The sequence below is a fragment of the Hypanus sabinus genome, chromosome 5, assembly GCF_030144855.1.
Source record: "Hypanus sabinus isolate sHypSab1 chromosome 5, sHypSab1.hap1, whole genome shotgun sequence".
Taxonomy (NCBI): domain Eukaryota; kingdom Metazoa; phylum Chordata; class Chondrichthyes; order Myliobatiformes; family Dasyatidae; genus Hypanus; species Hypanus sabinus.
Genome location: NC_082710.1, coordinates 84,755,537 through 84,827,625, shown reverse-complemented (window position 1 = coordinate 84,827,625; position 72,089 = coordinate 84,755,537).

The following is a 72,089-nucleotide window of genomic DNA, read 5'->3' as shown; positions in this document are numbered from 1 at the left end:
AACAAGTGCTACACCTACCCTTACACTTCCTCCCTCACCACCATTCAGGGCCCCAGACAGTCTTTCCAGTTGAGGCGACACTTCACCTGTGAGTTGGCTGGTGTGGTATACTGCGTCCGGTGCTCCCAGTGTGGCCTTTTATATATATGTGAGACCTGACGCAGACTAGGAGACTGTTTCACTGAACACCTGCGCTCGGTCCGCCAGAAAAAGCAGGATCTCCCAGTGGTCACACATTCTAATTCCACATCCCATTTCCATTCTGATATGTCTATCCATGGCCTCCTCTAATGTCAAAACAAATCCAAACTCAGGTTGGAGGAACAATACCTTATATACCGGCTGGGTAGCCTCCAACCTGATGGCATGAACATTGATTTCTCTAGCTTCCGTTAATGCCCCTCCTCCCCTTCTTATCCCATCACTGACATATTTTGTTGTTTGTTTTTTTTCTCTTTCTCTCTGCCCATCACTATGCCTGTTCTCCATCTCCCTCTGGTGCTCTCCCCCCCCCTTCTTTCTCCCGAGGCTTCCCGTCCCATGATCCTTTCCCTTCTCCAGCTCTGTATCACTTTCACCAATCACCTTTCCAGCTTTTAGCTTCATCCCACCCCCTACGGTCTTCTCCTATCATTTTGCATTTCCCCCTCCCCCCACTACTTTCAAATCTCTTACCATCTTTCCTTTCAGTTAGTTCTGACGAAGGGTCTTGGCCCGAAACGTCGACAGTGCTTCTCCTTATAGATGCTGCCTGGCCTGCTGTGTTCCACCAGCATTTTGTGTGTGTTGTTTGACCTCCACCTTTCCTGTTAACAGCTATTTCTTGATTATATTATGAACTGAGGGACCAGCTACCTGAAAACACTTCACTATCTTCTTATATCCTTCTCCAGCTTTGTGGGCATCATTTATTTTAATTTTCAGAGTGCTAGGCGGCTGCTTAGAGGAGTCCATGGCTGCTGATTGTTGGGACAAGTTTTGAGGAGTCAGGGTATTTATAAAGGTTTGTAATTTGCATCACCTGGCCTTTCCAAATGATGTCTGTGAACAAGCCATAGTCCTAACAAGCAAATTAAGGTCTGAGACATTGGTAAAAGTTGTCTGAGAGCTCAAATCTCTTGGGGTGCCTAAACCTTTGCATGGTGCTCCTTTCCTTTGTTTCACTCCAAAGCTGTACAACACAAAAATAATACACTAATCTTGCTTAAAATGTTGTAAAGAATGTTTTATCTTTAACTTTATGACTTTTGGAGATCAGTTCGTCTTCTACTCACTTAACTATTCACAGTAACAGAAATTTTGACCAGGGTGTCCAAACTTTTGCATGCCACTGTACATAAGAATAAAACCAACTAAGTGAGGTCACATCCAATGAGCTGACACTGGAAAGGCCTTGGAGAAACAGTGCGTTTATCTATGTAGTGGGCTGAAATGGACAAAGCTGACCAGATTGCCTTTGTCACAAACACCATTACTATTTGATCACAGCTTATTGTGGTACAATAGTTGAGGCAGAAGCTAGAAAGGACAATGAAAGGTAGAACTGCAGTATTTGTATTAAAGAAAATGCATTTTCAAAGGAATTGAGTGTTTGTACCATAGACACAATTTCATTGTTAGTATTAACCTGTTTTCATAATTGAGCATTGTGGTAGAACTGGTTAAAACTAGAGTATTTTGGGATACTTTACTATTCTGGAACAGCAGGGCTTAATATTGCTGATGTGTGTCGAGAATAACCTTGGATGATAAGTACAGTACCAGGAACTCCAATACACAAGGTACTAGGCCCCTGGAACCAGGAAGGAGGATGCGTCTGTGTGTAACTTATGGGTCCTGTTAACAGGAAGCAGGAAGAACTGTTAGACTCATACTGAGGGATAATTAACATGTATTTTAAACAATTGACATTGTACTGACCGTGGGATGCTGAACAAAGTTATGTGAAGTTGTTTGTCTTGCTGTATAAATATGAGCTCTGTACAGCCTAAATATCAGAGTTCTGGTGGTGGTGCAGACTGCTGCAGACGCTCCATATTATCATGTTGGTAAACTCTTAAAACAAAGCTCCAAGTCACTCTGGAGTTCTTAGTTAGTGCTTCCACGAAAGAATCTGGCGGCAAGGATGGGATCGCCATTAAGCGAGATCTGAAGAAAGGGTAACTAAGAGGGCTGAGTTAATTAGGGGTAGAGTCCAGATTAAGTCCAGACTGCCCTAGCTGAAAGGGGTGTAGTGTCTGAAATACTATGGACCTGCTCTGGCTGAAAAGGGGGTTAGTTGCCAGAGACCCCCATGGGAGAAGAGAAGCTAGTCGATAGCCTAGTGTCCAGCCAGTGACTCAGAGTAAGCCAAAATGCCTGCACAGCTGAAGCTGGAAAAGACCTGAGAAGAAAACAAGCTAGGGCGAAGAAAAAAGAGAAGGAAAAAACAAAAGGAAAGCGTAGCTATGGGGAAAAAGATAGGAGACTTCGAGGTTCATAGATGGAGATACAGTAAGCACTCATTGTGTACATAGTGTGCATAAAGAAACCTTGTACTGTCTTAACTGAAATTAAAAAAATTAAAATCCTAAACAGGAATAATTGGAAGTCCCTCCATACAACCTCCCTATAAGTTCAGGCACCTGACAATCCCAGGGGAGCAGACATCACTGTAACAAGAGAAGGGTCTCAGGAAAGAGGAATTGAAGCTGAGGAAGTGTCAGCAGTACTAGTGATGATTAAAATAAAAATGCCCGTAAAGGCAGACAAAAAAGAGGCAGGAAAAGGGAAAAAGAAAATGGAGGATAAGCTTTTAACAGACACCTTCATTATATCTAAACACAAAGTACACTGCAGATGCTGTGGTCAAATCAACACGTACAAACAAGCTGGATGCACTATCATGAGAATCATGAGAGAGGTGTGAACTCAGCAGGTCGGGCAGCATCCATTGAAAAATGGCTCATGATTCTGCCTTCTTCTACTACCCATAGTGCTTTCCCCTTATATTCATTCTTCACCTCTCCTGCCTATCCCCTCCCTGTGTCCCTTCTCCCACCCCTTGATCTTTCCTCTGATTGTTTTTTCACCTGCACCTTCCCCCTCCCCCCACCTTCTTTATAGGGCAAACCCCAGGAAATCTGAAGATGCTGGAAATTCAAACAACAACACACACACAAAATGCTGGTGGAAGGTCCTGACGAAGGGTCTCGGCCCGAAACGTCGACAACGCTTCTCCCTATAGATACTGCCTGGCTTGCTGTGTTCCACCAGCATTTTGTGTGTGTTGTTCTTTATAGGGTCCCTGCTTCTTCCTTCTTCAGTCCTGATGAAGGGTCTCGGCCCGAAACGTTGACTGCTCGTTTCAACGGATGCTGCCTGACCTGCTGAGTTTATCCAGCTTGTTTGTACGTGTTCATTATATCTAAAACAGCCCTGCTGGGTCCGCAGACCCTTTGTAAATTAGGGGCTACGTTGCTCTGTATGGCTGAAGATATATACATGGAGCTTCCTCAAATTAGGTTCCCTCAAATGCTAAAATTAATGAATAGGTGAGAAAAGGACAGTTTGGAACCCATGCTCTACCTTTGGCAGCTGGATAGTAATCCCTTTGCTTGGCAAGTTCGGAGACTGTATGACACATTGATAGGACGAGACAACCTCTACATGCAATATCTGCAGTACTTGATTAATAGCAGCCGGGGAAAGAAGCACGGCCTATTACACTTAGCAAACTGACCTGCACTATAATCAAGCTGTACACCCTTATTTAAACGGTAAAGAAAAGCTGAAGGCAACAACGGCTGTGTATTTTGGTCCTGAGAGATTAGGGCTCCAGGTAGACTCCCAATACCTCATTTGACAGTGACCATAAAATCACCAGCAAAAGCCAAAGATATTGGGATGATGATAAAACAATTAGTGAAAGAAACTAAGGCTGTTTGTACTATAACTCTGCCAGTACTGGGACAAGAAACATGAAATAGTATTCTTTAATGAAAAGGAGGGGAGGATTATGTTAATGTCCGGGAACTGGGAAACAACCTTTGAAAAGCAACAGCCCAGCGGAAGACCCTCTACTTCCCCCTAGAACCTTAGCGCGGGTACAGGGAACATGAAACTCACGTGGGAAAGACCCAACCAGCTCCAGAGTATAAAGTTACTCTAAAAAAAGAATGTGTCACTGCCCTGCGTTAAACAGTACTGCATAGCTACTGAAGCTAAAGAAGGTATTGCTCCAGTAATTGACTAATTATTGCAGCAAGGAGTCCTGGTGAAGACACAAAACCTGGGTAACCCCCCTATATTACCTATTGCAAATGTGGGCTGGAGAAATGAGTGGTGTTTTGTGCAGGACCTAAGAGCCATTAATAAGATAGTCATCCATTTTGCCCCACTGGTGCCAGACACCAACATTATGCTTACTTCTACACATGCGGGAGCTAGTACCTTTACCGTAGTCGATCAGTGCTCAGCATTTTTCTCCATACCTTTGCACAAGGATAGCCAGTATTTATTTGCCTTTACTTATAAGAACCAGCAATATACATGGACACTTCTGCCTCAGGGATATACCGAGAGCCCCCCAGATTATGCTGCAGCAGTTAAAAATGATTTAGACGAATGCCAGCTGCCTGAATATTCCACACTGATTCAGTATGCAGATGGCATCCTGATAGCTTCTGTTACAGGGCCACAATGTCTGACAGATTCTTTAATAATCCTTGAACTTTTGGCGAGCAGGCACCGGGTGTCTTTGGAAAATATGCAGTTTTGCCAAGAGACTGTCCAGTACCTTGGATTGCAGCTCAGTTAAGGTTGGCAAAATTTGGGAAGGGATCAAATAAAAGTAATAAAGCAGATCCCAGTCACTGAAATGAAAAATGTCATTTTGCCGGGTTGATCGTGAGGCCGAAATCACTCAGACGGGAGTAGAGCTGGCGGAGGTGGGACAGATGCTCCTGGCGACTACTGCTGGCTATAAGGATGTCGTCCAAATAGATGAACGCAAAGTCCAGGTCGCGTCCCACCACATCCATTAGCCGCTGGAACGTCTGCGCGGCATTCTTTAGGCCGAACGGCATTCGGAGGAACTCAAACAAGTCGAACGGGATGATGAGTGCTGTTTTGGGGATGTCATCAGGGTGCACCGGGATTTGATGGTATCCCCGGAGGAGGTCTACTTTGGAAAAGATTCTTGCCCCGTGCAGGTTTGCTGCAAACTCCTGTATGTACGGAACAGGGTAGTGGTCTGGAGTTGTAGCCTCATTCAGTCTGCGGTAGTCGCCGCATGGTCTCCAACCCCCGGCTGCTTTGGGCAGCATGTGTAGGGGGGAGGCCCATGGGCTGTTGGACCGCCGTATGATCCCCAATTCCTCCATCCTCTTAAACTCCTCCTTCGCCAGGCAGAGCTTTTCCGGGGGGAGCCTTCGTGCGCGGGCATGGAGGGGTGGGCCCTGGGTCGGAATGTGGTGCTGTACCGCATGTCTGGGCATGGCTGCTGTGAACTGCGGTGCCAGAATCGATGGAAAGTCCGTCAGGATTCTGGTGAATTCATTGTCCGACAGCGTGATGGAGTCCAGGTGTGGGGCCAGCAACTTGGCTTCACCCAGGGAGAACATCTGGAAAGTTTCAGCATGTACCAGTCTTTTCCCTTGCACGTCGACCAGCAGGCTGTGAGCTCGCAAGAAGTCTGCCCCCAGGAGTGGTTGGGCCACGGCAGCCAGTGTGAAGTCCCGCGTGAACCGGCTGGCGCCGAACTGCAGCTGCACTGTGCGGGTGCCGTAGGTCCGTATCGTGCTGCCGTTTGCGGCCCTCAGGGTAGATCCTGGCTTCCTGTTGCGGGTGTCGTACCCCGTCAGGGGCAAGACGCTGATTACCGCTCTGGTGTCGACCAAGAAGCGGTGTCCCGACTGTTTGTCCCAGACGTACATGAGGCTGTCCTGGTGGCCAGCCGCCATAGTCATTAGCAGCAGCTGGCCCTTGCAGGGCGGGCGACAACGGTGGGCTTTTGTGCCCCACCGCTGGTGGTAGAAAGACCACTGTTCACTGGCCTCCTCACTCCTGCCTCCATGTTGTGTGCGCCCCCCTACCGGGCCTGGTCTGGTCCGCTGTTGGGCGCGTGGCCTGGTAATCTGACCGATGGACACCACGCTCTCCTCTTAGCTTTCCACAGCACATCTGCCCGGGCCGCCACCTTCCGGGGGTCGCTGAAATCTGCGTCAGCCAGCACAGATGTGTGTCCTCGGGCAGGACAAGCAGCTAATGTTCATACCGACTCATATTATGCATTTGGGGTAGCACACGACTTTGGGCAATTGGGGAAAATTAGAGGATTTATCACCTCATCAGGGAAAGTGCCTCCTTAGTACTGAACCTTTTAGAAACTATACAGTTGCCACTGGCTTTAGCAATAACGAAGTGCGAGGCATACACCTCAGCCGAAGAGGTCTCCAAGGGAAATGAGTTGGCAGACATGTAGCTAAACAGGTGGCCTGTGCCACAAGCCTGTCAGCTTGAATCAGGAGGGGAGGAACTCCCTGTGTATGTTGATGTCCAGTGGTTGCAGGAAGCCTAAAATCTTGCCTCACTGCAAGAGAAATATACCTGGAGAAAATCTGGATGCTACCAGGACACTGGGCTACCACATCTCCCAGTTGGCCGAGTAGTGTGCCTGTGTAGTTTATTTTTGCCCCTGGTTCACCTGGCACATGGGTAAAGGAGGGATGCAGCATGCCATCACTCAGCAATGGTAAGCCACAGGGATAACAGCAACTATCGAGAAGGTAGCACAATCTTCTTTAGTTTGCCAGCAAAACAATAGAGGAAAGATGCCTATCAGACTTGATCACCTGCCCCAAATGGAAACGACTTTTGAAAACTTGCAAATTGACTTTGTACGTATGTCTGCTGAATGGGGGTTGAGGTATATAATGGGAATAGTAGACATGTTTTCCAGATGGGTGGAGGCCTATCCAACCCGGAAAGGTGATGCAAGAACTGTGGTGAATATACCGATGAAAGAAATTATACCTAGGTTTGAAATTCCCCTAGGGATAAATAGTGATGGGGAACCCATTTTACAAATAAATTAGTGCAGGGACTGAATGAAGCCTTGGGGTTCCAATGGAAATTGCATATCCCCTATGATGCACCATCAATAACTCACTCTGAGACGTAAAGACGAGATAAAGGGTTTTATTGACTGGAAGAAGGAACCAGCAGTGAGTGACCACCATACTACATCCTGGAGACTGAGAGGCCGGGCCCAGGCTAAGATCGCCTTTATACAGGGGTCTGTGGGAGGAGCCACAGGAGCAGTCAGCAGGGGGTGTGTCCAGACAGGCACATAGTTCACCACACCCTACCAGCCCTGTCCTGAACAAATGGGGAAATAAAAGCGGTTTTGACAAAAGTTTGTCAGCAAAATAGCCTCAGGTGGCCAGAGGCACTGCCCTTATTAATGTACACTCTATGAAATCAGAAGAATAGAAATACAGGACTTGCCCCTCATAAAATTTTGATGGGGCAGCCTATGACAATAGGAACTAAGCCTCCCATGACCCCAGAAAAGATAGCGCTCATATGGAATGATGAGAAGACACTGAAATATGCACAAGCATTATGTCCAGAGGCAGGGAAATTGTATGAGAGGGTCTGGCAAGCCCAGGCACCTTTAACTGAAGGTAATGTGCATCTGTTTAAGCCAGGAGATAAAATATATGTGAGATCAATGAATAAAGATTCTTTCTGTCCCGGGTGGAAAGGCCCCTACCTGTTGTTGCTGACAACCCCTACAGTTGTTAAGGTGAAGCAGTAACCTGACTGGATACGTTCCACCAGGTGTAAGGTGCACCACGACGAGGACAAAATAAACACTGAAAAAGTGACATCTTCCCCGAGAGAGAGGAACGGCACTGAGAACTAAACACCAAGTGTTATTGAGAGACTGGAAAATAAATCTATTTTAACCTGAAGCTCATGTTAGATATATAGTGACTGCTAATTATCAAAATATATACTCGATAGAGGACTATCATGAAGGAAGTAGTGGTAATAATCATATTGGGGGTGGATTAATTAAACACCTAACAGTGCTAGAGAGCAAATACAAAGAAATAGGGAAGTGGACAAGAAGTTTTGAGCATGTGAAGGAAGGACAGGGTCACCCTAATTTACACTGCGTGTAACTTACACCCTAACTTACATTGTGGCAGTTTGCTAATTATATGGCCTACCGTGCAAATTTAACAAACTGTTACGTTTGTATGGCAGTTCCCCATTCTGCGCAGAGTTCTGTTGATCTTAAACCCCCACTGGTGGGAAGAGAATATGCTATGCATATTCGTAGGATTACAGGCCTATACTATTTCAGGCAGTGAGTCTGCTCGAAATTGACTCGACTCCGTAAAGTATCAAGTTATGGGGCAGTTACTAGTTACTAACTTTAAAGTTACTAACTTTACAACCCTATTGTCTCCAAGCTCGGACCTTGGGTAATAGCTCCAACGTTACCACTGTGCCAAGAGAGAGGTGTATGTAAAACATGCATAGCACCGGCTCTGGTCTGTTTGTGTTCAGGACCAGGGTCTAAGAAAAACTGGCTAGAATTTTCCTTGTGTGATACCTCCTTCACACCCATAATGATCAATCTGATCCACCCAAACTGATCAACCTGACCAGCAGAGAGTATTGGACAGGTAACAATTGGACCAGCATTACTGTTCACCACTCCTATAGTCTATGGACAGCAATGAGAATACATGGGGTGCCTGGGGTAAGCTGGATTTGTGGGTCTAGGGCATATCCGTGGCCCCTGAGGCAATGGACGGGGTGCTGCTATTTGGGAAAATTGCCTTCCTCTGTTACATCTATAGTTCCGCCTCTCAGTATTTCTCATACAGACCACCTACCCTCACAAACTAGACAAGGTCTTCAGATTTCTGTGAGGAATAAGTTTTTAGCAGGATTACAGAAAATAATGCCCATACAATAGACAAAGTAAGTTTAGAATTAGAACAGTTGGCCAATCAGACTATGGAGGAATTCGCCATTCTGAACCAGGAAATGCAAAACCTTCTACTGTTGACCTTACAGAACAGAATTGCCCTAGACTATGTATTAGCCAGGGAAGGATGGGTCAGTGCTTTGTAGGGAAAGAATGTTGCATTTACATACCCGATGCTTCAGAAAATATGACCCATGTGTTAGGACATATGACCCAGCTGCAAGATGAAATACATAGACTAAACTCTCAAGCCCCTCCAGAAGGCTGACATTTCTTTAGGTGGGTTAAATCAGTGTTAGGAGAGGGAATATTTTCCTGGTTACAGCCCCTCTTTTACGGGCTCATTGCCCCAATCTGCTTAGCGGTGGTAGTTCATTGTGTCAAACAACAAGGCATTCGCTGGGTCTGTGCCCCTCAAAAGTCAAAGCCAGGGGAGATGGTGGCATTACTCTATGTGCAATCTCACATCATGAGAGAGAGGTAAGAAGAGGTGAGATACGATGAAGAGGAATGTTTAAGAATGCGCCCTTATCCAGTAGCTTATGAGCCTCCTTTTCAGAAAGAAGGGAATACGAATCTTTAAGTGTTCATCAGAAAGATGAACAAGGAGGGATTTGTGGTAGAAATGGTTAAAGCTAGTGTCTGATGGGATACTTGACCATTTTGGAACAGCTGGGCTTAAGACTGCTGATGTGTGTCGAGAACAACCTTGGATGATAAGCGCAGTACCAGGAACTCCAACAAATAAGATACAAGGCCCCTGGAACTAGGAGGGAGGATGTGTCTGGGGGTAAATTATGAGTCCTGGTAACAGGAAGCAGGAAGAACTGTTAGACTCACACTGATAGATAATTGACGTGTCTTTGAAATGACTGATCATGTACTTACCATGGGATGTTCACAAAACAAGGTTATGTGAAGTTGTTTGTCTTGCTGTATAAATATGAGCTCTGTATAATCTAAAAATCAGAGTTCTGGTTGTGGTGGAGACTGCTGTAGTCTCTCCATGCTATCATGCCAATAAACTCTTAAAACGAAACTCAGTCACTCTGGTGTTCCTAGTTAATGTTTCCATGACAAGCATACTACAAATAACCAGTAGAACCTAGAACACTAACAAGATACTGGAAGAACTCAGCAGGCCAGACAGCATCTATGGAGGGGTCAGGATCAGGTTTATTATCACCAGCATGTGAGGTGAAGTGAACAATCAGAGTTTAAGGCTGAGACCCTTCATCAGGATTGAAACATCAGCTCTTCATTTCCCTCAATCTACACTGCCTAACCTGCTGGGTTCCTCCAGCATTTTGCATGGTTACCTGTAGAACGTGTAAGCGACTTCTGAAATGGACTGTGCAAAGCAGGAACTATTCATACAAGATACACACATAATGGACTTCCCATTTCCCGGAGGAAATAAGCATGAAGACCGGACAATGACGTGTGTTTGTTTAAATGTAACCATCTATCTTCACTGAACCCCTGTGGTCTGGTTGTCAACCAAATTTACAGATCAACATGACCGACAACCAGAATGGTTCCATTAAGTGTGGATTCATCCCCAAAGGGCTAAGGAAATGCTAATTTCAAAATCATTGCCGGACTGAAATCCATTAAGCAACCTCTCAAAATGCTAATAAATGTGGAGCGTTTTCCATCAAAATATTCTTTGTTTGATGATGGTCAATCATCAAACAGCATGAGTTGCAGTGGACAACTGCACTGACTCAGAGTGAGAAACAACCAATTTTGAGGCTGATGGCAAGCAGGCAGAATTAAAATAATGATGGCAAATAAAATAGAAGATGATGCCAACTGAATTATCATTGATATAAATTTTACATTGTGAATAAAGTAGGTTCACAGGAGAACTTACTGAATTGTAAAGAAACTGCACAAAGAATTAACCACCTTTGTGATTAAAGTTCAAAGTTCAGAATAAATTAATTATCAAAGTATGTATTTGTCATCATATACACCCTGTGATTCATTTTTTAGGCATTAACAGTAGAACAAAGAAATACAATAGAGCCCATGAAAAAGAACTGCAATCAACAACCAACGTGCAAAAAAAGACAAAATGTGCAAATGCAATAAATAAGTAACATGGAGAACATGAGTTCTCACTACTAACATGCAGGCATAGTGAATCGACACCATGTACATAAAGGCTCACTCACAGAGTGTTCAGATTCACCTGTGCACATATTCAGTATTTGAAATCAAAAGGAATAGCCGATTACCATGTTTTTAATTTCACTTTGAGATTTAAACGTCTCTGTTAAGACAAATATTTATTGCCCATTCCTAATACACTTCAAGAAGGTGACAGTGAGCTGTCTTCATGATGTTTTCTCAGCATTTCTTCTGAGGAAGGTGCTCCAACAGTGCTTTGTGTATAGGGAATGCCAGGATTGAGATGCAGCAACAATGAAGAAACAGCCATATCCTGGAAATGACAGGGTTAATGTGTGAGGAGCATTTGATGGCTCTGGGCCTGTACTCGCAGGAGTTTAGAAGAATGAGCAGTGTTTTCATCGAAACCTATCAAATATTGAAAGGCTTAGATAGACTGGATGTAGAGAGGAGAGAATGTTTCCTCTCGTGAGGGAATCTAGGACCAGAGGGCATAGCTTCCGAATAGAAGAATATCCCTTTAAAACACAGATAAAGTCAAATTTCTTTAGCCAGATGGTGATGAATCTCTGGAATTCATTGCTGCATATGGTTTTGGAGGCCAAGTCCATTGGTTATATTTAAAACAGAGATTAAAGGGTTCTTAATTAGTAAGGGTGTCAAAGAATACAGAGAGAAGTTAGGAGAATGGAGTTAAGAGGGATAATAAATCAGCCATGATGGAATGGTGGGGAAGACTCAATTGGCTGAATGCTCCTAGTCTTATAGTCTTATATTTCCAATCAGGACGATGGGAAACTTGCGGGCGACATAAAGTACTTTTGGTTGGGTGCTCATGTGTCAGCTACTCTAATCCTTCTTAGTAGTGAACTAAGTGGAGGATTGCAATATGTCACGAAGAAGTCTGGACAAGTAATTACAGCAAACGATGGTGGCATCCGTCGGTCTCGAGAGACCATGGATCTGCACCTGGAGTTTCCAGGGCGCAGGCCTGAGCAGGGTTGTATGGGAGACCGGCAGTTTCCCAAACTGTAGGACTTCCCCTCTCCATGCCACCGATATTGTCAAAGGGAAGGGCACTAGGACTCATGCAGCTTGGCACCGATGACATTGCAGAGCAATGTGTTGTTAAGTGCCTTGCTCAAGGACACAAACATGCTGCCTCAGCTGAGGCTCGAACCAGTGACCTTCAGGTTACTAGTCTGATGCCTTGCCCACTAGGCCACACACCAATACAATACTACAGCACAATTACAGCAAATACTATCCAGTATTTCGAAGACCAATAAGCAATTAAAAGAATATTGACCTGTAGTGGCTTGTGAGCCTTGACCAGTTAACCCTACCTAGGTGGATGCAGAAAATATAGTAAGAGAGGTGGTTATTGACATTAAGGATTCAAGCAAAGATGAAATTCTAGATAAGAAATGTGAAGAGGGAGGTGTTAGGATACAAGTATCGTTGGTTAGTTTTTGAGGGAAACAGTGGAATGTCATCTTTGAAAGAGAGGTGGACAATATGTAAGAAGACAAATACCCAGGAACAGAAAACTCTGTTCATCACAGTCCATCATAGATGAAGTCCTCTCGATTGCTCAGTACACTTACATGGAGCTCTGTCACAAGTAAGCAGCATCTATCTTCAAAGACCCCCTCCAGCCAGGCTATGCCTCTTCTCGTTACTACTGTAGGGTAGGAGGTACAGAGATGCTACACCGCCCAAGTCTCAGGATCAGTGAATATTACACTGCAAATATCAGGGTCCTGAACTGACATGCATAACTTCTAACACCACTGTTCCAAATGGTTTCTATGATATATAGGACAATCTCACTTTCAAGGACTCAGCATTATTTTTACTTGCATGGTAAGTCTTCTTTTTGAGTTGCCAGTCTTTGTTTACGTATAGTTTTCTTTATGTGCATCTTTTTTTCCCTGTAAATGTCTGCAAGAAATTGAAACATAAGCAGTACACTCAGTGGCCACTTTACTAGGTACAGGAGTGGTGTTCTGCTGCTGTAGCACATCCAATGTGTTGTACGCTCAGAAATGCTCTTCTGCTCACAACTGTTGTAACACATATACGACAAAATCTGCAGATGCTGGAGATCCAAGCAACACACACAAAATGCTGGAGCTAGGCCAAGCAGTATCTATGGAAAACCGTAAACAGTTGGCGTTTTGACTGAGGTCCTTCATCAGGACTGGAAAATTTAAACTTCCTCAGGATAGGCATCCTGGAAGAGACTTTGCAGTGTAGTAGTAGCACAAAGAGGAGAAAAATCCGCAGACACTGGAAATCCAAGCAACAATCATAGAATGCTAGAGGAACTTGGCAAGTCAGGCAGCATCTATGGAAAAGAGTAAACAGTTGACATTTCAGGCTGAGACACTTCATCTGTCCTGATGAAGGGCAATGATGATGGTACCAATGCTGCTAGTACCATCTGTCCTGATGAAGGGCAATGATGATGGTACTAATGCTGCTAGTACCGTCTGTCCTGATGAAGGGCAATGATGATGGTATTAATGCTGCTAGTACCGTCTGTCCTGATGAAGGGCAATGATGATGGTACTAATGCTGCTAGTACCATCTATCCTGATGAAGGGCAATGATGATGGTACTAATGCTGCTAGTACCATCTGTCCTGATGAAGGGCAATGATGATGGTACTAATGCTGCTAGTACCATCTGTCCTGATGAAGGGCAATGATGATGGTACCAATGCTGCTAGTACCATCTGTCCTGATGAAGGGCAATGACGATGGTACTAATGCTGCTAGTACCATCTGTCCTGATGAAGGGCAATGATGATGGTACTAATGCTGCTAGTACCATCTGTCCTGATGAAGGGCAATGATGATGGTACTAATGCTGCTAGTACCGTCTGTCCTGATGAAGGGCAATGATGATGGTACCAATGCTGCTAGTACCGTCTGTCCTGATGAAGGGCAATGATGATGGTACCAATGCTGCTAGTACCATCTGTCCTGATGAAGGGCAATGATGATGGTAGTAATGCTGTTAGTACCATCTGTCCTGATGAAGGGCAATGATGATGGTACTAATGCTGCTAGTACCATCTGTCCTGATGAAGGGCAATGATGATGGTACCAATGCTGCTAGTATCATCTGTCCTGATGAAGGGCAATGATGATGGTACTAATGCTGCTAGTACCATCTGTCCTGATGAAGGGCAATGATGATGGTACCAATGCTGCTAGTACCATCTGTCCTGATGAAGGGCAATGATGATGGTACCAATGCTGCTAGTACCATCTGTCCTGATGAAGGGCAATGATGATGGTACCAATGCTGCTAGTACCGTCTGTCCTGATGAAGGGCAATGATGATGGTACTAATGCTGCTAGTACCATCTGTCCTGATGAAGGACAATGATGATGGTACTAATGCTGCTAGTACCATCTGTCCTGATGAAGGGCAATGATGATGGTACTAATGCTGCTAGTACCATCTGTCCTGATGAAGGGCAATGATGATGGTACCAATGCTGCTAGTACCATCTGTCCTGATGAAGGGCAATGATGATGGTACCAATGCTGCTAGTACCATCTGTCCTGATGAAGGGCAATGATGATGGTACTAATGCTGCTAGTACCATCTGTCCTGATGAAGGGCAATGATGATGGTACTAATGCTGCTAGTACCATCTGTCCTGATGAAGGGCAATGATGATGGTACCAATGCTGCTAGTACCATCTGTCCTGATGAAGGGCAATGATGATGGTACCAATGCTGCTAGTACCATCTGTCCTGATGAAGGGCAATGATGATGGTACCAATGCTGCTAGTATCATCTGTCCTGATGAAGGGCAATGATGATGGTACTAATGCTGCTAGTACCATCTGTCCTGATGAAGGGCAATGATGATGGTACCAATGCTGCTAGTATCATCTGTCCTGATGAAGGGCAATGATGATGGTACTAATGCTGCTAGTACCATCTGTCCTGATGAAGGGCAATGATGATGGTACTAATGCTGCTAGTACCATCTGTCCTGATGAAGGGCAATGATGATGGTACTAATGCTGCTAGTACCATCTGTCCTGATGAAGGGCAATGATGATGGTACTAATGCTGCTAGTACCATCTGTCCTGATGAAGGGCAATGATGATGGTACTAATGCTGCTAGTACCGTCTGTCCTGATGAAGGGCAATGATGATGGTACCAATGCTGCTAGTACCATCTGTCCTGATGAAGGGCAATGATGATGGTACTAATGCTGCTAGTACCATCTGTCCTGATGAAGGTCTTGGCTGAAAACATCGACTGGTTACTCTTTTCCATAGATGCTGCCTGACCTGCTGTGTTACTCCAGCATTTTGTGTGTGTTAGTTGTAGCACATGGTTATTTGAGTTACTGTCACCTTCCTGTCAACTTGAATCAGTCCGACCTCTCATTAACAAGATCTTTTCTCCCATAAAAATGCCACTCACTGTATGTTTTTTCATCATTCTCTAGAGGCTGTTGGGCATGAAAATACCAGGATATCAGCAATTTCTGAGATACTCGATCCACCCTGTCTGACACCAACAATCATTCCATGGTGAAAGTCACTTAGATCATATTTCTTCCACTTCCTGTTGTTTGGTCTGAACAATAACTGAACCTCTTGACTACATCTCCATTGAATTGCTGCCAGATGATAGTCTGATTAGATATTTACATTAACGAGAAGGTATACAGGTGCACCTAATAAAGTGTATATACTGTGTATGAAATGTTTTGTGGGTGTACCTTGGCCCAGAGGAACATTGTTTCATTTGCTTGTTTCTATATGCAGTCAGATGACAATAAACTTGAATTTTATATGGTAATATATGCATTTGTTGATAACAAATTCATTTTGAACTTCTTGAACTTTGAGAAGATATGTATAGAGAGAAACATAAGTTTAGGGCAAAGATTGAGGAAAAGTGGGCAACAGTTCCAGTCAAAATGAAATACAGCATCACCTCTACTCCTTAATGGGGCAGAGAATGCAAGAGAGTTTTAAAAGATAATTGTTGTTGATAATGAACTTATTGTTGCATTGTAGAGTAAAATTCTATACACTCATAACTCTATCTCCCTTCTGTAATCAAGGGATATCCCTTCTTCAGTTTCACTGCTTGGCAATGGCAATATTAGCTGACATAGGATCATAAGACATAGAAGCAGAATTAGGCCATTCAGCCTAGAAGTCTGCTTTGCCGTTTAATCGTGAGTGATGTATTATCCCTGTTAACCCCATTCTGCTGCCTTCTGCCTGTAACCTTACTAATCATGAACCTATTAATCTCTGTTTTAAATATACCCAATGACCTGGCCTCTAAAGCCAACTGTGGCAATGAATTCTGTAGATTCACCACCCTTTCACTGAAGATCTGTTTCTCTGTTCTAAAGGGATGTTCTTCTATACTGAGGTTCTGCCCTCTGGTCCCAGATATTCCCACAAGAGGAAACATCCTCTCCACAACCACTCCATCTAGGCCTTTTGTGGCCTATGTATCTGTTAGTTCAGGAATTTTTCCACAGATCACCCTGCTATCTTCTCTGCAACATTGTCAATACCTGCCACTACAGAATCCATTTCTATTTCTTCCACATCCTCCTTCTAGGCTCTGTGAAATCACGTGGAATTTTCTGTTTTTGTAAAAATCTCACAGAAGGCCTTAGATGACGTTTCACATGTCAGGTGGTTCTGCAAGGTTACATCCCATGAGATTCAGTGAGGTAGGTTCAGAATTGTCTTGATGGTAAGAAATAGAAGGTGATGGTTGAAGGTCAATTTTCTGACAGAGGGCCTGTGAAAGGTAGGGTGCCCCAGGGGTCACTATTATTCTTTATTTACATAAATGGTTTGGATATGAATGTGCATCACAATTAGCATATTGGCTGATGATATTATGTGAGTCAAAATGGTACCAGTGAACCACAGCACTGTTCTGCGGGCTGTGTACAATACTAAATTTACCTCTTTTGAATTATTCTCACATCAATCTGTAGCATGTAATTTTCCTCTAAGCAATGTACTTTCAAATTGACTTAATGAATGATAGATTTTATGATCTTCCAAAGGACTTGGTGGACTTAACTCTCAAGCAAGCAGGCACTGCGCCGTTAAGCAGACCAAAGTTCATCGCCATGGTTGGAAGCGAGGCAGGAGGGGGGACTACAAACCAGGCTGAAACAGAGGAATCAGACCCTCTCTATGCAGCATCTTGTTAGCAAATGTGCAGTTGCTGGAGAACAAAATTGAGGACTTGTGAGCAAGATTGCTGTATCAAAGGGAAACAAGATATTGTTGTGTTCTATGCTAAACTGAGACGTGGCTTACTCCCAGCATGTGTGATCCGCTAATTAGATCTAAAGGCTTCTCCATTCACAGGATGGACCAAGCTGCTGATTTAAAAAATGCAAAATGATGGAGGTGTGTGTTTCATGGTATGCTCTCATTGGTGCTTCATTTGGTGGTTTTGTCGAACGTGTTCCCCACAAACTTGAATCAAATGATTAAATGCCATCCATTCCATTTACCTAGGGAGTTCTCATGCATATAAAGTCTCTATGCCAGCCATTTCATGCCCAGACTGCATTTTGATAAATCTGATCACTTGTCTGTCTTTTTCCAACCTGCACACAGGCACAAGCTAAAGAGCAAGGTTCCAGAAATTAGGACAACAAAGAGGCAGGAGGCAGAGGAATTGCTTCAGGTCAGTGGACAGGGCTGTGTTCAGGGACTGATCTGTGGATCTAAATGAACACACCATGGTTGTCAAGGACTAAATAGAAACAGTTGAAGACGAGTGTGCACACACAAAATCACTCAGAGTCTATCCCAACCAGAAGCTCTGGATGAACCATGAGATTCCCAATCTTCTGAGGACCAGATCAAAAGCCTTCACATTTGGCAACCATAAAAGTTAAGGAGGTCCAGGTACAATCTCCAGAAAGCCATCTCACGGGCAGTAGAAATTCCAGACCAGACTTGAATCAATGATGAATGCTCAACAGTTGTGGCAGGACTTGTGTAACGTTCTCCTTCGGGTGTAACGAACGCCGAATTTAACGTCCGGATAAACCACAGTTAATAAGAACCAGATCGCAGTAAGATTAACCATTTACTGTTCACTCTTCACATTAACATATGGTGAAAACTGTTGATAAAACAATACAAGATTGATACAGTATTTGTTCCTTCCTTAATATCACATTTCAAGTGTAAATACTTGCAAAGGTGACTATAACCACATTACACTAAGGTGCAGTATACAGGGAGAGTTTACCTGCTCCATTGACTACTTTAAATACACTTCCATGCAAACTATCCGCGACTCTTTAACTAACGAAAGCATAAACATTATCTACCGTCGTTACTTCTAACAGGATCGGCATTAACATCTTAGTTCAATATATCGATTATCTATTAACTTACAGCGTTGCTCTCACTGTGATTTCTCATGCCTGCAAAGCTGCTTCTGCTCAGGTGTGCCTCGTGGTAAGCCCCCACCCTCGCGCTAATTTCAAACCGGTGTTTTCCCACAAGACGCGGCGAAACCGGATGTGACGTCATCGCATGCCGATATATTTTACATGCAATGAATATACTTTAAACACTCCTAATTCTAACTAGAAAATACTATTGAATGAATTACTAAGCGAAAATATTATAAACTAAATAACTGTCGTAAAGACAGCACAACTTGAATGATATAAAGTAAAATCAAGTGACACAGGCGACAACAGGGCTTTACTTCCAGATGAGCTCAATGCCTTCTATATTCACGTTGACCATCAGAACATGGAGGAACCATCACAAACTCTCACAGACTGAGTGATACTGTGATTTTAGTTCAAGCTGATGTTTAAGCAGCCTGCAGGAGGTTGAACCCACTGAAAGCATCCAGCCCAGATGGGGTACCCAGCCAAGTACTAAAGACCTGTGTTGATGGACAGGCTGGAGTATTCGCTGAGATATTTAACCTCTCACTCCAGCAGTATGAGGTACCTACCTGCTTCAAGCAGGCTTCAATTATACCAGTGCCTAAGAACATGATAACCTTGTTCAATGACTATCGTCCACGGGAACTTACATCCATAGTAATTAAGTGTTTGAGAGTTTGGTGATGAAGCATATCAACTCCTGCTTGAGAAGTGACTTGGATCTGCTCCAAACTTGCCTACTGGCCCAACAGGTCCACAGCAGATGGCATCTTGTTGGCTCTTTACTCAACCCTGGAACATCTGAGTAGCAAAGATACATACATCAGGATGCTCTTTATTGATGACAGCTCTACATTCAATACTATCATCTCCTCACAACTAATCCATAAGCTTCAGGGCAATGGTCTCAAAATCTCCTTGTGCAATTGGATCTATGATTTTCCCACTTGTAGACCCCAGGTAGTTTGGGGTGGCAGCAACCACTCCTCCACAATATCCATCAGCACAGATGCACCACAAGCCTGTGTGGTTATTCCCCTGCTCTACTTGCTTTACAACTATGACATACCCTTGAATGGAAAATGCTACAAAATGTAGTGGATATGGCCCAGTCCATCACAGGTAAAGCCCTCCCCACCACTGGGCACATTGTCACGGAGCTTTATTGCAGGAAAGCAACAGCAACCATCAGGGCTCTTCACCACTGAGGCCATGCTGTTGTCACACTGCTGCTATCAGGAAGAAGATACAGGAGACTCAGGACTCACACTACCAGGTTCAGGAACAGTTATTACCCCTCAATCATCAAGCTCTTTAATCAAAGGAATAATTTCACTCAACTTTACATAACCCATCACTGAAATGTTCCCACAAGCTATTTTTGAATTCTCTTTCAAAGATTCTTCATCTCATGTTTTCAATATTTATTGCTTATATAATTTATTGTTATTATTTTTTTCTTTTGTATTTGCACAGTTTGTTGTCTTTTGCACGCTGGTTTTATGCCTAGTTAGTGTGGTCTTTCCTTGATTCTATAATGGTTATTGGATTTATTGAGTATGCCCACAATAAAATGAATCTCTGGGTGACATATACAGTATGTATACTTTGATAATAAAATTTACTTTGAAATTTGATACTAAATTAAAGGGTCTTGTTGATAGTGAAGCAGGTTACAATGAACAGTCAAACTAGGTTATTACTTATACAGTGAATGGCAGAGTACTGATGAGTGTTTTGAACAGAAGGACTTGGGAGCACAGTGCAAAATTCACTGATGGCTGCTGTGTAGGTAGATGGGGCTGAAGAAGGCCCTTAGCATGTTGGCCTTCGTCAGTCAGAGCATCAGGTTTAGGAGCAGGGAGATTATATTGCAATTATATAAGACCTTGGTGAGGCCAGACTTGGAGAGTTCTGTTATGACCACCTTGTTATAGGAAAGGCAATGTTAAGGTGGAGATGGTACAGAAAAGATTTTCAAAGGCGCTGCCTGGACTAGAGGGCCTGGGTTTTAGGGAAAGGTTGGCCATGCTTAATCTTTATTTGCCGGAGTGCAGAAGACTGAGAGGCAGCTTCATATATGTTTACAAAATCATGTGGAGTATGGACAAGATGCATGGTCACAATCTTTCCCCTGGGGTTGGGAAGACTACAGCTAGATGACACAGATCAAGAGAAGAAATTTAAATGAGACCAGAGAGGACACTTTTTTAGACAGGAAGTGTTGAGTACCTGGAATGAACTACCAGAGGAAGCAGCTGTGGCTGGTACAATTGCAACATTTAAGAGGTTTTTGCATAGGCACATGGAAGGGGCAGGCTTGAAGGATTATGGGGCAAACATAGGCAACTGGGGCTAGCAGGGAGGACACAATGGTCAACCTGGACCAGCTGGATTGAGAGGCTTGTATTACTATGACTATATATGAAAATGTGCAGACATTCTAGGTTTGAGGCAAGACCTTCAGAAAAAGAAGAGTTCAAAGTATAAAATGCCTAAACTGTACATTATCATATGCTACCTTGAGATTCAATTTCTTGCAGGCATTTACAGGAGAAAATAAAATACAATTGAAATTTTGAAAAACTGTACATAAATCAACAATGACAGTTGAACAGCCAATGTGCAAAGAAGACAAACTGTGCAGATCAAAAATGTTACTGAGAACATCAGTTGTAAATAGTCCTTGAAAATGAGCCAGTAGGCTGTAGAATCAGTTCAGAGTTGTGTGTGAAGTTATCCCTGCCAGTTCAGAATCCCAATGGTTGAAGTGTATTAACTATTCCTAGTCCTGGTGGTGTGGGACCTAAGAAGCAAGAAGAGGGCATTGCCTGGGAGGTGAAGGTCTTTGACAGCACTCCATGTAAATAGCAGATGTTTTATGTTCCAAGGTCTTGGGTACAAAAAAATGTTGATTTGAAGATTTATTGTGTGAGTGCTGCATTGTCTTAGGTAGAGATTTTTTTAGATGAGATATTAAATTGAAATCCACTCAGTTCTGTTGGGCAGAACATAAAAAATGGCAAATCATTACAAAGTTATCCTGACAGCCCTTCCTAATATTTATTACTTGACCAATGTTATCTGCTTGTTATCATACTGCTGTTTCTGGAAGTTTGTTCTGCACAAGTTAGTTGGCACATTTATTAATACACTGCAGTGACCATGGGATATAAATTTGATAAGTGAATTCAAGGTTTTCTTCATGACCAGACCAAGCTGAAAAAGAAATGACTACTTCTACTCCCATTATTGTGTTCTGTTCCTCAGGTGGTATCAACACTACATAGTAAAAGAAAGGAATTTAATACTCCAATTTTCTGCTCTACTGATGTGTTGAAATATCTACAAAGGCTCAAAACCACTTCAGAATTTTCCAATTTGGAATAAAATAAGATAAGGTACAATTATCTGCCTGTGAGATTCTGCACTTTTGAAAAAAAATGAGTGGGACATAAGCTCCACAACTGTGAATTGTCTTAATTTTTGTTGAAACCGTGTTTGAAGAAATAGCACCACAAAAAATGAATGTTTTAAAAATCAGATTTATAAAGAAATGTGATTAACTTTAAGTATTCATTAACCAGACATCTGGGACTGTACTAACTGCTGTTTAGAGGAATGAGGGGATCTCACTGGAAGCTATCAAATATTGAAAGGCCTAGACAGATTGGACATGGAGAGGATGTATCTTATAGTGTGGAAGTGTCGGACCAGAGGGCACAACCTCAGAATATAAGACACCCCTTTAAAACAGAGATGAGGAGAGAAGAATTTCTTTAGCTAGAGGGTGGTGAATCTGTGAAATTCATTGCTACTGTTGGCTGTGAAGGCCTAGTCATACTGTATTTAAAGTGGAGGTTGATAGGTTCTTTATTAGTACGAGTGTCAATGGTTACAGGAAGAAGGCAGGAAAATGGGGTTAAGGGAATAATAAATCAGCCATGATAGAATGGTGGAGCAGACCCGATGGGCCAAATGGCCTAATTCTGCTACTATGTCTTATGGTCTTATCAATTTACATTTGGATTCCAGAGCTACACTCTGTATGATTCCTTCCTTATTTTCTTTTTCTTTTTGTATGATTCTCAGAAAACTGTATTTATCTTCCATTTGTAAGTAGCCCAAAGATTCTGTGATGAGCCAATAATAGATGGTAGATTCAGACAGTGATGTGTTACATTGCATATGTTGATGATCATTCACTCAGTATTGGAGCACTGCATATGCAGGGCCCTTACTTAGCATTGTCAGTCATCTCTCCCGTCTCCTTAAACCTGTATCATCAGACAGGAGGTACTGTGGCAGTAGGTCAGGATTTGTTAGGATGAAGAACAGCTTCTTCCCCAGGCCATAAGATTATTGAACTTCCTGTCACTACCCAGTAAGCACCAGTAGCATTATTCTGTCATTTTTTGAACTTGTACCATATATGCACCTGTATATGGGACAAATCAGGGCAGCAGGGTCCGGACTCTAAAGCGGGCAATGAGCCAATGTTTGGCAATTGCTGGAGCAGACTTTGTGGTGATTTGAGGCAGCAGGACTGAGGCAATGCAGAGTTGAGGCAGCAGGGCCTACACCTGGACCTGAGCCTGAGAACAAGGAAAGACCCAAGATTTGATCGATTTAAGCATTGGGTCAAATTGGAAAGGTCAGGTACAGACCAGTTTGAGATGACATGGACAGGGCCCAAGAGCATATTGAAGTGGCAGGGCTCAAGTCCAAGATCAAGATATGACCCGAGGATTAGATGATTTAAGTGCCTGGCCATATTGAAAAGCTCAAGGTGTCGGAGCCAGAAGCAAAGGACAGGCTGGTTCAGCTTCGTGCTCATGAGATTTACTCATTTTTGCACTGAACTGAGGCTATGGCCTGCAACTAACTGGCTCCTGAATCTGCTGCAGTGATGAATGGCTGTGAGTTCACTTTCAGGAACCACAGTTCTGAATTTTATTTTGCTTGCTTTTATTGTTTGCATGATCTTTTTTTTTATTCTGCACTTTGGGTGTTTGATGGTCTTTTTCATGGATTCTATAGATTTCATTATTTTGTGGCTGCTCGTAAGGAGACAAATCTCAAGGTTGTATTTAACTTCCATACTTTAGTATTGTACTTTGAACATTGAACCTTATTGTTTGTTAATTTATTTGTGGTAATTTTACTTTTTTGCATTATGTGTGTAGGTACTGTGTTGTGCACCTTTGTTCCGGAGGAATGTTATCTTCTTTGGCTGTATATATCTGTATGGTTGATTGACAAAAAACTTGAACTTCGGAGGAAAGTTGGGAGATGATATTAAGGCAGAATTTAAGACAAGGTGGTGATATAATTTCAGGTCAAATGCAGTAAACTTGCAGGTGACAGTGTGGCCCTAGCACTGCTGTAAATCTCATTTCAAATTGCAGATATCAAAAGGAATATGTGCTTGGCTGACTTTGATGAGTTGTTGAATTACACAAAGAACACAGAACATAGAGCATAGAATGTAAAGGTTCACAGAAACAGGCCCTTTAGCCCACAGATTTGTGCAAAACCTATTAAGCTAACAGCATCTAATCTCTTCCATTTCACGTTGTTCTTATTCCTTCATTCTCTGCAGTTTATGAGCCTACCAAAGAACCCTTCAGTGATAATCTCGTACCTGCCTCTGTCCTGGCCATGCAGGGATCTCTTTGCAACCTATTGACTGTTGAAAGGCCTAGACAGAACAGATGTGGGGAGGATTTTTCCTACCGTGGGAGAGCCTCAGAATAGATAGTCATATATTTAGAATGGAGATGAGGAGGAATTTCTTTAGGCAGAGGGTGGTGAATTTGTGAAATTCATTGACGCAGGTGGCTATGGAGGCCAAGTCATTGAATATATTTAAACCAGAGGTTGATAGGTTCTTGATTAGTCAAGATGTGAAAAATTACAGAGAGAAGGCAGGAAAATGATGTTGAGAGGGAAATGGATCGGCCATGATGGAATGGCAGAGCAGTCTCGATGGGCTGAATGGCCTAAGTCTGCTCCTATATCTTATGGTCTTTAAGTCACTTATGTATATTACAGTAGTCCAAGTTATTCATATATAACAAATATATCAGAAACAAAATACATTACAATGTACATCAACAGTTGTAGCTTAGCTAGTGTCATATTAGCTTCCTGGTCAGATGTTTGTGGTTTTAATTCACAATCATAGGGACTTAAGCATGAAATTGAGCCATTAAACCTGTCCAATAGCATCTTTTACATTAATTGAAGAGACAAACAAAACCTTATCTTAATACCAAATTCAATATTGAAGTTAAATTTGACCAATTTAGGCAAAAGTTTAACATCCGTCATTATTCAGTCTAAAGATCAAATCCAATACGCAGTAGGGAAATTCTAGAGTAGGTTACATTGTTGGCACAACATTGTGGGCTGAAGGGCCTGTAATGTGCTGTAGATGTCTGTGTTCTATGTTCAATAAAGATTAAGTGAAGAGTGATATTCTATGTGCGCAAGGGACCAACAAATATTTGGTCCAATGATTTTCTCTATAATTTCAGTAACTATTTCTACTTAATCTAAATTTGTCATCATACTTCCATTATCCATTTATATCTCCTTTACTCAAGGAAGATTTTGCAATTAATTCTGGATTTTCTAAGTTCACTTGACTAGTTTATTTCCATTAATCTCACTTGCGTTGTGTTCAGTTACAACAGAGAAAGATTATTCCATGTTTGCCTTGTTAACATATCAATCACATCATTTTAAGTGTTCTCATCTTTGGAGTATATCCATTGGGGATACATCATCAAAAGGTAATGCCTCAAAAAGGCAGCATCTGCCATCAAGGACTCCTATCACCCAGGTCATGCCCTTTTCTCATTCCTAACACTAGGGAGGAGATAAGGGAGCCTCAAGACACACACCCAACAATTTCGAAATAGCTTCTTTCCCACCATCATCAGATTTCTGAACAGACCATGAACCAATCCATGAACACTACCTCAATACTCTCTTCTGCACTGTTTTATACATATAACAGGAGAAGAACAGTTTGAACTGTTTGTTCCAGTGACCAACAGCGACATCCTGCAGTTAGTTCACAAAATTGTTTCTTCTTCTTATTCTTCTTTTAAATATGCTTCTATTATTAAACTATGTGATTAGAGCCTGTAATTTTGATTATGTGGCTTTGTTTTTAAGCCTGTGTTAAACTATTGTCCATTAAAGTGATGAGGATACGTGGTTATGGACGCTGCAGGGATTAAGTGCCGATATGATTCAAAGAGATGACCTGTAACTAATGTTTGTTCTGAGCAGGGGTGGATATCCATAGCCCAGGTGAATTGCTGATTAGGGTTTTAAGTACAGTTAAAGTATTAGGGTAAATATTGATCATGGAACAGCAGTTTGACCAAACAGTGAGCAAAAATATGTTTTTAGTTCAGACTGGTGATGATGTGAGAGAGTGGAGCTCCTTAGTAAGGTTGGGGTCCCAGGAAAGGTGGGGCGATGGGCGTCCATACTTTCAGAGAAGAGGGTAATGTAGGTGAGGTTGCTGAATTGGAAGTCAACTGTCCCATAGCTGAGGGCAGAGACTTTAAAGAAAAGTTGCTCTAGTTTCTGTGGAGTGAGCAGAAGGAGTGGTGTCATGCGATAGGTCTATTGAGTCCAACAGCAAGGGTTCCCATATTTCAGGAGAAAGGGGAAAAGCTTTCTGCCTACATTTTTCAGCTAGAGAAATAGCTGCTTTATTTGCAGCATAAAGGGACCATTCACCTGTCTGATGTGAATCGATTAAGGATGACCAAGCGCTGAAGGATGCACCATCATGTGATGTGAATGCTTTGTAGGATGTGTCTCCCTCCCTCGTTTGTTGAGCTGATCAGAGAAATAAGAGAGGAGGAAAATGCGATGGAGGACCAGGAAGGCTCCGTCAGCAGGGTGCAGTCCTCGGAAGTGGCCTTGTTGCTAAAGCAACCCCTTATGTCCCACTGGCAGGGGTTTTACAGGAGTTTGTGAAAGATCTTAGAGCTGATGTATCTCAGTTGATATCGGCGGGTGCTATCACCAACTATGACAAAGCCGATAGGGAGCCAGACCCACTGATGGGACATACTAAGCAGAGGGCTGCTATTGAACAGGGTCCCTTGAAAAGGGGAGCAACGTATTATCTGTTATAACTGTGGTGAGGAGGGACATTTCAGGTGGGACTGTGAAGGACAAGTGAACCAGTGGGTTATTTAAACAGAAAGGGAAGTCAGGAAACTTTGGAGAGGCTGGGTGAGGGAACAGCCTGGCACCTTGGGGGGAAGACATTCCAATCAATGTGTCAAGGAAAACACTGAAGTACAAAGCGCTATTCCTGAAAAGTTAGTGGGGCCAAGCTCCATGGATTGAGGGTATTTATGCTAGAACCATACTTGACACAGGTTCTCAGGTTACTCTGCCGTACAGATCCTTCTACAACTGGTATTTGACACGTTTACTATTGACACCACTCAATGCCCCAGAGCTCTGGGTCCTTAGTACTGCTGAGTACCCATATGATGGTCACTTGTCATTGAAGCTGGAGTTTTCAGAGGCACATGTGGGAGTAGCTGAGGTCCTTGATACAATCGTGCTGGTTTGTCTGGACCCAGCTGAGAAGGGTGAAGCTACAATTCTTGTAGGAACAAATACTCCTATTATGAGGAGACTAATGTGAGCCTGCTAGGAGAGATTGGGGGGAAGCTCTCTGAAAACCTTGTCCATTCACCTGTGTTCAGGGATGTCTTTAAAGAAGTGAATGCCCATCCTCAGCTGGATGATGAGCACAAATGCACCCAGGGGAGGTAGCCAGTGTGATAGGAGGGCCCAAATTTTCTGGAATGCCTGATGCTGATGCCCTCCTGGTGGATGCTCCAGAAGACCATGAAGAGGAGTCGTGCTTACCTGCTGGGTTACTGGGGAGGCAGAAGCCCTCAGTTGTACGGGTAAACAGGATGACAGTGACTGTCAGGAACGCCTTGGAGAGGAAGGTCACTCTCTGGTGGGAAATACCGACGGTACATCTTTTTCTGGTAATGGCATTGTCCAGTTTTGCTGTGAGAAAAGCAGGAGAGAGACAATCTCCTGGAAATGGAAAGTTGACATCCAAGTCTTTCAATTTCGAGGACTCCCCAGTACCTGAAAGTTGGAAAAAGAGACTGACAGAAAAGATGTTAAAGATGGAAGTTATCTTTTCTACTGACAAGTTTGATATAGGTTGTTCCAAGAGTACTCACCACACCATCAGAGTGACAGAAGACAGCCCTTTCAGAGCAAGTTCTTGGGGACTGGCACCTGCAGAGGTGGAGGATGTTTGGCAGCATCTGCTGAAGCTGAAGGAAGCTGGGATTATCACTGAGTCTAGGAGTCCATAGTGGTGGTGAGAAAAAAGAATGGGAAGGTGCAAAAGGGTTTCGACTATCGGACTCTGAACCGATGCATGGTCCTTGACCAGTATACAGTTTTATGGATCGAGGACATGCTGCCGTGCCTGAAATGGTTCAGTCTGCCGGATCTAAGGAGTGGGTATTATCAGATCCCCATGAGTGAGGCTGACAAGCAGAAGATGTGATTCACATGTAACACTTGCCCAGCAGGCTGGTATATGTCTCGGGGAAAAGGAGATTCAGCCATACACCAATCCCACCTCCCGTACACGCAGGTGCTGTGAGAATCAAGTTTATGCCTCGCGCCCGCCCACAGTATCAAACCCACAACAAATACTGTTATGAAATACACTTTAAAGAGTTTACTAAAATTAAGAGTATTAGGCAATACAATATATATGCAAGGGAAAAAAACAAAAAGGCGCCAACTTATCAAAGTTCACTCAGTTTAGTGCAGATCGTTGAAGCTCAAACATCGAACCATTCGACCCCTCATCGCTTGCCTCCAACCTCCACATCTTCGCACCTAGGACCACGCCCGGTGGTCTTCCGAGAAGTGCAGCACACTTCCACCTTCCTCGACGTCTTCCTCCCAGCTCTCCCTCAAAAGCCCGTGGAAAAACCCCTCCCCCAATTTCCCAGCTTCACAAGACAAAATAACATTCCCCATTGGTTAACAAATGAATACAATTACCATATCAACAAGTATAAAGCAAAACAACTGCGAGAGAGACACTTATCAGACAAAAAAGCATTCCTACTCTTAACAAACCAAAAAACCTATTTTGAGTAACATACACAGGACATTGTACACATATGTCCACTTGGATTCTTTCAGTTTGAAAGGATGTTCCAGGCATATCAGGTGCAGCAGCTATTTTCCAGCTTGTCATGGAGAAAACTGTTGGGGATTCAAACTTACTTGATGTGCTGGTGTACCTGGCTGATCTCATAGTGTTCAGGTCCACCCTGGAAGAGCATGAGGTGAGGCTGTTAAGGCAGCTGAAAACTGAAGGATTAAAACTGTCACTGGACAAGTGTCAATTCTGCAAGACGTCTGTCAGTTATATTGGGCACATAGTCTAACAGACAGAGCAGCTACAGATCATTTTAATATAGAGACGGTGACCACATGGCCTGGGCCTTAGCCTATGAGTGCTCTATGCTCGTTCCTTGGATTCTGTGGGTACTCTCGGAGGTTCATGAAGGATTACTCCAAAGTGAGTCCCCCTTTGAATCAGCTTTTGTTACCCTCCCTTGGGGAAGAAAGGAGAGGATGGTAAAGTTTATCTTAATCCTTCAGGGCCTTTTGGAGCAAGATGGGATCTAAAATGTGAAGAGGCCTTTCAGTTGCTGAAGGAGCTACTGATGAAAGCACCCCTGCTGGCTTTTGCAATCCCCCAGTTGATGTATGTATTGCATACAGCTGCCAGCTGAGAGGGCTTAGGGGTATTCTGTATCAGGATCAGGGTATAGGGTTCACCTGTTACTTTTGTCAGCCTGAGCCTGCCACCCTCTGAGTGAAACTGCAAATTAGAGTTACTGGCATTGAAATGGGCTGTGGCGGATGTTAAATGATTATCTTATGGTGCCAAGTTCCTGGTGAGGACTGATACCACTGTTGACTTATATCCAGACTTCACTGAAATTGGATGCCACAGGCCATCGTTGGTTGGCAGCATTGTCTGCCTATGATTTCAGCCTGACATACCATCTGGGGAGCTGGACCACTGGTGCCGATGCTTTGTCCCGACATGCACATGAAAGTGCTGGACAGTGATGGAAATTGGGAGAGCGTTCCTACTCCTGGAGTTAAAGCAATGGGCCAGTTTTCCCTTACGGGGAAGTCAGAGGCAAAGCCAGGGCAGGATAGAGCTGTGGATCATTTGGAAGTTTCTGGTTGTGTCATTCCACAAGCTTAGTGCAACCTGACAGCTCTGAATGTGAAGCAGTTGCCTGTGTTGATTTCTGGGGAAGGGATCACTCAGCGAGGTGACCCTTGTATAGGTATTGTTTGGTCATCTGTTGTCAAAGGGGATATGGGCCAAACTGAAAAGATGAAACACCCTACCATATCTCTACTGATGAGAGAATGGAACAAACTGGAGTTAAGGAACCAGGTTCTATACTAGGTGATGTCTCCTCCAGGCAGGCCTCAGCATTCCCAGTTGGTTCTGCCTGAGAAATATCGGAGGATTGCGTTGAAGACACTTAATGATGATTCAGGTCATTTGGGGATTGACAAGACCTACAGATTTGTCCAAGATCGGTTCTACTGGCCCCAAATGAAGGCTGAGGTTGAGGAGAACTGCACGTCGTGCATTTGATATACTCGGAGGAAGATGCTGCCTATGAGGGCCACCCTTTTATCCCACTTACAGATTTTGGGGCCACTTGATCTAGTATGTATGGCTTTCCTCCCCATAGAGCCTGATTCCAGCAACACGACAAATGTCTTAGATATTATTGATTACTACACCAGATATGCTCAAGCCTTCCCTACAAAGGATCAGAGGGCATCCACTGTGGCCAAATTTTATGGGAAAAATAGAAGAGGTTCTGAGAGTAGGCTCATACATGAGTTACCGAGCATGCTTGGAGTTGAGAAGTCAAGGACTACGCTTTATCACACTCAGGGTGATTCCCAGCCCAAGAGGTTCAATGGGATATTGCTAGAACCCTGGATATCAGCAAGAAGGATGAATGGAGTCTACATGTTGGGTATCTGGTCCACTGCTATAAATGTACACAGAATGATATTGCTGGATACTCACCATACTATTTGATGTTTGGGCACAAAGATGCCTGTAGTTCTCTGTCTTTGGACTGGTGGGGAAGATTTGCCACAGAAGTCCTATATTAAGTATGTGTCTGACATGAGAAGGGAATTGCAAAAGCCTTATGAACTAGCAAAGGTCTCTGTTGCCAAGCAGAATCAAGGAAATAAGAGGAGATATGATCAAAAGATTAGGTTCTCCCAACTGATACCTGGAGAAAGAGTCTCATAAAAAATTTGGTGCTACCAGGGAAGCATAAATTGGTTGACTGCTGGGTAGCTACGCCTTACATAGTGGAGTGTCAGATGCCAAATGTGCCAGTTTTTCAGGTGAAGCCAGAAGACGGGAATAGACCTGTCAAAATTCTCCCTCGGAGCCGCCTATTACCTTTAGGACAAGAGGTGTGTGTTGACATGGACCATACACCTAGTAGGAGGACTCTGCAGTGATGTGAGAGAACAGAAAGATGTGGGAGACCTGAAGAGGATCGAACCACTGATTGGAGTATGGACTCAGAGGACTCAGAAATGGGGGTGTAGTATACATTACCATATGCAAACTGATGAGATTCCCAAACCTCCCCACACTGATATAAACATAGCGGGGGAAATAGCAGTGGACAGGCAGGCTTACAGGTGGACAATGAGGGAAACTGGGCTACAAAGGAACTGGGGATGAAGCTGAGCTCAGTCGCTCAGTCAAGTGACAAGGTACCTCTGTTGTCGGAAGGCATGGGTAATGGATAGGGGGAGGCCTCTCCAAGTAGACAGGAAAGATCCCAAGGAGTGTCTGAGACTGAAGGAGTAGATGATGGGATAAGGAGGTCTCAATGAGTCAGGAAACATCCAGATAGGCTGGCCAATGATGTACCAGGCGAACAGAGTGTTGTGCCTATCCCCCTAGTGAGATATGTCACTATTATTTACAAATGGATTGGAGGTCCTGTCATCGCAAAATTTCTTTGAAAACTGTATTATTATTGATGGGTTGATAAATTTCAAAGTCATTAGGACATGACTATTCTTGGTGGGGGAGAGTGTAACGCTTTGGCAAAGATTTTACTGCTAATATTGTAGCAAATGTCATATAATGGTTTTCAGTAGAAGCAGTATGCTCTACTGGTAGTGCTTGATTTATTGTGTCATCCAATCAGGAAGGTGGAACTGGGAGAAGGTTCTAGAAGCTTAGTGATGGATATTGAGATGGGTTGAAGTCTTTTTCAGTGGGAGATGGAGAGGGAAGAAGCTCGAGAGAACCAGCTGTAGGAATCAATGCAGTGGGAATGTGCAATCGGATGAAGCCAAAGAGGGGAAATTCCACTGGGGATTGGTGATTATGAATTGGTGCCATGAGTACATCAGACACATCAGCTTTTGGGAGATTTGAGCTCCAATGTCTGCATTTTTGACTCTTCAATTATAATGGGCCTTTTTAATTTTTTTTCATTATTTGGTAACTCTTTGGTTAAGTTAACATTTATAAATATACTTTCTATTATAATTTGATGCAGTGTACAATCTCTTATTTCTTGTCAATGGACAATTGCACAGGGCAGTAACTGACACAGTATTCACACAAACTGGGTTTGAGAGGGGGCGAGACATCCCACCCTCACAGGTTTGGGAGGACCCAAGTCGTATTGACGCTCGACGTACAGAGTCTAAAAGGTGGTTTTCTCAACGCTGAATCCAGTGGCTGTTAGTTAGGGGATAACAAGCCGCATCTCTAGAGATGCCCAGTAAAAAGAGGTTTCATTTGTTTTGTGGTTGCTTGTGGGACATAAATCTCAGTGTTACATACTGTATACATACTTTGATGATAAATGTATTTTGACTCTTTGAATCTGCCTCGCACCAATTTTTGTGGATAGTCTGTAGAAAGCATTCTATCCAGATGCATCACAGTCTGCTCTTGTTTAACATCTGAATTAACGTTCTTAGAGTCACTTATTCTGGAAATATATTAGCTCACTCTTCTGTGCACTTATTCTATAAAGACTGTCTGCCTGAACAGAGCTATCTTCATTTCAATTAACAGCCAAGCTTTTAATTAATTTAATTTTCCTTTATCTTCCCTTCCTGTCTTTTGCATCATAAATCAGAAGCCATCTGGATGGCCTAAAGCTTTCTGATACTCTGCATGCATAAGATTAAGCAAAAAGTACTGGGGGAAATTTTGTCAAGGTGTGGTCCTGCCAAGGCCAGTATTTATTGACTCTCCCTATTTACCCTTGAGAAAATGGTTGGAAGGCTGCCTTGCAGAACTGGTAGACACTCACTGGCCACTTTATTAGGTACACCCATACATCTGCTTGTGTACAGCGCTCCCTTGGTCGACATCTCCTGGATAGACCATGAAGCTACGTATTTCAATTTTTTATATCTATTTTTCATTTTAAAGCAGTTTCTGAAACCATTGGAGCCTGCAATTTACCGTTTGGAGATCGACTGAGTAATGCAGAGATCTGTTGTCACTGAGAGGATTCAGGCTCTGAGCTTAAACCCTTGAGGCCCCCAGGTGAAGAAACTTTGAGACAGGTGTTAGCCAATTATTGACTCCATTTCACTGATTAAAGTGATGAGGAAGATTGAAACAGCAAGGCCAGTGAGTGTTCAGCGCTGGTTACCTGCCTGCTGCCCGAGGAGCCTGAGTATCACTGTGCCTGGAGGACAGGCCTCTGTGCTCGAGCTGTGGCTCTCTCTTTGCATGATATTACCAAACTTCTATGTTTATGGATTTGGACTATGGACTTCCTCAGATTTATGTTTTATATTCTATGTTTTCACCCAGTCTTTCTCATTGTTTTTTTGGTATGAGGAGGGGTTTGGGGGTAGATGTTCTTGTTGTGCTTTTGTTATCTTTTGTGCTGTGAGGGGGTTTGGAGACTGATGTTCTTTTACATTTCTTGTGTGGGTGTGGTGTTTGGGGGTGTTGATGATTATGTAGCCATTTTTTTTCTGGGTGATGGGCTTGCTGTTTCTATTTGAACTTATTTCCCTAGTTTTTGTTTGTTTCATCGCCATCTGGAGAAGAAGAATCTCTAAGTTGTATACTGCATGCATACTTCGATAATAAACGAACCTTTGAACCTTAGAATTATCGAAACAGTCAATCATGTGGCAACAACTCAATGCATAAAAGCATGTTGGCAAGGTCAAGAGGTTCAGTTGTTTTTCAGACTAAACTGAGAATGGTGCAAATAACAAAAAGCATCCAGTGTGTGGCAGTTCCATGGGCAAAATCATCTTGTTAATGAGAGAGGTCTGGTGAGAACTGCTAGGGAGTTTCAATCTGACAGGAAAGTGATAGTAACTCAGATAACCTTATGTTACAATGGTGGTGTATAGAAGAGCTTCTCTGAAGGCACACACATTAAACCCTGACATGAATCGACTACAACAGTAGAAGGCCACAAGTGTACACTTAGTGGCCACCTTATTAGGTAGTTCCTGTACCTAATAAAGTGGCCACAGAATGTCGATTTCTCTTGTATTAAAGAATAATGACACTGATTCTTTTTAATTAAGTATTTTGATGCAAATAATTAATCAAGAGAAAATCAGGAAAAAATAAACAAGATAATGTAAATTCTTTGGATTCCACATAATAAAGGCTTGTATTCTATTAGTCTTCTTGACAATGTTCTGTTGACTAGCTTAATGATTTTGCATGCAGAATTTCTTGACTGTGAAGCATATCAAGAATATCAGCTGAATATCAAAAAGCTTGGATTTTATATTCAATGAAATTAAACTAGCCAGATTTATTTCACAGATAACTTTATCCCCAGGTACCAATAGGCAGAGTGAATTAAAGTGTAGAGTTGTATCTAAAAATCCAGGTCGAAGTTGCTGTTGAACTGAGAACACAGGGACATAACTTGTTTTACCTTATATGGGTCTGTGGTTGGAAGAAGTAAGTATGCAGGTAAAAGCTAATAGACAATCTTGACCCATTTTCATAGATCAATCTTACCTGTCCACCTTCTTATCAGAGTCCTCAGTCTGGATCCCCCCTAGAGATCCAATTGTTCATGTAATAACCTTACAAACGTCATTGTGCAAAGTGCTTGGAGATGTTCCAAAGATGAAAAATTAATGCAAACTCTCCTTTCTGCAAGTCCCATTCCCATATGACAATGCAATATTTGAAAACTCCTCCCTGGTGACATGTTCCAGAACTTCACTCTATGTTCTGTGAAAAAGTTCTCATTGATTTATTTTCTGAACCTTCTTTGTAATTTACAGGCTAGTGCTGTGCACAGTGTTCTCTGATGAGCTCTATCAGAGTCCGACTAGTACAACCATTAACACACCCTTTGGTCCAATAAAGTCAATGCTAAGCAACAAGTGCTATTTCATTACAAATCCTACCCTAATCCATTTCATTCCCATCAATGACCCTTCTGCATTCTGTCACTCTTCTACATGCTAGAGGAAATTTTTTGCAGCAAATCAAATCCAAAAAACTGGACATTTTTAGAATCTAGCAGGTACATGAATATTTGAAGGAAGCCTACCAAGGGATCATCTGTAAATTACATATTGACAGCACCGCTAGTTTTGAGATTGAACCCTGGCACCTGGAGCTGTGAGGTAAGAGCCGTAGTAAATTGTACCATCCTGTACTGGTACCAAAAATCCTGATGAAGGTCTCAGCCTGAAGTGTTAGCTTTTTATTCTTTTCTATTGACGCTACCTGACCTGCTGAGTTCCTCCAGTGTTTTGTGTGTGGTACTTTGGTACCAAATATATTGGTTGCTTTTGTTGAATCTTATTTTCAAGTTCTCATTCATCGAGAGGAAATTAATTATATAAGACCATAAAACATAAAGCAGAGTTAGGCCATTTGGCCCATCATATCTGCTACATGATTCAATTATGCCTGATTTATTATTCTTCTCAATCCCATTCTCCTGCCTTCTCCACATAACCTTTGATGCCCTATCAAGAAAATATTTACCTCCACTTTAAATATATCCAATGACTTGGCCTCCGTAGCCACCTGTGGCAATGAATTCCCCAGATTCACCATCCTCTGGCTGAAGAAATTCTTCCTCATCTCTGTTCTAAAGAGACATTCTTGTATCTTGAGGCTTTGCCCTCTGCTCCTAGACTCCCCTACTATAGGAAATATTCTCTCCACCTCCACTCAGTCTAGGCCCTTCTATATATGATAAGGCCTTTCAATAATCAATATGAGGAATAAAGGAATAAATATATTACTTGCCTGATATGAGATGAGAGGGGACCTATGCTATGCAGTGTTGCACAGTGCTTGTGTTTCCTATTGAAAACTAGAATCAGAGTCAGTATCATTGACTAAGGTGATATGCAATTTGCTGTTTTGCAGTGGTGCTACAGTGCAAAGATATGATACTACTATGAATTACAAAGTAAATACACAATTCAATGAGGTAGTGTTCATAGATTCATAGACTATTCAGAAATCTGACAGTGAAGGGGAAGAAGCTGTTTCTGAATTGTTAAGTGTGGAACTTCAAGCTCCTAGACCTCATCCCCTGATACAGCAATAGGAAGAGAGCATGTCCCTGCTAGCGAGGATCCTTAATGATGGATGCTACCTCTTTGAGGCACCACCTCTTGAAGATGTCATTGATGGTGGAGAGGGTTGAGCTGGCTGAGTGTACAACTTTCTGTAATCCCTTGCAATTCTGTGCATAGGAGTTTCCATAGTTGGCTGTGCTGTAACCAGTCAAGATACATCTATCGAAATATCTTGAGAGATTGGTTAATACGTTGTGCTTGCTTTTTAGCTTTTGGTATTTCACGCCCCAAGACATCAGATATTTTTGGTTCCCAGAAGATGTTATGGCCAAAATAGACATTCCAATATTATACTCCAGTGGCCAGTATTTTACATTCTCAATTAACCAATCAACATCCATTTATAGGCTCGCGTTATCTCTAAGACTTAATTTCAGTTTTATTTTTGCCATCGATTAATTCAGCAACCATTTCTATGGCTCTTCATCCTAGCCCTCTATTTCCAGTTGGCCAGCTGACTTTCTATACATGTGAATACACAATCAGAGAGTCCCACCCAACAAGCTCTTTCTTCACAGTGTCCTTGCTAGCCATCAAGTATCAATCAATAGCCTGCAGCCTTGCATGTTTCAAAAGTTTATCTACATCTCAAATATTATGAAAGTACTTGTCATCTAAGCCCGACCTCTTTCAGACAGGGCATCCAAATGTAATTGAAACTTATCAATATTGTAAGGCCTAGTTAGGATAGATGTGGAGAGGACGTTTCCTACAGTGGGGGGAGTCTAGGACCAGAGAAAACAGCCTTCGAATAGAGGGATGTCCATTTAGAACAGAGATGGGGAGGAATTTCTTTAGCCAGAGGATGGTAAATCTGTGGGTGCTGTGGATGCCAATTCATTGGGTATATCTAAATGAGAGGTTGATGGGTTCTTGATTAGTCAGGGCATCAAAGGTTATGGAGTGAAGGCAAGAGAATAGGGTTGAGAAGAAAAACAAGTCAGCCATAATGGAATGGCAGATCATGCATGATGGGCTGTATGGTTTTTATTTCTTATGGTTTTATAGTCTTCATGCAGGACATTGTCAGAAGCCATGCTAAACTTCATGTAGATAACATCTATTGTACTGCCATCATCAATACTCTTTGTCATCTTTTTGATATAGGGTAGACCTTCCAGAGGAAGGCAGTCCAATTTCGTGGTCATCCAAAATAAACAAAACACACACTCTTCTGCAAAAAATCCACAGATTTTCTATTAAGGAAGAAAAAGCATCCCAACTACTACAGTTAGAGAGATGATTCTCCTAAATACAGAAAAGAAGATCCGTTTGACTTGACTGGAGTGGATTTTAAGATATGTCAAGTCAAGGTTGTTCATACTTTGGGGTCATAACCTGCAGGTTTCAGACTAATATTTGGAGTTCTACTTTTTTAAAGTTTTATTTCTAAATAACTCATGGTAACAGGCCCTTCTGGTCCAATGAGCTTATGCAGCTGGATTACAACAATCTACTAAACCTTTTTTTTGTAATGTAGAAGGAACCCAGAGCACCCCAAGGAAACCCACATGGTTATAGGGAGAACACACAAACTCATGTTGTGATCTCCTGATAAATGGTCTCGGCCCAAGTTGCCAATGTTTATTCCCTTCCATAGGTACTGTCTGATCTGCTGAGTTTTTCCAGCATTTTGTGTGTGTTGCTTAAGTTTCCAGCACCTGCAGAATCTCTTTTCATCTTTGTGACCTCCACTACTCCCTCCTCTGTTGATGTTAGTTGAGTTATGACTAAGGGGCTATATCTGCTCTTTTGCTGCCCTCTGACATTCTGTGATCTCATCTCTTGCAAAAGTTTAAAATTAGCTTATTTGTCACATGTACATTGCAACCTATAGTGAAATGCATCAATTATGTCAAATCAAATCAGCAAGTATTGTGCTCAGCAGCCTCCAAAGACGTCTGTCAACTAGGTACCATGCTCGCAGCTCACTAGCCATAACCATACCTCTTCCCAGGAGGTCATTGGGAGAATGTACAGTGTCTTTGCAGGCAACGGCAAGAATGGAACACCAATCGCTGATTGCTGGTGTGGGAAATTGATGTGCTGACCGCTACAAGTGTGCGATTTAACCTATTGAAATACAGCCATCTATTGAGATTGCCCGTGTCATTGGATTGGGATAACATTATCTGTCAGCAATGGGTGGATGAACTTGAACTTGAGTAGGTTGGAGTATATGGAAAACAAGATGATTGTTAAAGGAGTGGTCAGTTGCAATGGGCTTGATAGGACAGAGTGACATGGATATAGTAGTGTGTAAATATTTCACCTTTGATTCTATCTGGCATGCAACCAGCTTCCTCTTCAGTGCCTCTGCCTGCAGTTGCTGTGGAGGAAAGAACTCAGCCAATATAATCACAGACCAGTCCCCCCACCACAGCCATTCTCTCTTGTCCTTTCTTCCATCAGGTGGAAGATATAAAAGTGTGAGATCACATACAACCAAGCTGAAGGACTACTTCAATCACACCATTAAGTCTCTTAATGGACCATTCGAGAGCTGAAGAGTTTGTTTTTTATCATACAGTCTTCCTCACAATGGCCCTAGTACTGTATTTGTCTACTTTGTCTGCACTTTCTCTGTAACTGTATCACCATATTTGTTATTGTTTTTCTTTTTACACTACCTACCTAGAGTGGTCTGTCTGGATGGCATGCAAACACAGCTCTTCACTGAATCTCAGGTACATATGATAATAATAAACCAATTACCTTGATTAGTCATTGAACGTCCATTCAGACTTCGGGGGTTTTCTCTATGGAGTTTGCACATTCTCCCTGTGAATGCTTGGGTTTTCTGTTGCATGCCAAAGACGTGCTGGAAGGTTTAATTAGCTTGGTAAGTCAGGACAGCAGAGGGTGTGGTGGGCCATTCCATGCTCATGATGGAACACCAGAAAGTGTTCGGTCTGTCTCCAACATCTGCCACTTCTTTTTACTCCATTACCAATTTCCATACGTCACAGTTTTTCAGGAGGCTTGATCCATGTGGAACAAGGGCTGTTATTTTCCTCCAGAAACTATGGCCCCCCTGTAACATATTCAGGGAGCAATAGCTGATAAGGAAAGTACCTGAACCAGAATTTTATCCCTTCATGCAACACACTACATTCTCCATCTTACATGTTTTATGTGCACCCTTTAAACTGCAAAGTTGAGAATTCAACATAGAGTCACCGTCAGTAAGCATTGCTGACTGAATGGATGACAATGAATTGGCAAGCCACTGAGGAGACAAAGTACCCCTGGTTTCCCATATGTTCACTCCTTTCTGCCTCCAACGCTTCTATGAATTGAAATCCAGCTTTAACATAATCTACTTTAATATTTCTTACCAAACTACATTAACCAAGAAGAAAGATGGCTGAATCTATGTATTGAGCAAGTTTCATACAGTACACATTCCCAAGAAAAACAATTAACAAAAATCAGAAAATAAAGTAACCTGGAATACATGACCACAAATCCCAAAAGGGGATGGGGAGGGGAAAGACAAGGGAATAATAACTGGTGAAGTCCTAACAGGGCATACAAACTGGCTAAGATATGAAGAGTGGACTTGTCAAACTAGATCCATGTAAGGATGCGAACAAGAGAAAATCTGCAGATGCTGGAAATCCGAGCAGCACACAAAAAATGCTGGAGGACCTCAGCAGGCCAGGCAGCATCCTGAGTCCCAATGAAGGATCTTGGCTCAAACCATCAACTGTACTCATTTCCATAGATGCTGCCTGGCCTGCTGAGTTGCTCCTGCATTTTGCATGTTTTGTTTACATAAGGATGCGCTAGCATTATAGAGAAAAACACTTAATGTATTGCACACTGATGGCAATAAACTTGAACTTGAGGTAGTTCAAGAAAATGGAGCAGAACTTGATAATTTCAGCAAAATGGAAAGATTGGTTTGGTTGAAGTATTTCAGGATTTCATAGGTCTTCATTGACAAGGCCTATTCCTAACTGCTGCTTGCTCGAAGTGAAATGAATATTTATTTTAGAGGCAATTGCATTATTGTGAGACTGGAATCACACAGAGATCAGATTAGGTAATAATGGAAATTCCCCTTCTATTATTTCCCAGTATAATTCATTTTGATATTTCCGTAAGAGTCACTTTGATCACCTATGTCACCCTTTTACCACAGATTGATGGCTAAAATTGATGAATCGCTTCTACACTGGAATCACCTCCAACTCAACCCCAACCATCTAGAGAACTGCACTAAAGCAAAGAAACTTGCTCAACAATAAAAAAGGGTCTTAAAAGATTAATTACTTAAGTTTACATGGTACATCTAAGATAACAGGAAATCAGATTCAGGCTAAATTTCAAGGTCATTTTGGGCATAGAATGCAGTGAGAATGAAATTAACCAGAGGGGATAAGCATAGTTTCTTATCTTGGATTTTCCAACTTCTAAAGCTGTCATCGTCAGCAATTAAAACATCCTTCTCGCTGTCATTTCAGGATGAGTGATCAATGGCTCTCTGACTTAAGTTAGTCAAAGGCTAACTCATTACAAGCAGTATTGGCAGAAAATCAGAAAATCACTACAAATTTTCACAGTTAACGTTGCATGGGAAAACATCTCCAACTTCTGAGTGCAAACCAAGCTTGATCTATGGGTATTAGTGTGTTGTAATTCTGTGTTCATTTCATCTCCTCCCTCTTTTTTCACATGTGCAATTGTTCCCAATGTTACCCTCAGCAGCTGGTACAAGAGTCACCTGATCCAGTTTTAGAGGCAGAGTCCTACAAATTATATTATAACCAATCCATTATTACTGAAAGGACAATTCATAATAACCATTTGGATATACCAATACAGGATAAACAAGCAAGGACAACTTACTTAATAGATATAACCATTTCATACTCACATAATATACAGAAAAATATAGGTGAAATATACCAGAAATATGCTGAATTAAAAGAGGAAATTGAAAGACGATGGAATATGAACAGGGTATTCATTGTCCCAATGGTATTATCTACAACTGGCATCAGCCTAAAGTCACTACACAATAGCATTAAACAATTTGGCCGAAAAAGCATTATTTATTTAAAGCTTCAAAAAGCCACACTACTAACATTACTAGAAAGTCCACTACCGTATTGACCAAAAGTTCCTCACAACTGAAAAATGAACAGGCTTGGCTATACCCATACCTCAGGTTTTACCAGCTTGAACTGAGAAAATAAAATATAATAATAATAAAAATAATAATAACAATAATAATAATAAACTCTATGAGTGGTTTTCTGCCCCTCCTCGCATTGGGCACATCCCCAGATGGACTAAAACAGGATCAAATCCAGGCGCATCTGTACCCAGATTGGGTGGTGCTCTCATCAGCATCTGTACTCCATGTTGGGGGCGAAACCAAACCTTTAATCCTGTGCAAAGACATCAATTCAAGTCAAAGCAGCAGGGATTTATTTTGGAAACTGAACATATCTGTTATTGTTAATGCTAATATTGGTAAATGAGTACAATGAGACAACTGGATTTCTGCAAGAGGGGTTTTGATTATAAATGGCCTGTACTAACTGAAATCTTATATCCTTACCTGATCTGGTCAATTTGTGACTCTGTACATGAATATAAATAACTTTTCTAGATCGAGGACAAAAAGATATGGAGACAAGTGATGACAATGTCTATACGCTATAGATAACTAGTGAGAAATAACTAAAATAATGAACAAACAAATTATATGTCATTTTTTCCAGAATTCACTTTCTGGTGTCCAATACAATGTAATTGGATAAATCATTGTTAAAATTAATTGCACTGTTGTATAAAAATATAGTATATTAATTCCAACCTTAATGCAACATCTGGTCATTATCACCTTGTCTTGTTGAAATACTTACCATATCCCTTACATTAAAATTATGACATCTGAACATGCCTCAGAACATCCTCAGCTTATGGATGGAATTAAAAAATGTAAATCCATCTTTTCTCAAATGCGGGATTCTCAGGCAATGTTTAACATAGGGAGGAGAACATTCAGAAGTACTTAACTGGTTTTGTGAAATCTTGTCACCATGAAGGCAATGTATATGTATGTAATTTGCCCATTCTCTGTGTTTTTTTTTGGCTTTTTCCATGCTCTCTTTGACCATAGCTTAAAACGCTAAATACTTGGCATTCACTGAATGGTCGAATCATAAACACAAGATATACTGCAGATGCTGGAAATCCAAAATACCATGTGAGAAATACTGGAGGAACTCAGCAGGTCAAGCAGCATGAATGGAAAGGAATAACCTTTCACTCTCCAGCTACATGTTGAGTAAGCAAGGGGTGGGTATTGACCTCCAATTGCCCAGGAATTACACAGAATGATGGGATATTGAATTGTTATACAGTAGCAGATGTTGGAGATAGGCTGGTATTCCATCCTGACCACTGAGTAGCCTACCACACCCTGTATCACCATCCTAAAATTTACTCACCAGCACGTCTTAGGCATACAATAGAAGGCCCATGTTCTATCAGGGAGAGCGTACAAACTCCACAGGGAAAGCCCTTGAAGTCTGAATTGAATCTAAGTGTTGGGAGCTGTGAGGAAATTGTGCTACCAGTGTACACTGTGACAGCTGGGATAACAGGAAATGTTGTAAGCTCTCAACAGACAGAACCCAATTTCAGGATTGAACCTGTGCCATTTGAACTCTGAGGCAGCAGCACTCCCTACTACACCATTGTGTCATCCAGTGTTTTTGCCTATCCTTTTTCATTCATTTACTTTTTTTTTGGAACCTTGGAATACTGGCAAGGCTATCTCTTATTGAACAATTAGATTTGTCACATGTACATCAAAACATACAGTGAAATGTGCCGTTTGCGTCAAATCAATTTAGTAAAGATTGTGCTGGGGGAAGTCCACAAGGATCAACACATGGGCATAAATCACTACCCGTAATACTAACCATAGTGGGAGGCAACTGGAGCATCTGGAGGAAACCCATGCAGTTAGGGGGAGAACATACATACTCCTTACAAGCAGCAGCAAGAATTAAGCCCCAAATGGCAATTTCTGGTGTAATTCTGAGGCTCTCCGTTGGTTGGGGTCAATCATGCTATTGTGTCCTAGCTGTCTACATGATATGAAAGTTAGGACAGCATGATACGGAGAGCAGGCTATTGACCAGCTGATGAATCCAAAAGAACAGCAGAGACCAATATAGTTTGGCACCAGCAGCGTCACAGGAGATGCCAGTCAACTTTGAACTCAATTAGGACTACCTTCGGGACTCTATCTCTGGATTTTTTTCTCAGGCTTACTCCCAAAACCTTCTCATGAGTGGGTATAGCTGCAAGGCAGCAGAGGTTTGAAATCAGAGTTTCCCTTATCCTAAATGAGCTGCCAACCACAGGCAGATGGGCTCACCAGGGGTGGCAGACAGCCACTAAAGATACTTGACTATGGTACCCACTACACTATCGTGTCTGCATCTAATTGTCCTCGAGAAGGTGACTGTAAGCCATCTGGATGTACTTCCTGAGAAAGAGTTTCATCTACTCAAATCATGTTGTTCATCTATTCAAATTGTTATCACATGCAAAAGAAAATCTGTAGATGCTGGAAATCCAAGCAACACACACAAAATACTGGAGGAACTCAGCTGGCCAGGCAGCATGTTGGTTAAGTGAATTCAGCAGCATCAAGCCAATCATTTTTGTCACTGTTAGTAAGGGGCTATCTTCTAAGTGAAGTACTTGGGCTGCTTCATGAGCCAATTCAGAGGGTTATTTATAATCAAGGTGCAGTCATGGGAAGGACACCAGAATTCCTTCCCTAAGAATCATTTATATGTTTGTATTCTTCAACTAAAAGCATTTTAAAATAAAATTTAAAAAATGAAGTAATTGTCAGATGCCTGTACAAAATATGCAAATATATCATTTGCTGCTTCCTGCACTCTTGTTCCAAAAATGGATTTATTGTTTCATTTGCAGTGAATTATTTGTTGACATGATGTATTTACATTAGAAATAAATTCTTAGAGATGGACAGCATAGTATTCCAAGCCTGCACCACTGTTCAATAGCATATGGCTAATCTTATGCTTGCTTCATCTTTTTTTAATTCCCTGATCCCATAATCTTTGACTCTTCATGGTCCAAACTCCATTTACCTTCATCCTGAATCAATTTAATGACTTGACCACTACCATACTTGGTGAAAAGAATGAGCCACGGCTCAAATAGTCCATATTTTTTTTCGGGACCATCTTTCATATCAAAAATCAACTAGTGAATTTTCATTGAGCAGCTTACAATACAAATACAGTATATCCTTGTTTAAGAATAGATAATAGTTCAAAATTAGCCTTTATGGGTATAGAATTAAGTGACTGATAACATAATTCTATTCCTGCTTAACTCTTAAGTCTACAGATCTCATACCTGGAATGTGGACTCATAGAGTCTTACAGCATTGTCAATAGACAATAGACAATAAGTGCAGAAGTAGACCATTCGGCCCCTCGAGTCTGCACCACCATTCTGAGATCATGGCTGATCATTCACTATCAATACATAGTCCCTGCCTTGTCCCCATATCCCTTGATTTCCCTATCCATCAGATACCTATCTAGCTCCTTCTTGAAAGCATCCAGAGAATTGGCCTCCACCATCTTCTGAAGCAGTGCATTCCACACCTTCACAACTCTCTGGGAGAAGAAGTTCTTCCTCAACTCTGTTTTAAATAACTGACCTCTTATTCTCAATTCATGCCCTCTGGTACTGGACTCTCCCAACATCTGGAACATATTTCCTGCCTCAATCCTATCAAATCCTTTAATTATCTTAAACGTTTCAATCAGATCCCCTCTCAATTTCCTCAATTCCAGTGTGTACAAGCCCAATCTCTCCAATCTCTCTGCGTAAGACAGCCCTGCCATCCCAAGAATCAACCTAGTGAATCTACGCTGCACTTCCTCAATTGCCAGAATGTCCTTCCTCAAACCTGGAGACCAAAACTGTACACAATATTCCAGGTGTGGTCTCACCAGGGCCCTGTACAAATGCAAAAGGACATCCTTGCTCTTGTACTCAATTCCCCTGCTCTTGTACTCAATTCCCCTTCAGCTCAAATGGACCATATCCACTGAGACTCCCAATGCTGATCTCATTTGACCATATTTGGCACTTTTTCCTCTAAACCTTTCTGATCTATGTACCCGTCTAATTACCTGATGTTAATGTACCTGCCTCAACAATTTCCTCTGGTAGCACATTCCATATTTTGACCAACTTCTGCATGAAAAAAGTTGTTCTTTTCACCTGGTTCCTATTAAATGTCACATTAAAGCTATGCCCTGTAGTCCTTGGTTCTACAATCCCGAGAAAAAGACTGCACATTCACCCTATCTATGCCCTTCAAAGTTGTATAACTCTTCAGAGGTTCACCCCTCTTCCTCTAACATTTCAATGAAAAAATCTCAACTGCCTCAAACTCTCTCTACTACTCAATCGTCAGAATCCTAGCAACATTCTTGTGATGCCTTTTTCCACATTAGTACCATTTTAAAGGATTAAGTTTGACTTGAACTTGAGAAGGACTAGTATCCTAGTGGGGGGGGGGGATCTTTATTTTATAAACTAATTGCCAGTGGAGTGAGATTTGCGAGAGTGAAGTCAGTGAAAAGTCAGGGGTATGCTCAACCACCAAGGTGTGTAAGCCTAGCAATAGGATGGCAGGTAACATCATTATTAGCGCAATTTTTACTATTCCAGCTGTAAGATTGCATTTCAATTCCCATCACTGTCTTTAAAGAGCTTGTATAGTATATTCTCCTTGTAACTATGTTGGCTTCCTACCATTCATTGTGATAGGCTGATTCTCATAGCCATCTTCACTGTCAATAACATCATCTATTTTAGTGTCAACTACAAGTTTATTAAACATACCTTGCACATTCTCATCAAAATCATTATCGATAACAAATAGCGATGGTGTAGTATTAAACCCTGGGAAATACGATGAGTTATGGGCCTCCAGTTCAAACAACACCATTCCACCTTCAACCTACTATCAAGCCAATTCAGTGTCCAAGCAAAGTTCAAAGTAGATTTATTATCAAAGTATATTAATTATATATAACCTTGAGATTTGTCTCCTTACAGGCAGTGATAAAACAAAGAAACGCAATAGAACCATTAAAAAAGTCCATCAAAATTATGCAAACAATAAAAGTAAGCAAATAACACTCAGAACTGAAGTTCACAAAAGAGAGCCCACAGCCAGGAATCATCTCTGAGTCTACTCATTCCCTTCAGGCCTGGGCTCTGCTGCCTTGATTTGGCCCGTATCCACCTCACTGCAACCATCTGAGACTTTAGTTCACACTTAAAAAATGCCAGGTCGTAGAGATGTTTCAAAAGCTCAACTCTGAAAGGGAAGCTACAGTGATTGTTTCCAAGAAAAAGTGTGATTACTACAATAATATGTAGTTTTGTTTACTGCCAGCAGGTCGTCATTGTGCTTCATTAGTGTCATCTTAAACTGGAATTCTCCCTGGATCCCATGCAATCTAAATTTCCACAATAGTCTATCACGTGGAACCTTATCAAAAGATCATGAAAGATCATGTCTACTGCATTGCACTCCTTAATCTCCTTGGCAATTTCTTCAAAAAAAAACTCAATCAAATTTGTGAGACATGATCTCTCATGCACAAACCTGAGCTGACTATCCCTAATTAACCTTTTTTTTCTGTAATTATGTTTTATTTATGATTAGAGTAGATACCGTAACATGAAAATGACTGAGCTTTGCTGACAAGCATATAAGATTTCGTGCTGTTAACTCTGGTGCAATTTAAAGGAAATTCAGATAGCAGTGAACTCACAGAAGGTGCATCTGATTTCTTGTACTGGCTCTGAATTGACCTTAAACCCAGGGCTGATTCCATAATGTACAGAGTTGAGGCATCACATGCATTTTAGATTGTCTTTCAACTGTCTCAGTATAGAGTTATTTAGAGGGAAGAGATCACCTGCACTAATTATAAAATAAAGACGATGTAAAAGATTTTCCTTATTTTGATTATTTTTATATAAATTGAATATAGTTTAAAGTGAATTTATTAATTTCTAATTATCATTTAACCATTATTCTTTTATAATTTCATATCCTTATTTCATTTAAATTTTTGAAATGTGTCTATATGTTTTCTATTACCAAAGTGTGGTAAAGATATGTCTCTACCAAAGAAGGTGTAAAGCACTCCTTCCCTCTGCTAGCCTGCAGACAATCCTTAGGCAAGATGTAACATCTGCTGAACACCCTCTCTCCCAGTCAGGGTCATGTGAAGCCATGGAAGCAGGGGGTGGATGGTGGTATAAGCTGCTGGTGCATATCACAAGTCTTGGGTATGCAACCACTGATGCCAGGCAGACAATCACTGAAGGATATTAATACTGGATAGGGTCACCCATCTTGTGAGGACACTGCCCAGAAGAAGACAATGGCAGACCACTTCTGTAGAAAAATTTGCAAAGAATAATCATGGTCATGAGACCATGATCACCTATGTGATATGGCAAGACAAATAATAGCTAGTACTGCAACAGTAAGGTTAATCGTATCATCAGAGATACCTGCTATGCTAACCATTCGCTTTTCTCCTTTCTACCTTTTGAAGAAGAAGCAGCAGCTTGAAAATCTGGATGACCAGGCTTAAATGCACTTTCCTCACCACTATCAGAAGTAATTGCCTCTTTCTCCCCCCTTCCCAGTGGTGCTGCCGATTCTTGAACTCTTACAGTAATTATTCTTTTTTCTGTTATGTGGTATTTCTCTTTGCACTACTTCAGGCCATACGACGATACATTATTCTATTGTTTTGTGCTCATCGCTGTCTTTATTATGGTGTTTATTACTTCCAAGTATATCATTTACTCTGTGAGCTTCATAACCTAACTTGTTATGATCTTGCTTATCTGTACTGCACTTTCTCAATAGCTTTTACACTTTTTTTCTGCATTGCTACTGTTCTACTTTTCTGCATTGTTCTAGCTCAATGTGCTGTGCAGTCACTTGATCTATATAAACAGCAAGTGAGGCAGGATTTTTACTGTACTTGTGACAGCAATAAACCAGTACCAATATCAATAGGAGCTGATTCCATTGAGACAAAACTGTGTGAAAAGCTGGTCAAGCTAACTTTGGTTTATCCTGGTTGATCCCAATGTAAGGTCATTAACCTGGCATTTTAACTTCCTTCTGCCCCTGCAGATGCTGCCAGAGCTAATTATGCATTTTTTGCTCTTACTTTTAAAAAAATAATGAGTTTTAAACCTCTCTGACTGGTAATCCTCACTGGCAGCTGTTTACCAGAAAGAAACTAGGAAGGAATGGGATTAGTGATAGTTAAATGTGGTAAAACAATATTTCAAAACATAAAGGATACGTGAATGGATAGAGCCTTCTTCAATGATGAAAGGAGTAAGCCAAGGGCCATTAGCCAGCCCTCATTACTGGAGCCGAGGTGGAGAGGGTCAGTGACTTTAAGTTCAACGTTTCAGAGGAACTATCCTCTGATTAGCACGTACCTGTAAGTGTCATCACAGAGAAGGCAAGGCTGCACATCTACTTCCTTAGAAGTCTGCGTAGATTCAGAATGTCAAATTTTTACAAACTTATATAGATGCACAGTGGAAAATATCCTAACTGGTTGCATCATGGCTTGTTATGGAAACACCAATGCCCAGGAACAGAAAAGGTGAATACAGCCTAGTCAATCACAGGCAAAGTCCTAGTCCCCACCTTGGAGTACTGCCACCAAAAAGCAGCATTCATCGTTAAAGATCCCCACCATGCAGGATATGCCCTCTTCTTCCTACTACCATTGGGTAGGGGGTACCGAATCCTTCAGACCCATTTATCACTGCAATAAATCTCGGTGTAGTATATGGTAACACATGCAGTTGATCATAAATATAGTTTGAACTTTGAACTCTAAAACCATTACCATTTCAGTATTAGCAGTGCACTATTACTGGCTGATAAAAAATAGCACAGGTTTTAACTGTTGTTATGATTATGATAAATTGACATGTGGGGTGAGAATTGAAAGTGCAGCTAATCTTTCCTCTTGCTAAATTCCTTACCTCGTTTCAAAATCTTTAATCCCTCCAACTGAGACTCTGAGATGAAGGAAACCAGATGATAACATTTTCTTTATAATTAAGAGCTCAAGGGTTAAGGTGAAAGCTTCTGTAACTGAGGATGAAGAGATGACTGCAGAGGATGAGGCACCATGTCTCCTGGGATAATTCAATGCAAAAATTGTCAAAGCCTCCATCAAAATTGGACAGTTTACCTCACGTGTTTGTGATGGCATCCCAGAATAAGAATTTGTTTCTAATAAATTCATTTCTACAGTGCCCAGTTTTTAAACTAAATCTGAGAAACCCAAGCTCAGCTATTCCAAACAGGTGAAGATTGAACAGCTTAAATACGAGAACAGCTGCAGATGCTGGAAAACTGAGCAACAGATACAAAATGCTGGATGAATTCAGCAGGCCAGGCAGCATCTATGGAAAAAGGTAAACAGCTGATGTTTTGGGCAGAGACCCTTCTTCAAGACTGGAAAGAAGAAGAAGTCAGGGTAAAAAGGTGGGAGGAGGAGAAGAAGAGGAAGTAAAGAGCTGGAAAGTACTTTGGAGAAAGAGATAAAGGGCTGGAGAAGGAGGAATCTGATATAAAAAGATAGAAGATCATAGAAGAAAGGGAAGGAGGAAGAGAGCCAGAAGGAAAGAATGGGAAGGTAATGAGATAAGGTGAGAGATGGAAACAGGAATGGGGAATGGTGAAGAAGTGGGGAGGGATTTACCAGAAGTTCAAGAAATCAATGTTCATGCCATTAGGTGGGAGGCTACCCAGACGGAATATAAATTGTTGCTCCCCGAATATGAGTGTGGCCCTATTGCGATAGCAGACGAGGCCATGGACTGACATGTTGGAATGGGAATAGGAAGTGGAATTGAAATGGGTGGCCACTGGGAGATTCCACTTTTAATGGTGGACGGGTAGGTGCTAGGTGAAGCGGTCTCCCAATCTATGTCAGGTCTTACCGATATATAGCAGACCACTCTGGGAGTACTGGATACAGTGTATGACCCCAACAGACATACAGGTGAAGTGCCATCTCACCTGGAAGGACTGTTTGGGACCCTGAGTGGTGTTGAGGGAGGAAGTAGGTGTGGTACTTGTTTAGCTTGCAGAGGAGCTCTCAGCTTTGCTCTCGGAAAAACAGAGTCAGTTGGAACTAAGAGCTGGACTCTCAAGGGAAGAAATACACAATCTATGTACACAAGTGATACTGCAGATCTGAGAATCTTAAGCAACACACACAAAATGCAGTAGGAACTCAGCAAGTCTGAAAGGAAATGACCAGTCAATGTTTTGGGTTGAGACACTTAACAGGACTTGAAAGGAAGTGGGAAGAACCCAGAATAAGGAAGTGCAGGGAAGAGAAGGAGTACAAAGTGACAGATTAATCCAATTGAAAGGGGAGGCGAGGGGGTGAGGGCAGAGCAGTCAATTCATGTGTGTGGGGGTGGGGCGGTATATGAAGGAAGATTTTTCTGGCAGTATACTGAAGTCTGGCACTTTACAATCATTTCAACAAGCATCTGTGACGACTGGTACTGGAATTTGGAGCCACAAACAATCTGCTGGAGGAACTCCTTGAGTCAAGCAGCACCTGTGGAATGATGCAAGGTTTCAAGCCGAAATGTCAATCAGTCCTGATAAAAGATTTTAACCTCAAAAGTTTAACACTATTCTTTCCTTCCTGGACTGAATCAATTGTATTATCTACCTTACCACGACCTTCTGGATCTTATCCTATGAGAGACTGTGTCAAAACTATATGTCCATGCAAGTGCCCTTCACTCCTCAATCTTTCTGATTATCCACTCAAAAACCTTATCTGGATTAGTAAACCACGATCTTCTCTTAACATTATCCATGACAACTTTCTCTGGATAATTCTGAATCATTCCAAATGAAGTTTTACATTTTCCCAGAAAATGTATTGCAATAATTTGCCTGCCACCAAATGGCCTGTGTTTATTCCCCACCATTTTAAACAGAGCTACAGCAATCTTTCAAATCTTTGGCACCTGCTTTGTGGTTGCCATGGGAGAAGAGTGATATCCAGAGCCTCCAAAATGCTGGAGAAACGCAGCAGGCAGCAGCTATGGAAAAGAGTAAAGGCGACATTTTGGGCCAAAACCCTTCCGCAGGCCTGGAGGTTTAAAAGGTGGGGGGAGGGGAGTGAGAAACACAAGGTGATAGGTGAAACCTGAAAGGGGAGGGATGGAGTAAAGAGCTGGGAGGTTGATTGGTGAAAGAGGCAGAAGGCCATGGAAGAAAGAAAAGGGGGGAAGGAGCACCAGAGGGAGGCAATGGATGGCCAAGGTGAAAGGAGGAAAAGGGGAATGGAAATGGTGAAGGAGAGGGGTGGTGGAGGGCATTACCAGAAGTTTGAGAAATCGATGTTCATGCCATAGCTGGAGGATACCCAAATGGAATATAAGGTGTTGTTCCTCTAACCTAAGTGTGGCCTCATCACTACAGTGGAGGAGGCCATGGATGGACGTATCAGAATGGGAATGGAAAGTGGAATTAAAATGGTTGGCCACTGGGAGATCCTGCATTTTCTGGTGGATGTGGTGTAGCTGCTTGGCGAAGCAGTCTCCCAATCTACATTGGGTCTCACCGATATACAGGAAGACACACTGGGAGCACCAGACACAGTAGGTGACCCCAACAGACTTACAGGTGAAGTGTCACCATAACTGGAAGGACTGTTTAGTGAGGGAGGAGGTGTAGGGGCAAGTGTAGCACTTGTTCTGCTTGTAAGAATAAGTGACAGGAGAGAGATCAATGAGGAGAGACGAATGGACAAGGGAGTAGTGTAGGGAGCGATCCCTGAAGAAAGCAGAAAGTGAGGGGAATGGAAAGGTGTGCTTGGTGGTGGGATTCGGTTGGAGATGGCAGAGGTTTTGGAGAATTATGTGCTGGATGCAGGGTACTTTACTTCATCCCTCCCACTTCAGGTTTCACCTATCATCTTGTGTTTTTCTCTCTCCCCTTCCCCCATCTTTTACATATGTTCCTCAGCTTTTCTTCTCCAGTTCTGCTGAAGTGAGTCGGCCAAAAACGTCGACTGTACTTTTTTCCATAGATGCTGCCTGGTCTGCTGAGTTCCTCCGGCATTACGTGTGTGTGTTGCTCAGATTTGAGCATCTGCAGATTTCCTGTTTATATCCAAAGACACCATGATTTTCTTTCATGTTTTGTTTCTGCAGCTTAGGACATATTTCATTCAGGCAGGAATTATGCATGTTCTATGCTTTTAAGTACCTTAGAAGTACCTTTTAAGTACCATGGCCACCCTTGATGCCACTCTCAGATTGGAGATTGGAGGAGAAACACCTCTTATGCTGTTTGGATAACCTCCAACCTGCTTGTAAAAATATCAATTTCTCCAATACAGTTTTTTCTCTGCCCTCTCCCTTCTCTCCTTTTGCCATTCTGGCTCTCCTCTAACCCCTTCTCCTCTCCTCAGCGACCTATCACCTCCCTCTGATGCCCCTTGTCCTTTCCTTTCTTCTGGGATTTGCTCTCCCCTCCTATCAGATGACTTCTTTTGCAGCCTTTTAATTTTTTCATCCATCATCTTTCAACTTCTCACTTCACCATCCCCCTTCCTCCATCCACCTACCTTTTCTCTCACCTGGCTTCATCTATCACTTCCAACTTGTACTCCTTCCCCTTCCCCCTTCTTATTCTGGTTTCTTCCCCCACATCTTCATTCTATTCCTGATGAAGTGTCTCAGCCTGAAATGTTGGCAGTTTATTCCTCTCCATAGATGGTGCCTGACCTGCTGAGTTCTTCCAGTCCTGGGTGTGTATGACCTTGGGAATTACAGAGGCGTGAGAGAGGAGCTGGCCAAAGTGGATTGGAAGAAGGCACTATCAGGGATGATGGCAGAACAGCAATGGCTGGAGTTTCTGGAGAACCTTGGAAGGTGTAGGAAAGACACATCCCAAAGATGAAATGGTGTTCTAAAAGGAGGATACATCAGCTGTGGCTGTCAAGGGAAGTCAAAGACAGCATAAAATCAAATGACAGGGCATATAATATAGTAAAAATTAGTGGGAAGTTAGAGGATTGAGAAGCTTTTAAAAGCCAACAGAAAGCAACTAAAAAAGCCATAAAGAGATACATGATGAAATATGATGATAAGCTAGCCAATAATATAGAAGAGGTTACGATTTTTTTCAGCTATATAAAAAATAAAAGAGATGAGAGTGGATATCCACCCACTGGAAAATGACACTGGCGAGGTAATAATGGGGGACAAAGAAATGGTGGATGAAATTAAAAGAATTTTACAACAGTCTTCACTGTGGAAGACACTAACAGAATGCCAAAAATGTAAGAGTGTCAGGGGACAGAAGGGAGTGTAGTTGCTATTACTAAGGAGAAGGTGCTTGGGAAGCTGAAAAGTCTGAATGTAGATAAGTCACCTGGACCAGATGAATTGCATCCCAGGGTTCTGAAGAGATTGTGGAGACATTAGCAGTGATCTTTCAAGAATCACTAGATTCTGGAGTGATTCTGGATCATCAGAAAATTACAAATGGTACTCCATTCTTTAAAAGGGGAGGTAGGCAGAAGAAAGGAAATTATAGGTCCAGTAAGCCCAACTTCAGTGGTTGGATGGATGTTGGAAAGATGTTAGAGTCTATTATATGGATGAGATTTCAGGGTACTTGAAGGCACATGATAAAACAGGCCAAGATCAGTATTAAGGGAAATTTCCTTAAGGGAAATTCTTGCCTGATAAATTTGTTGGAAATATTTGAGGCAAGATAGAAATAAGGAGAGCCAGTAGTTATTTACTTGGATTTTCAGTAGTCCTTTGACAAGGCGCCACATACGAGATTGTTTCACAAGTTAAGAGCTCATGGTATTACAGGAAAGATACATTATGCATGAAAGATAGGCTGACTGGTAGAATGTAAAGAATAGGAATTATGGTGGCCTTTTCTGGTTCACTGATGGTGACCACTGGTGTGCCACAGGGGTCAGAGTTGAGACTGCTTCCTTTCATGCCAATAATTTGGAATTAGGAACTGATGCCTCTTTGGCCAAGTTTCCAAGTTCTAAGTCAAAGTACTTTTATTATCAAAGTACATATTTGTTACCATATGCAACCCTGAAATTCATTTTCCTTTGAGTATGCTCAGTAAATTTATAGACTAATAACCATAACAAAATCAATGGAAGACCACCCAACTAAGGCATTCAACCGGTGTACAGAAGACAACAAACTATGCAAGTACAGAAAGAAATAATAATAAATAACTAAGCAATAAAAACCAAGAACATGAGTTGAAGAGGCTTTGAAAGTGAGTCCAATGGTTGTGGGAACATTTCAATGATGGGGTGAGTGAAGTTATCTCTTTTGGTTCAAGAGTTTGATGGTTGACGGTTGAGGGATCCTGAGGCTCCTGTACCTTCTTCCTGATGGCAGCAGCAAGAAGAGAGCACATCCTGGCTGGTGGAGTCCCTGATGCTAGATGCTGCTTTCCTGTAACAGCACTCTGTGTAGATGTTTTCAATGGCGGGGAGAGCCTTACCGTGATGCACTGGGCTGTATCCACTACTTTTTGTAGGATTTCCCATTCAAGTGCATTGGTTTTTCATACCAGACTGTGATGCAGCCGCTCAAAATACTCTTCACTAGGAACCTATAGAGGTTTGTCAAATCTTCACAAACTCCTAAAGGAGTAGAGGTTTTCTTCATAATTGCATACTTTCTTCATAATTCCACTTATATACTGGGCCAGGATATGTCCTCCAAGATAATAAAACTGAGGAACTTAAAGGTGCTGACGCAATCCTCTCCACCTCTGATTCTCCAATGAGGAAGTTTCATGCATCTCTGGTTTCTTCCTCCTGAAGTCCATGATCAGCCCCCTTAGCCTTGCTGACAGTGTTTTGTAATGACACCACTCAGCCAGATTTTGAATTTGCCTCCTATATGCAGATTCATCTCCACATTTGATTCAGCCTATGACAATAGTGTAGTCAGCAAACTTGAATATGGCATTAGAGCTGGGTTTAGCCACATAGTAAGAACTGTAAAGCGAGTGGAGTAGGAGGCTAAGCACACACACCTGTGGTGCACTTGTTCTGATGGAGTTCATGGAGGAGATGTTGCCAATCCAAACTACTGGAATCTGCAAGTGAGGAACTCAAGGATCCAATTGTACATGGAGGTAGTGAGGCCAAGGTCTTGGAGCTTATTGATTAGACGTGGGGATGATGGTATTGAATGCTGAACTGTAGTTGATAAAGAGCACCCTGATCTATGCATCTTTGTTGTCCAGATGTTCCAGGGGCTGAGTGAAGAGCCAATGAGCCTCTATTCTGAGGCTGTGCTCTCTGGTCTTAGGCTCTCCCACCATCCTTGCCACATCCACTTGTAACATGCTGTAAGGTTTCACTGTTAAGGCTTCTATGTAATGTTCCACTGCTCAGGTAATGGTTTCTCTGTAACAGCACTGTTTGGGTTATGGCTAGAGATAATGGGGCTTTGGAATGCAGGGGTTAGCCAATGAGGAAATGTTGCTCTTTCCTGTGTGACTGGAAGACGGGTTTTTTGTGGTCTTTCGTCAGGGAGCGATGGAGAGAGAGGACACAAATGGAGAAGGTTGGAAGACCACCGGAAGGAGTGGGCTGAGGAGCGAGGGTCAGAGGGCCAGCTACGCTCGGGGGTTGATGGTTGATGAATAGCCATATCAGTGAGCTCCAATGATGTGCAATAGACTTTTTCCTTAAAATGGGCCCTTTTTATTTTTAGGCAACACAAGTGAATCTGCAGATGCTGGAAATAAATAAAAACACAAAATGCTGGCAGAACTCAGCAGGCCAGACAGCATCTATGGGAAGAGGTAGTGACGATGTTTCAGTCCGAAACCCTTCATTAGGACTGAAGTAACATGGGATGGTCGAGGGGGGATAAGAAGTGGAGGGAGGGATGAAGTAGAGAGCTGAGAAGTGATAGGCTGGAGGGAAATGGGCTAGGGGGAATGTGGAGAATTATGGGAAATAAAAGAGAAAGAAAGGTAGGACTGGGGGGAGAGATTATAGTGAGGGGGGGGAAAGGAGAGAGAAAGAGAACCAGACTAAAATAATAGATAGGGATGGGGGTAAGGGGCGGGGGGGGGTGCAGGTGTATCAACGGAGGTCTGTGAGTTGAATGTTCATGCCAGCAGGAAGGAGGCTACCTAGGCGGGAGATAAGATATTGCTCCATCGACCTGCATATGGCCTCATCTTGATGATAGAGGAGGCCATGGACAGACATGTCGGAGTGGGAGTGGTCTGTGGAATTGAAGTGTGTGGCCACAGGCAGATCCCGCCATTGCTGGAGGACTGAGCGCTGGTGTTCGGCGAAACGGTCTCCCAGTCTGCGACGGGTCTCCCCAATGTATAAATGGCCACATCGGGAGCGCTGGATACAGTATATCACCCCAGTTGACTTGCAGGTGAAGTGATGCCTCACCTGAAAGGACTGTCTGGGGCCTGGGACGGTGGTGAGGGAAGAAGTGTGGGAGCAGGTGTAGCACTTCTTCTGTTTTTATGTGACTCCCTTGTCCATTCATCCCCCCCCCCCATCCCTCCCCACTGATCTCCCTCCAGGCACTTATCCCTGCAAATGCAAGAAATGCTACACCTGCCCCCACACTTCTTCCCTCACCACCATCCCAGGCCCCAGACAGTCCTTTCAGGTGAGGCACCACTTCACCTGCGAGTCAACTGGGGTGATATACTGTATCCAGTGCTCCCGATGTGGCCATTTATACACTGGGGAGACCCGCCGCAGACTGGGAGACCATTTCGCCGAACACCGGCACTAGGTCCTCCAGCAGTGGCAGGATCTCCCCATGGGGTTACCAGTAACTAATGCATGCCTGTTGAGTGGGGTGGATATTCGTACCCCGGATGAATTGTTAATTCGATTTTTGAGTACAGTTAAAGCTAATGGCAAAGTTGAGGTTGTAGCGCAGAGGTTTGATGAAATGGTGGGATCATACACTGTTTCAGTTCAGACTAGTGCTGACATAATGGGGGTGGAACTGCCCGCTTCTGTCGGTGCCCCATGTGAGGTTGGGCCATGGCCTGTCCATACTGTCAGGGAGGAGGAGAAAGTAGCAGAGTGGGCTGAATCAGAAGTCACGCTTCCTGTAGCGGGGGCGGAGACTTCAAAGACAGAGTTCGATCGTTTCTGAGGAGGCATATGGTGGCCTGCAAGGAGAAAGCTGGGGAGAGCTTTCTGGGGACATTGTCCGTGCACCCGGTGTTTCAATTTGCTTTTGAGGAAATGTGGGGCTGCATTGGGGCTGTTTAAATGAGGGAATGTGTGTTTCACCCAGTTGAAGCCACTGGTGGTCTGGCCCGGGGAGGTAGCAAGAGTGATGGAGCTCCCAAATTTCCCGGAGTGCCTGAGGGCGAGGCCCTCTTAGTGGATGCTGCAGAAGACCTTGAGGGGAATGCCCCTGGTGCACCTGTTCCCAGTGATGGTAATATCCAGTGACCCTGTGAGTCAAGCCCGGGAGAAACTATAGGAAAAAGGGGGGAAAGTTGACAGCCAAGATAGAGGCGGTTACCACTTGGCCAAGGCCCCAGACTGTGAGTGCTCTGCGCTTGTTCCTTGGGTTCTGTGGTATGTGCTGCCTTTCGTTAACTCACCATTGATTGAGGAAGGGACTCGCCGGTGCCTGTGGGTTGGTAGAGGAGATTGTTGCAGAGTGTGACCCCTACCATTTTGGGGAGCTATGTCACTGCTTTGTACACCTGGATTAGACTTTTTTTTGCAGGAAGGGTTGGCAAATTACCTTACCATCATGAGGACATGACTAAATTTGGTGGAGGGAGAGTGTAACACGCTGTAAGGTTTCGCTGTTAAGGAAATGGTTTCTCTGTTTGGGTTTTGGCTAGAGTTAACGGGGCTTTGGAATGCAGGTCTTAGCCAATGAGGAAATGTTGTTCTTTCTTGTGTGTCTGGAAGCCAGGTTTTTCACAATCTCTCATCATGAAGCAATGGAGAGAGAGGACGTGAATGGAGAGAGTTGGAAGACCACTGGACGGAATGGGCTGAGTAGTGAGGGTCTGAGGGCCGGTTACACCCGGGGGTCGATGGTTGATGAATAGCTGTATCAGTAAGCTCCAATGATGTGCAATAGACGTTTTCCTTAAAATGGTCCCTTTCTCTTTATATTTGCTTTACTAACCCTTTATTCAGATTAAGATTTATAAAGTTCAATCATTTAATTGCATACAGTGTATTGTCTGATATTTTGCGATGTGGATTTGTAACCAGGCAACACATCACGCAGCATCCACATGAATGAGATTTCTCAGTTTGGCAGGGCCAGAAGTTGTTTTCCCCTAAACGAACATCGGTTGGCTGAGCCTGAGGGTTACACACTCCGTTACCATTTCACCATTTGATAGGTTTCAAAGAGGTCACTTCTGAATTCTAGTGAATACAGGCCCAGAGGCATCAAACACTCTTCATTTGACAATCCATTCAATCCTGGAATCATTTTTGTGAATCTCCATTGAATCCTCTCTAGTTTCAGCACATTCTTTCTAAGATGTTACTTGATTTAACTTTATAAGAGGTGATAGGATTTAAGTTCTGCCAATTGTCAAGCATCCTTTATTGATTCGAGTTTGTGGATGATACCAAGATAGGTAGAGGGACAGGTAGCACTGAGAAAGCAGGGAGACCTGCATGAAAACAAATTGGAAGAATGGTCAAAGAAGTGTCAGATGGAATGTAGTCTAGAGAGGTGCATGGCCATGCACTTCAGTAGAAGGAATAAAGGGATGGACTGTTTTCTAAATGCGAGATGATTCAAAGTTCAGAGGTACAAAAGGAATTTGGAGTCCTTGTGCTTGATTCTCTAAAGTTAACTTGCTTGTTGAGTTGGTGGTAAGGAAGGCAAATGCATTTTTAGTATTCATTTCAATAGGACTAGGATGTAATGCTGAGACTTTGTAAGGCACTGGTTAGACCACACTTAGGGTATTGTGTAATTTTGTGTCCATTATTTCAGAAAAAAATGTGCTGGAACAGGAGGTTTACAAGGATATTCTGGGAACAATAGGGTTAACATATGAGGAAAGTTTGATGGCTCTGGGCCTGTACTCACTGAAGTTTGAAGAATGGGTTGGAGCATTCATTGAAACTTAAAGAATATTATAAGGTCCAGACAGAGTTAACATGGAGAGGATATTTCTTATAGTGGGGGAGTCCAAGTCCAAAGGGAACAACCTCAGAGGGACGTCCAGTTAGAATAGAGATGAGGAAAAATTTCTTCAGCCGGAAAGTTGTGAATCTGTGGAATTCATTGCCACAAACAGCTGTGCAAGCCAAGTCATTAGGTATATTTAAAGCAGAGATTTATAAGCTCTTTATTAATCAGGGAGTCAAATGTTACAGGGAGAAGGCAGGAGAATGGAATTGAGAAGGATAATATATCAGCCATGATAGAATAATGGAGCAGATTCGATAGGTCGAATTGCCTGATTCTGCTCCTATTCCTTATGGTCTTTCGGTCTACCTCTGTTAAGAAGCATGACTACTCTTCCTTATTGTCTAGTGTGATCTATATAGCTTCGTTTGATGAGGTTTCTGACAAATGATTCCTGTTCTAAGCTGTGATTGTTTCATTAACCAATATTATAGCCCCTCTGCCTGCACCACTGACTTCTTTTTTATTTCAGCCTGTCACTTCAGAGAGCTCTCTTTCTGGTAACAGTAAACTGCCATCCTTGGTCTCCTTGAATTTATTTATCATGCTTAAATATCATATTTCCAAGTGTCCATCAACACCTACAGCATATCTGTCTTGTTCTATGTATTTTGTACACTGAAGGGTACTCCTTAAGCATAGTCAGAATTTTTTGGCTACTTTCCAAACTTAGTTCTGCATTTCAAACATGCACTATTTCTTTTTTCACCTGCTATTTCCAGTCCTGCTTTTATTCCTTTTGAAGCAATTTTCAGTTTCCTATGGCCTGAGCCAAGCAAGTTTAATGTTTCTTCTAACAGATAAGATTGTAAGTTATTCAGTTCTTTGACACTATTCTCTCATTCAGTCAGATCATAGCTTTGTGGAAAAAAGGCCATGATCCCAACAAGCATGATTGTCTTTATCAGTCGATGAAATGAGTTTAAGAATCAGGAAATAAGATTCAGAATCCGAATGTGAATGAGATTTATTCTCACTAACTTCACTTGTGCCATCACTGAACTGCCCACAGAACATATGGACTCACTTTCAAAAACTCTTCATCTCACATTCTCAATATTTATTGCTTATTTATTTATTATTACTTTTTTCTTTCCTTTTGTATTTGCAGTTTGCTGTCTGTTGCACATCGGCTATTTGTCCGTGTTTCATTGATTCAGTTGTGTTTCTTTTATTTAATATGAATACCTGCAAGAAAATGAATTTCAGGATTGTATATATTGGCATATATTTACATTGATAATAAAATTACTTTGAGCTTTGAATTGTGAGATGATGTTGTGAAATGTGTTATTTTGCAGCAGCAGGTTACTGCTCTAAGTAAAAAAACTGTCTAGTAAATTACAAAAAATAAGTTATCAGTAAATAAGTGAAAAAAGAGCAAATAGGGTAATATTTTTCATGGGTTCATGGGCCATTCTGAAATCAAATGGTGCAGGGGAAGAAGTTGTTGTTAAAATCTTGAGTGTTGGCCTTTAGGTTCCTGTGCCACATCCCTGATGTTAGTAACGAAAAGGCAGAGAGTCAAAGAGTCATAAAAAACCACAACGCAGAAATAACTCCTTCAGCCCATCAAGTTCATGACCAACCATTTAAACTGCCTAATCCCATCAACCTGCACCTGGACCATAATCCTCTATACCCTTCCCATCAATGTACCTTTCCAAACTTCTCTTAATTGTTGAAATCAAAGTCACATCCATCACTTCTGCTGGCAGCTTGTTCTACAAGCTCACCAACCTCTGAGTGAAGAAGCTTCCACTCATGTTCCCCTTAAACATTTCACTTTTCACCCTGAACCTCTGACTTCTAATTACAGTCTCACACTACATCAGTGGACAAAGTCTGTTTGTAATTCCCCTAACTACTACCTCTCATAATTTTATATACCTCTATCAAATCTCCTCTCAATCTTCTCTATTCCAGAGAATAAAGTTCTAACCTATTCAACCTTTCCTTATAACTCAGATCCTCCAGTCTCAGTAATATCCTTGTAAATTTTCTCTGTACACTTTTAATATTATTTACACCTTCTGTATGTAGGTGACCAAAACTGCACACATTGTAAGGCTTCACCAAAGTCTTAATACAACTTCAACCATAACATCCCAACTCCTGTACTCAGTGCTTTGCTCTATGAAGGCCAATGTGCCAAAAGCTTTCCTAACAACCCTATCTACCTGTGACGCCACTTTCAATGAACTATGGACCTGTAGTCCCAGATCTTTTTGTTCTACCACACTCCTCAGTGCCCTACCACTCACTGTGATCCTCCAAAAGTGCATCAGTACTTTGCTCTATGAAGTCCAATGTGCCAAAAGCTTTCCTAACAACCCTATCTACCTGTGACACCACTTTCAATGAACTATGGACCTGTATTCCCAGATCCTTTTGTTCTACCACACTCCTCAGTGCTCTACCACTCACTGTGATCCTCCAAAAGTGCATCATTGCACACTTATCTACATGAAATTCCTTCTGCCATTTTTCAGCTGGTCTTGAACCTGTCACAAGCTTTGACGTTCCTCTTTGTGTCCGCTGCATCCCCCAATCTTTGTGTCATCCATAAGTTTGATGATCTAGTTAACCATATTATCATTCAGATCATTGATTTAAATGACAAACAACAACAGAACCAGCACCAATCCCTGTGGCACTCCACTAGACACAGGTCTCCAGTCTGAGAGGCAACCATCTACTAACACTCTCTGGCTTCTCCCACAAATGCAATGTCTAATCCAATTTACTGTATCATCTTGAATGCCAAGTGACTGAAACTTTCAGGCCAACCTCCCATGTGGAACTCTGTCAAATGCTTTGCTGAAGTCCATGTAGTCAACATCCAATGCCTTGCCTTCATCAGCCTTCCTGGTAATTTTCTTGAAAACCTCTATAAGATTAATCAGACACAACCTAACATGCACAAAGTACTATGCAAATACTCATTTATCCAGTCCCTTAGAATACCTCCCAATAACTTTTTCTCTACTGATGTCAGGTTTTCTAGCCTATAATTTCCTGGTTTATTCTTAGAGCCTTTCTTAATCAACAGAACAACATTATCTATGCTGCAATCCTCCATTACCTCACCTGTCCCTAATGATGATTTAAATATCTCTGCTAGGACCCCTGCAATCTCTGTACTTGCTTCCCACAAAGTCCCAGGGAACACTTGTCAACTCTGGAGATTTATCCACCCTGATTTGCCTCAAGACATCAAACACTTCCTGCTTGTAAGCTGTATAAGGTCCATAACCTCATTGCTGCTTTGCCTTACTGCTCTAGACTTTGTGTCCATCTCCAGAGTAAATACAGATTTTAAAAATTCATTTAAGATCTCTTCCATCTCTTTTTTCTCCACACAGATTACCATTCTGACCTTCCAGAGGACCAATTTTGTCCCCTGCAATCCTTTTGCTCGTCACATATCTGTAGAAGTTCTTGTCATTCATTCTGTCTGCTAGAGGAACCACATGCCTTCTTTTAGCCTACCTGATTTCTTTCTTAAATGTTCTCTTGTATTTCTTAAACTCCTGAAGTATATCATTGGTTACTACCTGCCTATACCTGATAGGCACCTTTTTGTTTCTTATGTAGGCACTCAATTATCTCTCAAAAAAACAAGGTTCCGTAAACCTGTTGTCCTTGCCTTTATTCTGTCAAGCACAGACAATCTTTTGTTATGAATGTACCACAGCTCTGAAGAATGTACCACAGCTCGGGAGAAGCCCCCTCCTTCCAGAGAATCGCAAGATCGCTATTAATTCGGGTCTCCGAAGTGAGAGACAATGCAACGGTTTTGGCCATTGTTCTTAGAGGCACCTGTGTGACGTGCATGTCCCTGCTACATGACAGCTACCATGGATATGGACACCCTCGGGCAATGTGGGGGTGGGGATTGCATCACCCTTCTTTGATGGACATCTACAACTCTGCAAGTCAAGATAAAAGGGGACTGCAGGAGGCAGTACCCCAGCGACGCACCAGAAGGACACCCTCGCTCAGAGCTCCCGTGGCTGGAAGCCACTCAACGCCACGTGCGCTCCTAACTCCTTTGCCTGGTAAGCGGGTGGCTGATAATACTGAGAAGGACTTCGAACTAACCCAACGGGGAAACAACGCTCCCCTGATTTAACGGAGTGGCTTCATAAAGACCCAGGCAAGTTTTTCCGTTTTTCACCGATCCCTCTAAAACACGTGAAACCCAGCGTTTCCCCGAAAGGCTAAAGTCTGCAGACTTCTGAGTGACTTTTATATTTCCAACGGACAAATCTATTAACCCCTAGACAACAGTAGAGCTCATTTCTTAATGATGATTATTACTATACCCGCACTTTAGATTGAGTATTGATGACGTGCATTATCTGAATGTTTGTATTAACCTTACTTTTGTGCCCCTTTATAAATAAAACGTTTGAAAATAGTGACATCAGACTTCAACAGACCTCTCTATCTTTGCTGGTAAGTTATCCAGTTATGGGATACATAACAACTTGGGGGCTCATCCGGGATTTGACACCAAATTGGGAGGCCAGTGAATCGGGCTTGTAAGTCCAAAACTTGAATCTGGTTATGCGGGTAGCCAGACGGGAAACCAGCAAAGATGGACATGGGTGAATTTATGAAAAACACGACTGTGGGGGCGCTAGAGGCGGTCACCAAATCAGACTTGTTAAATTTAGCGAAGGGGTTGAACCTCGCAGAAGTGAGGTCATCCATGAAAAAGCGGGATGTGCGAAGGGCCATAACTCAGTATTACATTGGGAAGAATGTGTTTGAAGATGGGGGTATTGGAAGATATCCCTGAAAAGGTACCATCAAGTGGGACGGTTCAGTTAGAGGTGGAAAAATTAAGGTTGGAACGTGAAATTAAGTTAAAAGAGCTGGAAGCGGCTGAGAGAGAGAAAGAAAGGGAGAGGCAAAGACAGCATGAAATTCACTTAAAGGAGTTAGAAGCAGTCGAGAAAGAGAAGAAACGGGCCGAGAAAGAGAGGGAAAGGGCCGAGAAGGGGAGGGAACGGGCCGAGAAAGAGAATCAGAGGCAACATGACCGGGAAACTGAGAAGATGAGGAATGAGCGAAGAGATCAAGGGTTAGACCAAGCAGAGCGGTTTAATGTTAGTAGGGAGTTGAGATTGGTGCCCCCGTTCGAGGAGACAGATGTCGATAGTTATTTCTTGCTTTTTGAAAAGGTGGCAGTAAATCAGAAGTGGCCAAAAGAGCAGTGGGTGGCATTGTTACAAAGTGTGTTAAAGGGGAAGGCCCAACGAGCATATGCGGCGTTGTCCCTGGAGGAGGGAGGAGCGGAGAATTATGATGAAGTAAAGGAGGCCGTTCTCCGGGCTTACGAATTGGTCCCTGAGGCCTATAGACAAAAGTTTAGAAATTTAATGAAAGGGTGGAATCAAACGTATATCAAGCTAGCCCATGAGAAGGGGGTGCTCTTGGACCGTTGGTGCACCGCGGAAAGGGTGGACGAGGATTATGGGCATCTCAGGGAGTTACTTTTGATTGACGAATTTAAAAGTTGTGTTCCGGAGGAGATCCGGATGTATTTGAATGAGAAGCCAGATAAATCCATGTCAGAATTTGTTAGGTTTGCGGACGAATATGTCCTAACCCACAAGACAAAGACTTCCTCAAATAAAGGTCCCCAGAGAGACCGTGGGAACGATCGAGAAAGTCCGACGAGTGAGACAGAGGTCCCATCGGGAGCTAGTGGTAAGGTTGAGGGTGAAAGGCAAGGTGGCCAGAGGTTTCCGGGTTTGTCCTGTTTTAATTGTGGAAAGGAGGGGCACATTGCATCTCGATGTTTTGCTCTGAAAAAGAAGATAGCAAGAGGGAAAGCCGCAGTCCCTATCGGGTGTGCCGTGGTACTCAGTAAATCGACCAGAGAGCCGAGGGTAGACAGAGTACGAGAAGGCTCTGAGAGTTGTCTGTCACACGGAACCGTGTCTGTGACGGAGGGAGACACACCAGTTCCCGTACGAATCTGGAGAGACACGGGAGCTGAACTGTCTCTGATTAGCCATAAGGTACTAGAATTTGGTCGGAAAATGGGCATGGTAAAGGTGGAAGGAATAAATAAAAGGATAGAAATGGTGTCCTTATATAAGGTCATTCTGGATTGTGAGCTGGTGTATGGATCAGTTGAAATAGGGGTGCCATCAGAATTCCCGAGAGCTGACGTGGACATCCTGCTGGGAAACGACTTAGCAGGGGGTAAGGTTTGGTCAGCCATGCTGCCGACCTGGCGACCGGCGAGTGTGGTGGCCCCGCCCCTAGCGCCCAAGGACGATCTCGCCGGCGTGGTCACTCGCAGTATGTCGAGAGAGACAGCTGAGAACGAGAGCAGTTTAAATCTGGCCAGTTTTGATTTGGCCGAGACGTCTTTGCTGACCCTGTGCCACGAGGGTTTAGAGGGTGGTAAGACGAAGAGTAGTAAAGTGAAAGGGGGTAAGGGAGGGGAGATAGATCTGCCCTTAGCGAAGAGGAAGGTCCTAAAGGTAGGAAATAAAGATGAGAAACAGATAAAGCTCTTAAAAGGTCCAGAGTTGGACATGGATGATCTGTCCGGTTTGGCAGAATTGTTTGAAGAACTTGAGAGTTCTAAAGGTGTTCTCGATAACGAGAGGAGGGCAGTCCTAGATGGAAAGGGTACCCTTGCCTCGAAGGAGTCTGCTGAAAGGGCCGAGGAGGTTGCTTCAGCTCGCAGGGTTGCGCCTTCCCCGGGTGGGAGCTGCCCAGAGAGTAACTGGGAGGATCGGGGGAAGTTAGAATGTGAAAAAGGTATGGGTGTTGAAAGCCTCGAAGAGGCCAATGTCCCGTTTGAGTGTGTCCGAGATGGGGATGCACGAGGTGCTGAACCTGGTAACGGAGCTCAGAAGAAGTCTGAGGTATCTGATTCAGTGGAACGGGGCGGCCGTCCTTGTGGGTCAGATAGACTTGGTTCAGTGGGAAAAGGGTTAACCTTGGTAACCAGGGGAAGTGTGAGTTCCTTGGTGTTTGTACTCGAAGGTGGGTTCAAAGTTAACGCAGAATTTAAGAATGGGGGGATGAGGATTGTTAGTGAAGAAAACGGAAAGTCTGTAGTTTCCAAATTGAAGGAAGAAATCTTAAACCTTGCAGACCGCTCACAGAGTGAGCCAGGGGATAGCGGGGCCCCCCACTCTATTGTTATGCCAGGATGGGGTGTGAAGAGGCCGCCTTCGAAATGCTACTTGAGTGAAGAGTTCAAATCAAACACCAATAGACTGAAGGGGACTGATAAAAGGGCCAGCCACCTGGGTAAAATCAAAGAATTGGGTGGAAATGGTCTAAGTTTGCGGCATGGTGTTGCTAAAATAACCCAGATGAATGAGGCTGGCGGGAGTTCACCACGAAAAATTACTCAAGTTCCCCACGGGGGGGGGTGGGGCTTGACGAAAAAGAGGCGATGGTTAATGGAGATGCCATTGTTAAACTGCCAAGCAGGTTGAAAGGGTTTGTGCCAAAGCCTGTGAATAATAAAGACAGCCCCTTTTGGAGACCTGCTGGTTACGTAAAACAACTGAAATGATCAGTATTCGCATAAGCTTTTGTAAATGCACCTAAGCTAAGGTCATACCTCCTTAGTTTTGTAGCGAAAAAAAATAATAAATAGGTGGTTATTGAATTGAAGTCTGATGCTACAAGACTTTAGTACAGTACGCGATGTTAAGATATTAAAGAAAGGGACACTGTAATCGTTAACTATTTGGATACTGACCTGAATGTATAACGGTAGTATTCTGTGAAGAGAAAAAGCTTGGGTATTGTGTTAGATTAAAAATCCTGTAAGACACTGTACAACTCAGTTTTTAACCGTTGGTAAAAAACGCTGTTTTTAGAGGGGAGGTGTTATGAATGTACCACAGCTCTGAGGGGCCGAAGGAGCGGGAGCAGCCCCCTCCTTCTGGAGAATCGCAAGATCGCTATTAATTCGGGTCTCCGAAGTGAGAGATAATGCCACGGTTTTGGCCATTGTTCTTAGAGGCACCTATGTGACGTGCATGTCCCTGCTACGTGACAGCTACCATGGATATGGACACCCTCGGGCAATGTGGGGGCGGGGATTGCATCACCCTTCTTTGATGGACATCTACAACTCTGCAAGTCAAGATAAAAGGGGACTGCAGGAGGCAGTACCCCAGCGACACACCAGAAGGACACCCTCGCTCAGAGCTCCCGTGGCTGGAAGCCACTCAACGCCACGTGTGCTCCTAACTCTTTTGCTTGGGGAGCGGGTGGCTGATAATACCGAGAAGGACTTCGAACTAACCCAACGGGGAAACAACGCTCCCCTGATTTAACGGAATGGCTTCATAAAGACCCGGGCAAGTTTTTCCGTTTTTCACCGATCCCTCTAAAACACGTGAAACCCAGTGTTTCCCCGAAAGGCTAAAGTCTGCAGACTTCTGAGTGACTTTTATATTTCCAACAGACAATATATTATCCCCTAGACAACAGTCGAGATTACTTCTTAATGATGAACATTACTATACCCGCGCTTTAGATTGAGTATTGATGATGTGCATTATCTGAATGTTTGTATTAACCTTACTTTTGTGCCCCTTTATAAATAAAAACGTTTGAAAATAGTGACATCAGACTTCAACGGACCTCTCTATCTTTGCTGGTAAATTATCCAGTTACGGGATACGTAACATTTTGTACTCTCAAAAATTTCCCTTTTGCATACCTCCGACTTACCAAGTACATCTTTGCCAGAAAGCATCCTGTCCCAATCCACACTTGCCAGATCCTTTCTGGTACCATCACAATCTGCCTTTCTCCAATTCTGAATCTGAACTGAATTACATTGAAACTACTGGCATTGAAACTAGTTCTGTAGTTACGTTGAAACCACTAGTCTTGTGATCACTAGATGCGAAGTGTTCCCCTACAAAATCTTCTGTCACTTGCTCTGTCTCATTCCAAAAAAGAGATCAACTATTGCACACTGACTCATTGGATAAACTAGAGTAGTTTTCTTTGGAGCAATAGAGGCTGAGGGGAAACGATGGAGATTTATATTTTCATTGAAATAACCTTTATTCACAAAAATAGATGACTAAATCATGCAATGCTTCTTCATTCTTTGTATTAATTGTTAATGCTTTCAATACTGTTCTATTACATTTCTACACATCAATCAATAACACTGTGATGGTACACTACTACAGTAGTTGAAGAGTTTCCTCGCTCAACCCGTCCCCTCCCTCTCCTGTAGTAGAAGCCCTCGAGTACTTGCGGTGGCGGCACCAAATTTCAATGTATCCCTCAGTTTATTCTCCTTCAGGCTGAAATTTGCCAGTAGGCAGCATTCCTCCATGGACATCTCTGATAGAGGTTTAAAAGAATCTGAAAGGCATAGATAGAGAGTCATTATCTTTTATCCCAGGATCAAAACGCTTAATTCAGGAAAGCATGTATTTAAAATGAGACAGGGTAAATTCAAAGGAGATGTATGGGGCAACGTTTTTATGTAGAGAAGTGTGGGTGTCTGTTATGTTCTGCCACAGGTGGTAGGGGTGGCAAATATGATAGAGCCACTTAGGCTTTTCAATAAGCAAAATAACATGCAAAGTATGGAGGTAAATGGACATTGAGTAGGCAGAAATGACTAGTTTAATTTGGTGTTTCATTTCTAGTTTAAATAATTTACTATGACATCATGGGCCAAATTACTATTTCCTGTGCTGTGTAGTTCTATGTTATACAATGGGCATGATATGAGGCTGAAAGTGGATTGGTATTGGGGCCATCAGGAATTAGTATTGTGGATAGGTTTGGGCTGGACCAACCTGTCTGGTTTTGACAAGGTGAAACATACAAGCTGAAACTCACAGAGTTCAATTTCACACTCCATTTCAGCTCGCTGGATTCACAGGGAAATTTGTTAAGCTACCGTGCAGTATGTGAAAAAATGAAATAAAATGTATGGGGTACAGGAATAAAATTTAATAATGTTAAAGATCTGGAAGTGCAGCAGCACCAATGTGATAATTGCATCAGATTATCAAGAAGTTTACTGCTTTAGGAGTATGGGTGTAATCTTCAAGGACAATGCAACTTTTGATTTTCACCACAAGTATTTATTTCATGACAAGTGCTTTCAAATAAGGTGCCTTGAATAGAGTTAGCTGTGTAATTGTTGACAGTTCTGCTTAGTTAAGCAATGTTATACAAACAATGAATTGTTTACAAGACACAAAGGAGCTATTAGGAACAGTTTGGACTAGAGGACATAATCAATAGAATTTTGGTAGTGGCCTATTCATCATAGGTAAATGTTCTACCTTTATTTTCATCTCCTGGGATGACAGATAAGGACAACATTTAGAGCCCAACACTTGCTATTGATCATCAGGAGCTACCGTCTCAAACAACGTGAATATTTCCCACAATCCTTCTGGGCAGGGAGAGGCCATACAGTATGCATAGAACGTCACAGCACAATACGTACAGGCCCTTCAGCCTGTGATGCTGTGCTGACCTTTTAACCCTTCTCTCTTACATAGCACTCCATTTTTCAATCATCCATATACCATATAAGAGTTTATTAAATGACCTTAATTTATCTGCCTTTACCATCGCCCCTGGCAGAGTATTCCATACATCCACCTCTCTCTCTGTAAAAATACACACATCTCATATTCCCTCTATACATTCCTCCAATCACCTTAAAGTTATGCTCTGTTGTACAAGCCATTTTTGCCCTGGGAGAAAGTCTCTGGCTATCCATGTGATCTGTGCCCCTTATCATCTTGTACTGCTCAATCAAGTCACCTCTCATCCTCCTTCGCTCCAAAGAGAAAAACCCTATCTTACTCAACCTATCTTCAAACAACATGGTTTCTTGTCTAGGCAGCATTCTTGTAAATCTTCTCTGCACACTCTCTAAAGGTTCCACATCCTTCCTATAATAAGGTGGCCAGAACTGAACACAATGCTGTGGTGCTTCAAAATGAAAAGCAAAATGAATGACAGTCTATTTTAGATTAAGATGGAGGATCTTTATATATTTCTTAATGTAACTTACTACATTTCTGTATATTTCACTGTACTGCTCCCACAAAACAAAAATTTCCAGAATGATATCTGTGATAATCAATCTGATTCTGATTCTGAGCTAAGGTAAATCAGCTGAGGTTTTGATGAATAGCACAGAAGGCACAAATGACTACTGCTGCTCCCAGTTTAGACACTGAACTAGAAATCTACATTTTGTCTATTGAGATAAATAGAGAGGAGTCTACAAATAATATTCATCTCTAAACACTGGGCTTCATTGATTGAGCTAAGCTGTATCTTGGAGGCAAAATATGATATTGTGTTTTCAGTACAAGCAGCATAAAGCAAAACTCCACCCTTGTTCTTCAGCAAAAATCTTCGGATTGATTGTTTAACACAATTTTTTGCTCTGTTTACACAAAATGCAGGTATCCTGAGGAAGGCACTGTGCTGTATTAGATTCTTAATCACCAAGAAATACTGAGGAAATTCTGTTAGTAGCATAAACAGGGAGCATTGTTTGTTAGGTATAGACTGCAAGGCTTAAGATCAGTATATACACATTGCTCAATCTATTAGGTATCATCTGTACCTAATAAAGTGGCAACTGAGTGTACCTTTGTGATCTTCTGCTGCTATAGCTGTAGTCTATCTACCTCAAAGTTCAACATGTGTATTCAGAGATGCTCTTCTGCACACCACTGTTGGAACATGTTAATGTCGCCTTCCTGTCGGCTTGAAGCAGTCTGGCCAGTCTTTTCTGATCTCCCTCATGAACAAGACACTTGTGTTGCCAAAACTGCTGCTCATTGGAGGTTTCTATTTTGTTTCTCGCACCACCCTCTGTAAACTCCACGAACGGTTGTGCGTGAAAATCCCAGGAGATCAACCGTTTCTGAGCTACTCAAACCACCTGACTGGCACCAGTAATCATTCCACAGTCAAAGTCACCATTCATATTTCTTCCCCATTCTGATGCTGTTGCAAGGACGTGGCTGTGGGGGAAACCCAGGTGCTGGACGCAGGCATGGAGCAGGATCAAAAGGTGTTAGCACAATCACGAGCGTGGAATAGATATCCAGAAGAGTCTTGACATGGAGACAAGGTTCACGTAGAGAATCCAGTAAAACGATGCAGAAATTAGAACTGACAGTCCTAAAGAACCATGAAACAAGGTTACTCATACAAGAGTCGACCAACGAACTGGCAGCTCCTTGTTGTGATTCCAGGGAATTATCCTGCAGTTACTGATAGAAGGCAGGTGTGTGTAATTAGTGGAACAGGGAATGATCGGAAATTAGATGAGGGGATTGAAGCCCAATTACTGAGGTAATAGCAAGGTGGGGAATTGCCAGATGTGGCCAT